Below are 72,089 nucleotides of genomic sequence, written 5' to 3'. Positions count from 1 at the left end.
AATTACACTTTTTATATTGTTTATTAATTTAAAAGAATGACAAAATAGAAAAATTATATTATTTTTGTACTTGATTTTTGAAGACGAACTAATATTTTGAGACAATAAAAAAATAGAATAAATGGCTAATATTTTAAGACAGAGGGAGTATATATATATATTTTTCCCATGTAAGTTACAAAGACGCTTCCAGTTTTTCAACTCAGAGATCAGACAAGGTAAAGTAAAGTGAGTAAAGAAGAAGGGAAAAAAAACTGGAAAACACTTTCAATTACACAAATTTAGAGAAATTATCGCAAGAAAGTGTTTCTCAAAATTTCCTCCATACGCCTCAGCACAAAATTCAAATCATCAACTCGATAAGAACACTTCAAACAAATATATCAGTTTTCAACATCAATTCTTGTCGAACATATCTCAAATTATTCAACTCGCAAAAACAAATCTAAAGAAACCGCATCAAACAATAACAAGAACTACACATATACATATAGAAAGCTTTGAAGAAGAAGGAGGAGGAGGGAAAGGAAGCTTCACCCGATCTGAGATCTCCACAAAGTCCCACACTACTACCCAGAACAGAGCAGAGCAGAGTAGAGAGAGGAGGCAAGGTGGGGTTATATCTTTCCTTTCCTGCCTCTCCTCAAGTTTATCCACTACCAAAATCACGGTCACTTCACAAAATGGGTTGTGATACTCTGTATATGTTATGTTCACTCTACTAATATCCTACCCTCCTTCCTATGCAATGTATTGGCTTCCTTTGTGAATATATTATTTTAATATTTTTAATTTTTAGCTTAAAATATGAGATAAAAAAAATTAAAACATGTTGGGTTTGAGTTTTTTGGATTAAATTTTTTGAAAATTCAGTTTTTTGGTTTTCATGTTTTTTGTTTTTAGTGAATATTTTTAAAACAACAATGATTCATCCCACTAAAAACATCACCACTAATAGCACTAATACATTAAAAAAGTAAAAAAAAATAAAATAAAATACAACTCCAAGACCAAAACATCACATCAGTAATGACGGGACCCACTGCCACCTAATTAGTGGGAGCACTAATTAGTGCTCCCAAGCATTTTTCTTTTTAAAATTTTAAATAGTTTTTTTACATTTTTAGATGCACTTTACTCAGATGTATCTAAAAAGTAAAAAATTTGTGAAAAATATTTTAAAAATTTAATAAATACATAAAAATATAAAAAAATGTACTGAATTCTCGTATTTTTTTGTATTTTTTATATTTAGTGAATTTCTAAAAGATTTTTTTCACAAATTTTTTACTTTTTAAGTATATTTATGTTAGGTATGTCTAAAAAAAAAATTTGCTTAAAATATTAAATAAATTCAATAAAAACAAAAAAACACGAAAAATAAGAAAATAGAATTTTCTAAAAAGTATTTTTGAAAAAACACAACCAAGCAAGCTGAATAGTATCATTTTTTTAAAAATTTATCTCGCCATAACTTTCCACGACCAACTTTTTTTTTTGGTCGCCAAAGGGTAATCTTCCGTGACCAAAAAAGCCTTTGAATGATTTTTTTATTTTTTATTAAAAAAATGGGCAAAAAGTAAAGAGAAAAAGAGAATCTTTGACTTTTTTTATTATAAATTATTAGTTTTTTAATTTTTTTAGTGATTTTTTTATTTTAAACTAAAATAATGAGTTGTCAAACGAGGCCTAAGAGCATCTTTGAGTAAATATTTGCGTAAAAATTCTATTTGATACTATGCGTTATAGTGCTAATTTTTTAATTTTTATTAAATAATTGGTTGACCGAGTGAATGTCCGGAGGATGTTCGGGTATGTGTTATAGTGCTAATTTTTTAATTTTTATAAAATAATTGGCTGACTGAGTAAATGTCCAGCAGATGTTCAGGTGGTCGTCCAGCTTGTGTAAATTGACGAAATCTTGAAATGGGCAAATTTGCAAGCCCAATTGACCAGGTCGGTCGTTCGATGTATAGTCTCCAACAACCATATATAGTAATTTGATGAACGATGAAACCTCTCTGAATTTGATAATTTTTTTTATTTTTTCCTTATTTGATATAGTTTTGATGTTCGCCTTAAAACACAAAAAATAAAGACGTTTTATCAAATTTAAATTTGATAGAATATTTGATATAGGTTAGAGCCGCTGTAATAACAATGATCTTATCAAATGGTTTTTAATATTTATTTATTTTTATTAAAAATATATTTAAAAAATCTTTAAATTATTGTTAATGTTATAAAACGTATAATAAATATACTGAAATATATAAAAGTGTATTAATGAATATTAAAATATTAATATCCGTTTCAGATGTATTAAAAAGGTATATTAATATTAATATATATAAAAATATTTTAAAACATGTAAAAAGTATATTAAAATTATAAATATTTTGTTGTTTTGTAATTTTTAAAGACAATTATTATGGCCTTTGAAATGTTAACTTTTTGGTTAAAATAATTAAAAATATATAGAGGTGTTTAGTATGTGCTAAAATAACATATAAAATTTTAGTATATTATCTTATTTGGGTTACAATCATCTTATTTAAATTATATTATATTTCTATCATATTATTTCAAATCCAATTCATATTTCACATTTTCTCGTGAAAAATCAAAAAAATATATTTATTTAAATTATCTCAAATATCCCTTAATCGCATTACTCTCTTTATTTTTTTTAATCTTTTCATAAAAAATTAAAATACCAACTAAAATAGTCACCCCTCAAATACTTCCTAAGTTATACATAGGCCTTATAAGAACTTAGGGTTCATTTGGGATGTTGATTGGCTTTTTGACTTTTTGATTTTCAAAAATGATAGAGATCCATTTTTTTCCTTGACCCCCACAACACCCCCTCACAGACACATGTCAGTGAGTGATAGTAGGGGAAAAAAATATTAAAAAAAAATAAAAAGTTGGTAAATTCCAATACATTGGGGGTGGTGGGCATCAAGGAAAAAGGGAGTCTCAACCTTTTTTCTTTGATTTTTTGGTTATTTTAGCCTGGGCTAAAAAGTCTCGTTTAGAATAGGGTTTTTTTGACTTTTGTAAGAAAAAAATAAAATGATTATGATTTAGATGTAACATTTTATCTTATTGGACTAAAAAATTTATTTTGTCTTTTTATAAGTATTTTAGCCAAAAAGTCTCATTTTGGCTTATGCCAAATGAAGGCTTAGTTATTTTAGTTTTTTTTAGCATTTTAGCATTTTAGCTTGGTTAAAAAAATTATATTTGAGAATATAGTTAACTATTTTTTTTTAATGATTGATTTGATGATTGTGAAAAACAAAATAAATATGAATTAAATATTATATTTTATCTTATGAATTATTTTAATCTATTTTAAGTTATTTTGAGAAGATAGTTAAAAGTTAATTTTTTAATTTTTAAATTTTTTTTTGAAAAAATATGTAAAAATTTAAGAGATAACACGATTCAAAATGAGTTAAAAGTTAAAAAATTATTTTAATTATTTTTTTAAAATAATCCTTTATTTTTATTGATTATTTTAGACCAAATAACAAATACCAAACAGGGCCAGTGGTTCTAAGGCTCCGTTTGGCAAGTTGGTTTTTAAGTTTTTTTGGCTATGTTAGTCACAAAAGACAAAATAAATTATTTTAGTCACAAAAAATAAAACGTCACATCTAACCCATAATCATTATACTTTTCTCTTATAAAAAAAAATCTAAAAATTCTTTTTAAATCAAACTTTTTAACTTAAATTAAAAAAATTAAAAAGTCAACTAATTTACCAAACGAAAGCTTAATTCACGTGGGACAGCAACGTGATCGATATGATATGATGAAGTAAGGAGAATCAATGCTCATCCGCGTCGCATCTGATTCAAAATTCCAAAATTCAATTACAATGGTAATAAAGTACTGGTAAAAGAATAGAGGAAAGTGGGGGATAAAAGTGAGTACTGACGATGACGCGGACGGGGGTCATGTGATATAATTTTGGTACAGTCACAGTCAGTGCATACGACAAAGCAACCAAAACCTGTGGGCGCTGAAAATTTATTTCTTCGTAGAGGACACAATGGCTGATTTGAAAAATTGATATCAGAATATTATCAAATAACTTGTCGTCGGCACTTTGGTACAGTGAATAAGTTGACCGAAAATTCATGCCCCACGGCCCACGGGACCGTCCCATCCCATTTTCTTAAAATATGGGAAATACTGGTACTACACTGCCACTTGATACTCCCCATGTCAATTCATGTGACTCTCTCACACCTCCCACACACCTGACAAGTTGCAGTGTTGAAATAATTATCACATAAATCCGTTCTGTGTGATATATTCTATTTTCAAGAATTAGGATGTGAGATTGAATTATTAGTCACATCAGATTAATAGTTTATTGTTTGTTTTAAAAATTTTGCTTTAGATTAATAGTCTCTCCGGACTATTAGTCTCATATTTGTGGGACTATCTTATCCCATGGGGGATAGAAATCATAGAATAACTCATACCATAGGATTAGACAATAAAATTACACTTTTGCCTTCTAGTATTTAATTATGTATTATATTTAGTAAAATTCAAAAAAAATTAAATGTCTCAATTTAAAAATAAAATAATTTAATTTAATTTTTATTTTTGTTTTTGTTTTATTTATTTAATTTTTTAAAATATTTTTCATAGATATTTTATTGATGTTTTATTTTAAAATTTTGTTTATATTTTATTTAATTTCATTATTTAAATTTAATAGATGTTTTATTTTATTTCATTATTTAATTATTATTATTATTTAAAATAAATTTATTTAAAATTTTAATTAACAAATAACATATATTTTTATTTTTATTTAATTTTTTAAAAATAAATTTATTTAATTGTGCAAAAAATAAAATAAAATGATTTTTTATATAATCTAGCTAAAAATAATTAAAATATTAAAGTTATGTTTAGTAAATAATTGAAAAGGATAAAATAGTCATTTGAGCATTTATCCCTCTCTAACATTAGATAACTAAAAATAATCCAATCTAGACATTTAATCTCATGACTAAACAAACATCCAGTCCAACCAAATAGTTCAGAAATAATGTATCCCAGAACTAATAATCCGATGGATTACAATCCCCCTTATCCAATCTGTCCAAACAAACGCACCCTAAGAGCAATAATACATCCTCTAATTTTAAAACTAAAATAAAATTCTAATGATGTGACAGATAATAAAAACAAGAAAACACAAGATCAAAATATCACATTGAAACTCACTCCTATTAAAGCTCATTAGAGCTCAACTCCCAATCATTTTTGTTTTTATAATTTATTAATTATATATCTATTATTTTTTAATTTTTTTTTATATTTTACATAAAACAATTCTTATTATCTTATGAGGGGAGTCTAATTGAAATTTCAAGAAGACAAGATAATTCTTCCCTCTATTGGCAATTTTAGTTATAATTTTTATTTATAACTTCTGAACAAAAATAATTTAAATTCATATTAATTTTAGTAGTGATTTTTTAATTTATTTTAAATTACTTTTTAATTTATGCATTTAAAAAAATTTAAATAATTGTTGTTTAGTATAAAAAATATAATTTAACATTTGACTTTTTAACTCATGACAAATAATTTGGTATTTTTTTATTTTTATTTTTTAACCTTTTTTGAAGTAATTCTCTAAATAAATTGAAAAAATTAATTATCTAAAAATTAAAAACAAATATTTGTAGTTTATAATTATTAACTTTCCACTTCAGGAAAATTATATCAAGAGACCCTTTGTCAAATGATGAAAATTCCAGAATAAAAATGAACGGAAAAGCGTCTACGTAATTTGCAACCTTGAAGCGAGTGGTAGTACTAATGAGACATCAGAGGCTCCTCTCCGGTTGGATACCAGGGTGCTGTTGGACCTCCATACGTCTAATACAGAACATACATCGATAATCCAAAACATTTAATATGTAAAACTTATTGAGTATTTAATTTATATAAAAAATTCTATTGATTGAATGTCGATAATTATTTGATCAGATCACATTTGTATAAACACTTTATTTTAAAAATCATACTTACCGTTAATACAAATATGATTTAATCAAGTGACTATCAATATAAGATCAACATAATTTTTTGTAAAAATGAAATACTCAAGCCTTACGCATTAAATTGTTCAGATTATCAATGTAGATTCCGTGGTGGATGTATTGAAGTCTAACAATACCTTCCAATCCGATTTAATCTAAAGAGAAGCTATGGCATGAGAATTAAATTGTCATTCTTATAAAATAATGAGTAACGAGTAATAAGAAATAAAAAAATTCATGATGGAAAATGAAAGAAACATTATTATTTTAATTATATTTATATTTAACAAACTAAATTGTGTATATATAATAAAAGTAATTGAATAATATAATAGACTTGTTGCTTTCCATCCATTTCATTATCAAGAGAGTTTGGTCTCCCTTGCCCCTCAAATATATATATATGCGTGTGTGAATAAAAATGACAAAAACAGAAAAATACAAACCCCATGAATGGGTCCAATGGGCACCCCGTCCCCATCAAACCTAAGAAGGTGGAGCAAGATAATTTTCTTTAATACAACTGTTGCAGCAGTGTGTAATTACCCAACACCACCTCTACCAAATTATTATATTTTATTCCAAAATCAACACCATGCTATTACCACCTTGGTATATTCGCCCAGGGCCGGCCCTCAGATTCAGGTCAAGGCGAACTTCAGAAATAGAACCCTATTACATTGGAAAAAAAAAAATCATAAATAAAACGATACGTTACTATTTTTTTATTTATTTATAATCACAAAACAAATTATTTACACATATAATCATTAAAATTATAAATAAAAATTTACTTTCATATATTAAGATAGAAAACAATCATTACAAATATTTAAAAAAAATAAAAATCTAGTCTTGTTGCTTTTTTTGAGCCCCATGTTCTATTGGACCTATAGTATTTGAATCTTTTTTTTTAATATCTAAAACACAAAATTATATTTGGAACTCCTATTTTTAACCCCTAGTTGGGGGCCAAGGCGCAAGCTTGCCTGCCCTCAGGGCCAGCCCTGTACTTGCCCTACCAATATGATATAATTTAGTGGTTTTGTTTCAATACTACTAATGTAATTTCTTTTATTTTATTTTTCATACAATGCTATTTGTAAACTTACCCGAGCATACTCTAATCAAATTTCATGATATGCAACAGTAGGACCAAGAATGCTAAATTTTTTCTGGAGAGAGAAAGAGAGACTCACCAGTGTTCTTCATGTCATTTGCAATTGCGGGGATTGCCAAAAAAAAAAAACTACCAACTGAAAGAAAATGAGAATTTTCAAACGAGAGCAAGAGCTAATCAAGTAATGGCATCATAATACATTCCGTTTATGTCAAATAGGCCTCAAGTTGATGCAATCAACATCAATTATAAATTTACTCAATTTCCATTATAACGAATTCTACAGCTTTTAAGGGGGGGAGAAGGTGAATAGGAACTCCAGACTGTAAAATCAACTAGGGATGCTAACACTGTTGCAGCAGCTGGTGGTGCTGCCCCGCAAATAATGATACTCCAGATAAAAGTACAAAACTGATTCTTTGATCTGCATAGAAAATTAAAAAAAATGAACCTCGTATGCATGCAGAGTTGCTTGCATTGATGAGCTCAAATCCAAGAACAGCATCCGAGCATTCTATCCTATTCTCCTACTGTCAACCCAAACCCGAATTTGTAGTCTTTCTTCCGGTGATCTATCTGCAAGGTAAAAATGTTAACAATGGTCACAAAATATAAACGCAGGAAGCCAAAAATTGTGCTACTAATAATTTTTTTTTTTTTTTTTTTTTTTGGGGGGGGGGGGGGGGTGTTTTTATGAAGAAATACATTTTCTATATCTCCTCTATCTGCAATAATAATAATAAAAAAGTGTTCAATAGACCAAGCACAGAGGACCAGGCAAACCCTTGGGGGTAACCAAGATCCATAAGGTATGGTCACCAATTTGTATGGAATTCTAGACTTTTGCAATCATGCAGTTACATCCATCAAGGACAGCTCCTTGTTGAACAACCCCTTTACAGCCTTAACACATGCAAGACAGGTAACTAGGGAAAATAAATAAATAAAACAACCCAAATCTATCTTCCTAATTTTAAATTTATAATTAAGCAATCCCCTTAGTAATGAATTCCTTCTAGTTCAATGAAATGGCTAATGTGAAATAGGAAAGAAGACCAAAACCCACCCAATGGGCCAAGGAAGGAGAGGGAAGAGAAGTAGAAAACATCAGCTGTCAGATGTGATTCTCACCTCAGCAGAAAGAATAAAATTAAGACCCATATTCAAGCGCTCTTCCAGAAAAGCAGCAGTGCAGCCATTGGAATCAATCTTCCCTCTAAGACGGCACTGTAACAAACACATGAAATAAGTAAACGACAATGATAACTAGTTCGAAATCTATTGCTTACACAGCAAACTTTATGCAAATCTGGCTTAATGTAAAGAAATTCATGGCACGAGAGATATTCACCACTATTCCCACTACCAGGACATAGCATGAATAATAATGCTTTTTCAGAATAGTAATGCTGGTTTAAGGATTGACACTCTTTCTAACAGTACTAGATAATGTAAAGCAACTCCTGATCCATTCAATTGTTACAAGTTTTCAACAACCATAAATGCAACACCTCACCATCTATGGTCGGACAGATCATACAACGAAACCTTTTTTTTTTTTTGGGAGGTCTTATGCACTAGGCTTCAAGGAGATGAGCAATCAAAGAAGAGTTATTAATTATTACCTAGACTAATCTCTTAAAAAGATAGCAACCAAGTAATTCAGACAAAGATCATCCGGTTCTGGATCCAGTAGACGTAGAAAAATCACATTTTGTGGAAAAGAGAACATTTGAAGTTTGAACTAGTAGCAAAACATAAGTGAAATGCAAACAATGAAGATGCACTCAAGGGATAATCATAATGTTTCATAAACAATGTATATTAGAAATTAGCAATCAAAGAAGTCACCTGTCGGAGAATGTAATCATAACCAAAGCTTGCCGTGACGTCTCTTGACATGTAGTTGTACATGAAGTCTGATGCCAAAGACACCTAAATGAAGGAAAACAGTATGACAACCGAACATTAGTAACAAATCAAAAGAAATCATTGGACGGCTCAACAGTCTTACCTTGTCAGATACTTTTTGAACATAACTCAGAGCAACCATTCCAGTGCTAGCAACTTGCCCAGTAGCAACCTGCAAGGAAAAACATGAATTTGATTCCATTAAATCAGGATCCAGACGGATTTAAAGTAAACCAAAATTCCTAGTATCCATAATTAAAAAAACCAAATAACAAATAAACAAAAACAAAAACAAAAAAATATTTACCTTCAGGTACAACAAAATAGGTAAATTTTTTTTGATAAATAATAAAATTTTATTGAAAAAGCATCAAGATGATGCACTGAATACAAAAACTGAAAGAGGAAAACAAAACTTGCCTAACCAATTACATCATCCACAAAAATCTAAGAAAGTAAATAGATCAGAATCAACTGTACACTCCAACCAACTATACAAAGTAATTAAGAACTTGTCCTCCAACCACCACACTAAATGCTCAATTCCTTGGAAAAATCTCCTGTTTCTTTCTAGCCAAACCAACCACATCAAATAAAAAGGCACCAACGACCACACCCGTTGTTGACGCCGCCCAACCCGAGCCCCTCTCGAACTCCACAATATGTCCACAACCACCTTTGGTTGTACCCACATAATCCCAAAAAGAGAACAAGTCAGCCCCCAAAGTTGCGAAGCAACAGAACAATGGAGAAATAATGATCAACCGACACCGCAGCAACATAACACGAAACAACAACGGTTCACTAGCACATGCCCTCGACGAACTAGATTATCAATTGTAAAATTTCGACCTAAGCCAGCCGTCCATAAAAAGAAAACCACCTTAGAAGGAACTCGAGGTACCCAAACACTCCTCCAAGAAAGCGCACCTCCCACCTCCCCCACCAAACTCCGATAAAAGGACCGAACAGAAAACTTACCCTTAGCACCCACCACATTCCAAACTAACACATCTTCCCTCCTACCCAATATAGAAAACCAAACAACTCCCCCAACTGACCCACTTCCCAATCTTGAACTTCATGCTAAAGCACCACCTCCCCACCCCCCAAATAAGAAGCAACCATGGCCTCTCGATCTCTAGCAATGTTAAAAATCAAAGAGAATCGCACCGCCAACACCAGCTCCCCACACCATCTGTCCTTCCAAAATCTAACCTTCTCCCCAGTACCAACCTGAAAATTCACCCCCTCCCAAAACTCCCCCCTCTCCAACCAAATTACTTTCCACACACAAGCCCTCCTATGAGACCCCATCACATCCCCCGACCACATATTCCCCTCACCGACCCCAAACTTAGAAGCCACCACCCTCCGCCATAAACGATCCCACTCTCCAACAAATTGCCGCAACCACTTCCCTAACAAAGCTCTATTAAATTGCACCAAACTTCGTACCCCCAAACCACCCACCTCTTTGGGGTGACAAATCCGTCCCCAATCAACCAAGTGATATCTAAAATCCTCTCATCCACACCCCCACAAAAAATCCCTCAGAAGTTTCTCTAGATGCTCAGCCACAGAGACAGGAATAACATGCAATGACATAAAGTAGGACGGAATACTGTTCAGCACACTTTTAATCAACGTCAACCTTCCCCCTTTCGATAAATATTGCCGCTTCCATCCTGCCAAATGACGTTGTACCTACCACCCCATCCCACACCCCTTTTGCCTTGAAACTAGCACTCAGTGGCAATCCCAAATAAGTCACTAGTAGATTTGCCACCCTGCAGCCTAACACCGCCACTAACACTGGCAACCTCCTAACCTTCCCCATCGGAATCAATTCTAACTTGCTCAAATTAATCCGTAAACCCGAAACTACCTCAAAACAAATCAAGACACATCGTAAAAATCCCAATTGCTCTACATCCGCATCGTAGAAAACCAAAGCATCATCCGTATACGGTAAGTGAGACACCCCAATTGCTGTCCCCGGTTGCAAACCCACCGCAAAACCCTCCAACAGACCTTCATGCACAACCCTGAACAACAATCTACTAAAAGCCTCCATAACTAGAATAAATAACAGAAGAGATAATGGATTCCCCTGCCGAAGACCCCGATAAGACAAAAAAAAACCTACCGATGAACTATTTACCAAAACAGACATCCGCATTGTGGAAACACAGAGCTTCATCCACTGATACCAGGTTGCCCCAAAACCCATCTGATCCAGAATATATAACAGAAATTCCCACCAAAACCGAATTCAAAATTTGTCGCCCCCTACAAAAGCATTCTGGCATTCAAACACCACATCCTGCAACACACCTCGAAGTCGATTCGCCAATACTTTTGCCAACAACTTATACACGCTCCCAAGCAAACACCAATAGGCTTGAAGTCCCTCACATCCTCAATGCCCCCTCCCCCCCTTTCTTCGAAATTAAGGCTAGGAAGGTCGCATTGAAGCTCCTTTCAAACTGCCCAGTCGTGAAAAAGGCCTCAAACATTGCCATCACATCCTCCTTAACCACAGACCAACACTGCTGGAAGAAAGCCATGGTGAAACCATTTGGACCCGATGCCTTGTCACCACTCATCACCTTTAAAGCCCCAAACACCTCCTCTGTGAAGGCCCACTCCAACCCTTCCCTCTCCCCTTCAGAGAGATCATCAAACGGGACCCCATCCAACCCCGGCCTCTATATCCCATCTTGAACCCAAAAAAGCCGCTAATAAAAACCTACAATGCCTCATCTAATCTCCTCATCAGTAGTCAAATCTCTCTCATCCACCCGCATTCACACAATTTGATTGACCCGTTAGTGGCCATTCGCCATCCTGTAAAAAAACTTAGTGTTCCGATCCCCATCCTTCGACTATAAACACAGAGATTTATGTCTGAAGCATATCTCTTCCATACGAGCCAAACGAACATAGTCCTGCCTTGCCGCCTCCCTTTTAACCACATCCGCTTCTGAAAGCCCCCCAGAAGCCTCCTACACATCCAAGGACTGAAGGATAGCCACCACTTCCGCTTTCTAAGCCTCCACCCGACCAAAAACCTCCTTATTCCACGTTTTCAAATCCCCTTTGAGTAATTTTAACATACAGCTGGGAGTTCCATTAACCATATAGTTACTCCACCATCCACAAACCTTATCTAAAAAGCCCTCCAATTGCAACCACATTCTCAAATCGAAAAGGCATCGGCCCACTCTAAAACCCCCCACTATCAAGCATAATAGGCCAGTGATCTGACATTGGACGAGCTAACCGACTTCGCACTACCTCTGAAAAATGCTCCTCCCAACCACTAGTAGCCAGAAATCTATCAATTTGAGACATCTATGGGCTATTAGACCAGGTGAACTCCCCCCATGAGGAGGCAAATCAACCAGGTTCATCTCATCAATAAATGAACAGAACGCCCGCATCGATCCCTTCGCCCTGCTACTCCCCATCCTCTCTACCAGCCATCTAACCATATTAAAATTGCCCCCCACAAACCATGGCTCTGACCACCGATGCGCAACATCCTCCAGCTCATCCAAAAAACACCCCTTTCGGAACTTCGAACCGGCCCATACACCCCAGAAAATACCCATCTAAAATTGTCTTTCACACACCGAAATAAACAAGACACCGAAAAAGCTCCTAACTCCTCATCCTCCTCCACCACCACTCTCTTATCCCAACAAAGAAGAACCCCTCTTGCCGTACCCACAACTAGTATGTCCATTCCACAAACCAACCACCCCAGACCTCTCTCACCACATCTCCACCCAGCTCCTCCATTTTCGTTTCCTACAAGCACACCAAATCTGCTCTCTGAAACATAGATCTAACTGCGAGTCACTTGTCCCTCTCATTCAAACCATGCACATTCCATGATAACACTTTTAACTTCATTTTAATAACAGAGGACCTCCTCACCCTTTCATTGGGCCCCGCCCAACCGTCTCCCCTCCATGGTCATAGTTGACAGAGCACTCCAAATTTCTAAGCTCTCGTAGCCTTTTACGTTGCACTACTGCTGAAGTACTACCCCCATTCACTGGCTCCCCTTGCCTCTATAAAGCTTCCACTGCTGTAAGTAAGCATAGAGCCTCAGTTTCATGACCTTTAAAAGATACACCCAACAAACGACTTACCTTGTTGATCCGACTTAGCACCCACTCCGAAACATCTTCTTCCGAAGGAGCCTTTGTTCCACTCAGATCATCTCTACGATCGATCCCACCTTGAAGCAGATAAGGAATCCTCGCCAGGGCTAGCGATGGTCAAATTGGCTAGAGGGTGGACCACAAAAGACAACTCCCTCTCGATGTGCCCAGGAACTGGTTCGTTCCTCTCAACCATTTGTGTCACATCATACGCTGCATCTTTTTGTACCCAGATCTGTCCCGTATCCATATCTGTATCAAAAGGCTAGTCGGAAGCGTCATCGTCCTCCGACATGTACCGCGAGACTCCTTCCTCCGCCTCGCAACCACGTTCAGACGTCGACAGTGCATCCTTCTTGCCTCCCTCTGTAAGACTTGAGGTCGAGATCCGACCTACCTGGTTTGGATCCACAGCCAAAAACAGATTATTAAACACTTGGGACACTGGGGTAGTTAGCCCCAAATGGCCGTCTACACCCTTCATAAGACGGCCCAACTCCGCTAAGCCTATCGCTTGTGCCCCATCATTACTATAGCCCGCTTCGTTTTTTCCTTGTATCTAGGTGAAACCCCCATCCTTGGGCCCGCTAGAACCTAGCTAATTTCTCTGCTAAAATTTCCCATGTCACGGCCCAAAGAAGGACCAGCCTAGTGTGGTGCCGTAGATTGTTGGGCCCACGGCCCATTCCCTTTAGGTTTCCATATCTTCTGTGAACCAAACCATCTCTCTGAAATCTGTAACTTCTTCTTCCCCAAATCACGGCAATCATCTCACACTTCAAATCGTACCAAACCACGACTTTCCTTAGCCATCTCACGACAATTTCGCTGCTTCGACGTGCCACAGTTCTCCACCATCGGTCCCTCCTCTGACCAAATCAGCAAAGTATACCTCCAATAGCCACATCGAATGGTGATTCTCGCCGGAGCACCCCTACCTAAACCACGAACCTTGATTCGAACACATCCCAAAGGCCCCTCCATCGTCATCGCGTCATCAACACCCAGAAAACCCCCACATCGATCACCGATCACACGAAACACCTGCTCTTTGCGAAGGTAAAGCGGGAGTCCCAACACCTGTACCCATAAACTCTGTTTTCGTGATTGATTACTTCCCCTAGCGCAACGCTTCCGGTAACCACCAATCAAGGCTCAAACCACGACCGTCAACCATGGGTACAAGTGTTGGGACTCCTGCTTTTTGACGACTTTGCAAAGCAAAAACCTCTTTTTGTTTTTTCATGGACATTTTCTCAAAACCTTTATCATGCAAAAGTCAGCATGGATGGATGGATGGATGGATGACATAGAAGCAAGGGCCAAAAAAGCCCAATCAACCAAGAAATGCTACAGAAGTCAACTCCTTGTAATCATTCAAATCTCACCAGAACTGTATTGGATAAGAAAATTACACAAAAAACCACAGATCAACCTAGGGGGAAAAACTATATAGAGTCAGAATGAATATGAAAACTAGTCCCACATTCATTATGTCAGCCTAACCATGTGTTGAAACAAATGCATGCCGAAAGCAAAAATAACTTGTTTCACATAAAAAAATTGACTCAAGTATCAGAATGCACTCCAATAGAAGCTTCACACTAATGAAAGTTACATAGCTACTAATCATTTTACCCTTCCAGAAATTTGATAAGTCACCAACAAGAAAAGGAAAGAATATACTTGACAAAAAAGGAAGTGCAAGACAATAGGTCTCCTGCTCTTAAGCATTTTGAGGACAAGGAAACTTACCCCCTCAAGCAGCAATAAGAAAAACAATCAACAAGTAATCTTACCTAGAAGTATTATTATTACACACAAATGCAGATACAGATGAAGGAAAACAAGGTGTAATGAGCATAGCATGCCAGTGAGGCTGTCATACCATCTTATCTGTGTTGTATCGAGCAGCATAACCAATACCAGACTTCCGATGCTGACCAGCCCAGAAAACTTCACCGCCCAAAGACAAATGTGGGGTCACACTCTGCAGCCAAAAAGATAATTTTAGTAAAAGATGGCACTAAATCCATATAAAATATGGCATTGATTTCGCCTTCTGAGAGAGATTTTAATCATTGATCTGCCTGCCCCTCAACATTTGATGCTAGGTACTCTCTCTCAACATTTCATTAATCATTGATATGTTTTGCTACATGCTATCTACGCCTACAATTACCTTTTTTTTAAAAAAATCTTTTATGTGGTACTGATTTGATGCTAGGTATTGTGTTTTCTTCATATATGAATGAGCACAACTTTTAGAGTTTTGTGTGTGTGTGTGTGTGTGTGTGACAGAGTGAGAGACAGAGAGAGAGAGCCAGATTCTTTTACCTGTATGTAACTGGCTCCAAGTAATGCACCATTCCCTAGTTGAAGTTGAGTCCTATAGTCTTTACCCTGTATGTATGAACATGAATCAAGACTATGAACAGCATGGAAAGTGAATGAACCAAAGTACGGCTCAAATTAACAATACATATCATATGAATGTTAAAAAGTACACAAAATTGACCTTGTAATCAAAATTGACCATGCCATGCGACATATGTGGCTCGTTTGTAAGCTGGAAAAAACAAAACACAAAATAGTTACTTCACTAGCTTACTGAGTACAGAATATCCCTTTAGTGCACAAACACACAAAAGTAAGGGAGAAGTACAACAGGTGATAATTAACATATTTACTTGAGCATTGGCCTTCAGAGTAAGATTTTCAGACAAATCACACTTCACTCGTGCATTCAGCCTGCCATCTGTCAATATTCTCCCAAAAAGCATCAACTGTGAACAAAATCAAATGCTCTTCTGGTTAGTTATGCATTCATAAGAATGCATCAATTCTGAGGCAATGGTTAGTAATTACATACCTTTGGGTCTATAAAGTTAGCCCCAAATTCATAGTGAGCAGTAGGAATCTTTATGGTTTCAGAAGACTGGGAGGGAATCTCAGTAGGTCCCATGAACACACTGATATGCGGTGGAATAAGCCATAGAAAACAAAGTTAATAAGCATGGAGTAGAAATATAAATTACATGAGAAACCAAACAAAAATAAGCCTTGTGTCCCAATCAGGTGAGATCAACTACATGAATCATTTTAAAAAATTGCATGAGAGAGTTTTAAGAAACAAAACAAAATAGTATGAAAATGCAAAGCCACCTGTGACTGAGTGAGAATTTCTGATTGAGTCCTTTGGTAAAATCAAAGCGCATCCCCTCAAATAGTTCTGGCTTTAAAGACACTGCAAAACCGCTTTTAATATAATCAACATCCAAATATAATGAAAGACAACCCCACTCCTATGCATAATTGTTCCTCTCATAAATTTTACCATAGCACTCCCCTAGTCAGATGTATCAAATAAAAAATTCACCAATTCTGTCCAAGTGATGCCACCTGATTTAATAACACAAAGTACAAACAAAGAGTCCGGTGAAGGTTTTGCAACATTTCAAATAGCTATGCGATGGGCAAGAAAGTTTTTGAAAATCAAAGGAAGAACAGTTCTCTCACAATACGCAATTGCAATCTCGAATTCTAATCATCTGAGGAGTTGCCATAAACCATGGCTACTTTTCGCATGTCATCTTGCAAGTACAGTTTTTGGATTTTGAAAGCAAATACCATATCAACTTTCACTCTCCATTATATCCAAATACTTCCAAACAAAAGCTCTGCCCCGACCGTCATGCTTACAAGCTTCTCAATTCGAATTAAAACCCATTCCCCTCACTTTGAACAAGGCAATTGGACTGAGGGGTTGAGAGGAAAAGAGCAGGATTCGGAAGAAAAGATAAAGGCCTTGTTTGGTTTGTGTTTCTCCAAAAATTTTGGGAAAAATTCTCTACAAATAAGTTTTCAAAAATAGTCAAACCAAACAAATTTTTCCAAAACTTGTTTGGTTTACAAGTTTTCCAAACAAATCTCTCTCTCATACACATCAAATCAATCACTTTTTCCAAAACTCTCTCTCAAAGTAATTTTTCAAAACATCTTTTGAAAAAAAACTAAACCAAACAAATTTTCGTACTTTTTATCTCAAAACATGTTTCTCAAATACAAACCAAACAAGCCTAAAATGTCCATCTTGTTTGGTTTATTTATGAGGGAACGAGAATTGTCCACATGGGTTGTGAGGGGAGAGAGAACGCACATTTTAATACCTTTTCTTCCCCTCCAAAATTGGGAGGAAACAGGAGGGAAGTGAAGTGCTTGTCAATTATGCCCATTTAAGGCCTCGTTTGGCAACATTAAGGCCAAGATTGGCTAACCTAAAAAAGTGCACTTATTTCATCTTTTTATCTTTTTTTTGTCACATCAATCAACATCTCCTCTGTACTTTTTCTACATATAATACAAAAAAAGTCAAAAAATGCACTTATTTAGGCCTCGTTTGGGAACAGGCTAATTTAGTAACTTTTTGGCTATTTGGCTAAAAAGGTAAGTAAAAAAAACTTGTATGTTTGGGATGACTTTTTGGCTAATTACGAAAAGATGTGCAAAAAGTAGAGAGAAAAGAGAATCTTTGACTTTTTTGTATGGGTTATTCGCTTTTTGACTAATTTAGTAACTTTTTGGCTAATTGGCTAAAATAGCCTCTTGCCAAACGAGGCCTAAGTCTTCCCAAACTTGGCTTAAATTTTAGCCTAAAGGTCAAAAAGTCATTAAAAAATCCAAAAATCTAAAAATTCAATAAACTATACAAAAAGGTCAAAGATTTCCTTTTATTTATACTTTTTGCACATCTTTTCATAAAAAATTAAAAAGTCATTCCAAACATACTATTTTTTTTTACCTCATATTGTAGCCAACAAACCAAGAAGTTGCTCAAATAGCATGTTCCCAAACGAGGCCTAAAACTATATTCATGCATACCCCTCTCTCATGCAATATACATGCACTAATTCAAGAATGGTGATGGAAAGATAGAGAACACCATCATATTTTTAGCTAGTCTGACTACAACATCAAAAACTACATATATACACGAGAATTTCCTTCGGTTATGCAGTGTCTATTGCTCGTTTGGAAACTTGGCTATTTTAGTTGACTTTTTGGCTATTTTAACCCGACTAAAAACGTTGTGTTTGGATGACAGTTGGCTTTTTTTTTAGTTGATTTGATGGTTGTGAGAAAAAAAGTGAAATGATTATGGCTTGAACGTGATATTTTGTCTTACTGGCTATTTTAACTTATTTTGTCTTTATTAGCTATTTTAGCCAAAAAAAACCACCAATCCAACTTCCCAAACAACCCCCTAGTCATTTCAAATACCATCATTGTTGAACTTTAAATAATATAAAATTATGAATAACAGACATCAATTATATATTTTTGTTTATTGTGATTGTTATTACATCTATATTTTGTAATCTTACATCTATTAGTGAACGTCGTAATACTAACACCATGTGTACAAAATTGTGTAATAGATGAAACAGTTATAATGGTAAAACAAATTACACACCTTCCTTCCCTTTCAACAGCTTCTAAATACAAACACCTAATTTCTCTCAACACCCACTACATAAATGTTGTACTTTACGGAGAAAAGTATGTAGGTGTAGACAAACAAAATTGGTCAGTGTATTTAGAAGCTTCCTTGTCCCTTCCCTTTCCTTTATCAACTATTGCCAAACCAAACAAGATGACGGAACTGTCATTGGAAACATACCTCCTTTCCCTTCCCTTATCCTTTCTTCCCTTCACTATGTTTGCATATGCATTATACTAGCTATTGTTGCCACACGCGATGCGTGAGTCAATACTACCCATGCTACAAACAGAAAAGTGAGGAGTAGTTACCTGAGAATCGAGGCAGCTATTTGATCAGTATAAGGGTAATTTAGGCAAGTAAAATACGTTACATACCTTCGTTTACACCAACTGATGTGGTTACATTATAATATAGATAGATATATGTCTGCATGGGCCTTGATCTTTTAATCAAAACTTCAGTTTTCAGATCAAAGATTACAACTTTTGATTTCCACAATAACAGATGCACCGCAGTAGAGTGAATTACGGTACTAGGGTTTCAGAATTAGGGCTTAACACAAAAACAAATTGTTAAAACATGCAAAAAAAATTATAACGTTTCGATTTCAACTAAACGCCATCAAAATACAGTGAAATTAATCAGTAAGAATGAACCAAAAACAGAGAAACACGAGATTGAATGGATGATACTAACTGAGAGCTTCGCGATGGATTTCTTCATAGGGAATAGGGCAAGGCAAGTTCAAGTAATCGACTTTCTCCGGCGGAACCACGGTTGGCTTCGAGGGCGGTGGAGCGGTGGCCGTAGGAGGGACGAGGGTGGCCATTGCTCCGGTTCTGGATGGAACAGCAGAGATTGAAGTTCGAAGATGAAGAGTAGTAAGAGAGATAGAGCGAGAGGAAGAAGAAGGTTCTTCTTTGACTGCGGCTATATAAGACGCGAAGGAGAGGTTACTGGTTTTTGTGAGTACGATGAAAAAAGAGAAGCAAAAACCCTCCCCTCGCCAAATATCGAAACCCCTCCTAGCCTAGGGCCTGTCTGGTTTAAGCCCAACCCGTTTTTATCATAAGCCTGCCTTGTAAAACTGTACAATTTTGGGAAGTTTGTTATTTTATTTGCTTATTTAGATTTTTTTATTATTTTAATTTTGGCTTATTTTGGAAAGTGGGTTATAATTCTTAGATTATAACTCACTTCCTCTCTTACAAAAAAAACTGTTTATGAGCAGCTTTTTATCAAAAAATTGATTATAACCATCTTCCCAAAATAGTCCTTTGTTAACATAGTTGTGCTTAGGAATTTGATTTTTTTAAATTGATTCGATAGTTATGAAAAAATATATATATAATTATGAATTGAATGTAACTGTTGGACCAATCTTCTGTGTAAATAAAATAACTTGAAATAAAATTAAACAAAATAAATAAATAACGTACCGGATTTATTTATCGAATCGAATGAAAATTAAGACCAAGTCGAGTGTGTGACACTCTATCCTTAAGACAGATTCGCCCCGCTACGGTGCTTACGGTTGAGTGGCGTCTATCTCCCAGGATACAATGATCTTCACAAATTTGTACAAGCACTTCAAACAAATTTGTCCGGCGAACTAGAACCTTGTGTTCTATAACTCTCTGATATTTATTCCTAATATTTTATATGAAAAATAATGCACTAAGAGAAAATGGACAGCAAAGAGACAAGAATTTCAGACTGAATTTTTCAGATCAATCAAAATTGGAATGGGGTTGCCTTTATATAGGCTTTGTTGGCACCTATTCAATTTGAATAGAAAATGTATGAAGAAAGGACATACCCTTTCCTTTAAAATAAAGAGACACCATGAAAGGTTTGCACCCTTTCATTTAAATGGAGTCTATTTCAATTCACAACTACCTCTTTATAAATTTTCCAACAATCCCTCACATGAATGAAATTGACAGAGAGAAAATGCAACAACATGATGTAAATACAAAGAATACAGAAATTGGAAATATTCTGCAAAGGATAAGTAGCTTTTGGCTTTGAACCTTCCCTTGTGAGATATTATCGGATTTACTAGCTAACCAGTGAACATGAACAACCTGGTCTTTCATGAGTGCTCTAAAGACTTGTAGCCCTTCACAAATCTTATAGAACCGGCCCAGTTCACACTCACATAGGTGATTCTTATGAAAAGTATCATGCCATACTCCACTAGGTTTACCTAGATATAAGAAAGTATTACTTAACCTAAACCGTTGCAAACATCACTATTTCATCAAAGAAATGGGTAGGAGATAAACTCCCCAGTGATCCTTCTGAGTCATTCACAACTCGGTTGTCCCTTTGAACCTAGATCTTGGGATCTCCAGTCAACTAGGTTGGGTTGCCATTGTGGTAACTCTTATTTAATAGGCTTTAATCCCATTCCTCTCGATGAATTCTCAACTAACTCTCTTGCTAACCCTTTGGTTAGTGGATCCGTTATGTTGTCTTTAGACTTAACATATTCTATGGAAATAATTCCATTAGAGAGTAGTTGTCTCACGGTGTTATGTCGACGACGAATGTGTCGTGACTTACCATTATACATATGACTCTGTGCTCTACCTATAGCTGATTAACTATCACAATGTATGCATATAGCAGACACCGGTTTTGGCCATATTGGAATATCTTCAAGGAAGTGGCGAAACCATTCTGTCTCTTCCTCTGCTTTGTCTAAAGCTATGAATTCAGATTCCATAGTAGACCTAGTAATACAAGTCTGTTTGGAAGATTTCCAAGATACAGCCGCCCCACTAAGAGTAAAGACATACCCACTAGTGGACTTTGAATCTCTTGTATCCGATATCCAATTTGCATCACAGTATCCTTCAAGTACTGCTGGATATCTAGTATAATTAAGCCCAATGTTACCAGTAAATCAGAGATATCTAAGAACCCTTATAATTGCTTTCCAGTGTTCTACTCCCAGATTACTCGTATATCTACTTAATTTACTTACTGCATAAGCTATATATGGGCGAATGCAGTTCATCAAGTACATTAAGCTTCCAATAATTTGGGCATATTCTAATTGAGAAATATTTTCCTGTACATTCTTAGAAATATACAAATTAACATCTACAGGTGTTCTAGCAAGATGATCATCATCTTTGCTGAATTTGTCAAGTATTTTCTCAATGTAATGAAATTGTGACAAAGCATAATCTTCTAATGTTTTGGTAATTTTCATACCAAGAATTACATCAACAATGCCCATTTCCTTCATGTCAAAATATTTATTCAACATTTTCTTGGTAGTTTTAATCATGTCATTATTACTACTAATGATGAGCATATCATCTACATAAAGACATACAATGACATAACTTTTATCTGTGTTTTTAATATAAACACATTTGTCACACTCATTAATTTTAAATCCATTTGACATCATTGCCTTGTCAAATTTCTCATGCCATTGCTTTGACGCTTGTTTTAAACCATATAATGATTTAACCAATTTACACACATTCTTTTCTTTTCCTGGAACAGAAAACCCTTCTGGTTGTTCCATGTAAATTTCTTCATTTAACTCACCATTTAAGAAAGCGATTTTTTACATCAATTTGATGAATTTCTAAATTGTATAAAGATGCAATGGCAATTAGCATTCTAATGGATGTTATTCTAGTAACCGGTGAGTATGTATCAAAGTAATCAAGACCTTTTTTTTGTCTAAAACCTTTGACCACAAGTCTTGCTTTGTATATGTCAATTGATCCATCCGTTTTCATTTTCCTTTTAAAAATCCACTTGTACGCAAGAGGTTTACAACCTGGTGGCAAGTCCACTAATTCCCAAGTGTGATTTTGCAAGATGGATTCAATTTCACTGTTGACAGCTTCTTTCCATAAAGGAGCTTTAGGACTGGACATAGCCTCTTTAAAAGTTAAAGGCTCATTTTCTAACAAAAATGTTAGAAAATCTGGACCAAAGATTTTGAGGTTCTAGCACGTTTACTACGCCTATGTTCTTCTTCCTCATTTTGGTCTAACTCTTACTCTTGATCATGTTCTTGATCATTACTAGTAATAGTATCAAAAGATCTCTTATTATTACTAGTCTCTTGTTCAGTTTTATTTGGAAATACATGTTCAAATAATGATGCATTCCGAGACTCAATAATAGTATTTACATGCATTTCGGAATGTTCTGATTTATGAATCAAAAACCGATATGCACTACTATTCTTGGCATAACCAATGAAAATGCAAATCAATGGTCTTAGGACCTATCTTAGTCTTTTTAGGACTAGGAATAGCCACTTTAACCAAACACCCCCACACTTTTAAGTATTTGTAGGATGGTACTCTACCATGTCACATTTCATAAGGTGTTTGATTCACTTTCTTTCGGGGTACTTTATTTAAAATATAATTAGCAGAAAGTATTGCTTCCCCCCGCAAGTTCTGAGGTAATCCAGAATTGATTAACACGACATTCATCATTTATTTTAAAGTCCTATTTTTCCTTTCAGCAATTCCATTTGGCTGAGGTGAGTAAGAAGCGGTGGTTTGATGAATTATTCCATGTTCTTTACAAAACTCACCAAAAGGTGATTCATATTCACCACCTCTATCACTCATAAGTTTATTGATTTTCTTACCAAGTTGATTTTCAACTTCATTCTTATATTAAATGAAAGTTTCCAAAGCTTCATCCTTGGTTCGAATTAAATAAACATAACTATATCTAGTATAGTCATCTATAAAAGTGATAAAAAACTTTTTCCCACCTCTAGTTTGAATTGATTTAAAATCACAAATGTCACTATGAATTAATTCCAGTGGTTCCGTACTTCTTTCAATTGAATGAAAAGGAGTTTTAGATAAGTTTGCCTCAACGTAAACTTCACATTTATGATTTGAATCAATGTTAAATTTAGGTAAACATTCCATATTAATTAATCTACGCAAAGATCCATAATTAACATGTCCTAGTCTACCATGCCATAAATTTGAAGACTCAAGCAAGTAAGAAGAAGATGTAGTATTATTAATAACTGAGGGTACAATGGTCATTATATTTAACTTGAAAAGGCCATCAGACATGTAACATTTTCCTACATACATCCCGTTTTTGGTAAGTATAAACTTGTCACTTTCAAAAACTAGCCTAAACTCATTCTTACTCAACAAAGATCCGTAAACTAAATTCTTGCGAATGTCTGGTACATGCAGTACATTGTTGAGAGTGAGTTCCTTTCCAGTTGTCATATCGAGTACAATCTTTCATCGTCCTTCAACTTTGGAAGTTGAGGAGTTGCCCATAAAGAGTTGTTCACCATTGTCCACTATAGAATAAGATGTGAACATCTTTTTGTCAGCACAAATATGGCGAGTAGCACCAGTGTCCACCCACCATTCTTTAGGATTTCCGACAAGATTTGCCTCGGAAACAACTGCAGAAAGATTGATATCATCTATACCATTGGAAATATTGTCCACTTCAGTCATGTGGGCTTGAGCAGGCTTCTTGCTTGTTCTGCTTTTGCTTTTGCCTTTGCTACGGTAATCTTTGGCCCGATGTCCCTCTTTGTCACAGATGTAACATTTGCCATTAAACTTGTACTTTTTATTATCCCCCTTTAGAGCCTTGTGATGAACTTTCTCCAAAAGACTTTCGTTTCTTGGTTTTTGAAACATGTTCCACCACATTTGCCTTAGACTCCATAGGATGCTTACCAGCCCGCTTTTCAGAATTGCGGTTGTTTTCCTCAATTCTCAAACGTACAATTAATTCGTCCATAGAAATTTCTTTGTGCTTGTGTTTGAGGTAGTTCTTGAACTCCTTCTAACCTTTTGGTAATTTTTCAATTAAGGCCGCAACTTGGAAGGATTCACTGAGAGATATGTCTTTTGCGTGAATGTCATGCAGAATGAGTTGGAAATCTTGAGTTTGGCTGATTACAGTTTTTGAATCAACCATTACAAAATCCAAGAATCTGCCAACCACAAATTTGTTTGAGCCGGCATCTTCCGTTTTGTACTTTTTTTTCAACGATTCCCAAAGTTCCTTTGCTGTCTTGATTGGACTGTAAATGTTGTATAATGTGTTGTCAAGTCCGTTGAAGACGTAGTTCCGGCAAAGGAAATCGGCATGTTTCCAAGCATCAACCGCAGCAACCACTTGCCGGTCGGTTTCATCCTCTTTCAGGATAGAAGCATCTTCACGGAGAAAACGAGCCAAGTTCAGAGTTGGAAGATAGAACAACATTTTCTGTTGCCATCTTTTAAAGTTAGTTCCTGAGAACTTCTCTGGATTCTCTCAATGATTTATTGGTACTGTCATCACAGGAGAGGGGGTTGGTGCAATTGCAGCCACCACAATAGTACTTGTTTGGGCATTTGTTTCAGTAGCCATCAATTCTAATTTATAAAACAAATTTATAATTAGAATTTTCACTACACAGAAAATTAAACCAAATTCACAGAATTAAATTCTGTAAAAATAAAAGAAAAAATAATGCAATTTTTATTTTTCAATTAATTTGAAAATAAAATAAAATTTTATTTAAATAAATTAATTCCACACAGAAAAATAAATTATGTAAAATAAAAGAAATAAAAATTATAACTTTTATTTTTCAATTAATTTGGAAATAAAATAAAATTTTATTTAACCAAATTAATTCCACAAAAGAAATTAAATTTTGTAAAATAAAAGAAATAAGAAAATAACTTTTATTTTTCAATTAATTTAGAAATAAAATAAAATTTGATTCAACCAAATTAATTTCACACAGAAAATTAATTTCTATAGCACTTCAATAATTAAAATACTAAAACCGAATTTTAAGTAATGAAAACTCAGAAAATAATTTCTAAAACCCAAAATTAATTTCTGAAAAATTCCACAAAAATATATTCTGAATTGTTAATGACACCAGTATCGTACTACTAGTTGTTGTCAAAGAAAAGAGACAGTATATTACTACTATCTGTCAAATAGCATATAATCATTATTTGTTTTTCCAACCTGAATATTATTTTGTAAATCCACAGAAAATAATTTTCTTCCGAAATTATTTACGAAGAATGAAAAAAAAGGAAGCAAACGAAAAATTATGTAAACAGAATAATTTAAATCTGTCTTAAGATTGTTGGACCAATCTTCTGTGTAAATAAAATAACTTGAAATAAAATCAAACAAAATAAATAAATAACGTACCGGATTTATTTATTGAATCGAATTAAAATTAAGACCAAGTCGAGTGTGTGACACTCTGTCCTCAAGACAGATTCGCCCCACTACGGTGCTTACGGTTGAGTGGCGTCTATCTCCCAGGATACAATGATCTTCACAAATTTGTAGAAACACTTCAAACAAATTTGTCCGGCGAACTAGAACCTTGTGTTTTATAACTCTCTGAAATTTATTCATAATATTTTATATGAAGAATAATGCACTAAAAGAAAATTGACAGCAAAGAGACAAGAATTTCAGATTGAATTTTTCGGATCAATCAAAATTGGAATGGAGTTGCCTTTATATAGGCTTTGTTGGCACCTATTCAATTTGAATAGAAAATATATGAAGAAGGGACATACCCCTTCCTTTAAAATAAGAAGACACTATGAAAGGTTTGCACCATTTCATCCAAATGGAGTCTATTTCAATTCACAGCTACCTTTTTATAAATTTTCCAACAACAACATGTTGTCTTATTAATTATTTTAATTTATTTTGTTTTTTAATAACTTATTTTAACCTAACTCTCTTCCTAAATACTCCCATTTATATTGACTATGTAATACTCCTGCGATTGAAAATTTTAAGATAGATTAAGAGTCGAATTATAAATTTAACTTTTTTAGTGGTTTTTAAAATTTTATGTTATGAGTTTAACATAGTTACTGAATAAAATTTTAAGTTGGATAAATAATTGTAAAAAAAAAAATTGATTGATTTATGTATACGATGCCACTATTTGTTAATGGAGTTGAATTATATAATTTGTTTGTTTTTTTTTAATACATGTTTTAGCTAAAAAAACACACTTCAAATGGGGCATAAGTTTGTAATTTTTTATCTGCGAACAAGTTAAAAAGTGAGTCAGTAATGCTCCACTTTAGTAAAAAAAAAAAACTAAGGTAGGATTTGATTTAATTTTAGAATCATGATTTAAGAATAAAATTGGCCTCGTTTGGTGTAGCTGTAAGAAAGTGATTATAAATTATGACTTAACAAATTATAGATTATAGATTTAAACATAAGTTGTTAACCTGTTTAGTGCAGTAGTGAGATTATAGATTTAATCAGTAAAGTAGTGTTTGGTTGAATAAGTTATAAAATAACTTTTTTTGTATAATGCCCTTTTTACCCTTTTAAAATATGAATTTTGTGATTTCATTTATAATACATTTTTTTTCTTTTTCTTCATTTTATTTTCTTTTTCTCCTTATTTTCTTTTCTCTTCTTTCATTTTTTTTTTCCTCTTTCCTTTCCTTTTATTCTTTCTTTGTTAATTTTGTTTAATTTATTTTCATTAATGGAAGTAAATTGTATTTTTTTTAATTACACAATACCAATTAATATTTGTTAGTGGAAGTTTGCCATTATATAAAAATTAAATAATTAAATATTTTATTATAAAAAATATTCATTGAATACCAATTAATAAAACACCAATTATTCATTAATAATTTTGTTTTTCTACACAAATACCAATTAATACTGCACTTAATATTCATTAATGGAGGTTTGCCATTATATTCATTTTTTAATTAATTTATTTTTTTTAATTACAAACCCTAATCCCACCGCGGGCAGATCCCTCATTCTCCTCATGCTACTCCCACTGTTGGCAAACCCTTTTTCTCTTCCTCCTCATCCCACCGCTAGCAAACGTCAATCGTCAAACCCTAGCCATAATTGCAATTAGTATGAGATCGCAGAGGAGAGAGAGAAGAAATTGCGATCGTCACTGTCTGGCTACAGGTTGAGATCGTCACTGGCGGCGCTAGGATTTTCAGATCAATCGTGAAGAGAGATCGCAGATGAGAGATCGCATTCGTCGCTTTGAGCGATCATGAAAAGAGAGATCGCGATGGTTAAGGTTTAAGCTTTGATTCAGATTGCTTACTGTGAGCAATCGGAGAACACTAGAGAGAGAGAGAGAGAGCTTTGGTCGTTGGAAATCGCCCTGGTTCACTGAAAATTGCCTCTTCTGTTCATATGAGCGAGTGAGAGAGAAAGATAGAGAGAGAGAGAGAGAATGAGTGCTTTTGGTTTATATACATGACACACTTGTAATAACTGGAAATTGTGAAGGGCATTTAAGTAATTGCGCACCCCTCCGCATAATCTCAATTGCAAAAGCTGCCTGGAGCAGCTTCCGATTCTCAACTTATTTTCCTCTCAAAAAAACTTTTAGAAGCAAAAGTAGTTTTTTCAAAGTTGAAACAAATAGTCCAAAATTATTTTTTCAAAATTAAAAGTTATAAGTTTGTCCAAAAAAGCTAGACCAAATGCCCCCATTGTATTTTGAGTTTGTGAGTTGTTGAATTATGATTTGAAAAGATAAAATTTATTTGATTTTGAGTTTTAAAAAAAGTTTTGAATTGAATTTTGAATTTTTGAAATGGGTTTTGAAATAAGAAAAATTGTTTAGTTATGAGTTTAAAAAAGAGTTTTCATAACTTAATTTAAAAACTTATAACTTTTAACCAAATACACAATTCAAAACTCTATTGAAAATTTTATTCAAAACTCATAGCCAAACTCTTTTTAAAATTCAATTCAAAAAATTAATTACTGAAAAAATAAATTTTTTATTTAAAAAATTCAAAAAATTCCAATTTTTTTTATTTAAGATATTTAAAAAATATATTATTTTTTGTTAAAAAAATATTCAGCTAGTGTTTTAAAATTATTTTTGATTGTATATTTGATTGGATTTTTTTTAATTGTTTTGTTTAAAAATGTTTATTTAATTTTTTAAAAATGACTGTGACAAATTAATTTTTATTTATTTATTTTTGTTAATTTTAAATAAATGGCTAAATAATTTGTCATTTTGGTCTAAAATAATAATTTATATATTTAAAAAATATCAAAAATAAATATATATATATATATATATATTTCAAATAATAAGTGGTAATTGCAAAAAAAAAAAGAAAAGGAGGATTGATTCAGTCAACCGGCCGAACGGATGTCTGGAAGGATGTCCGAGCGAACGACTGGATAGACTTAAAAATTCAAAAATTGTCTGGGAGGATGTTCGGGGATGACTGGATAGACCAAAAAAATCAAAAACTCTCTGTTACTAAACATGTTTTCAAATGTGATTTGGAATTATATTTTGAAAATTATAATCAAAGTTAAAATATGAGGGTGAAAGCATAAAATCCAAAATGGAACCAAACAAAACCTAAGTTCAGTCAATTGCTAATGTCATAGATTATAAAATTACAATTATCTATCTATATCTATATCTATATTATTGTAAAGCAAATAGTCATGATGGTTTATATGAAGTTGGCTCATATTATAATTGTTTTTAATAATTTTTACTCTCTTTAACTATTTTAATTTGTAATTATCAATTTAATCATTTCACTCACGTATATATAGTATGTGCCAAGCAAACAGCCATGATGATTTATATGAAGTTGGCTCATATTATAATTGTTTTCAATAATTTTTGACTCTCTTTAACTATTTTAATTTATAATTATCAATTTAATTATTTCACTCGCATATAAAATGTGCCAACCCTATTAATTTTGACATAATTTATACCACAGATAGTGGGTAGGTAGAGTCAATTGTCGATGTCAATGGCGATGTCTAGGAAGTGAATTGAGGAGTTAAAACAGGCCAAGAGTCCAAAAAAAAAACAAAAAAGCATATGTAAACAAAAAGAAGTGCGACAGGTTCACGTAAGCGTGGGCTGCCCCCAGGTACACGAAAAGATGAATCTGCCCATGAAAGTTTTTGAAAGTCATACCAAGCATTCAATCATTAGGGGTAATCTTGTCATTTCTCATCTCAACATCATTTCACATACCATTTTCAATACAATAATCGAATAAAAAGTTTAACCCATCTTTTCAACTGCTAAAAATAAAATAATCTTCTAAAATAATTAAAACCCAAAAAAGTAACCACTTTACAAATAAGGTAAAAAAACTTGGGGTGTGATTGGTTTGGCTTTAGAAGATAATTTTCAAAAAAAAATTTAGGGAGAGAATTTAGAATTTTTTTTAGTTTATTTAGTTGTATATTTTGGAAATAGTTTCAGAGTATGGGAGTTTAGGATAATTTGATATTTTGTTATAGTTGAGTAGATGCGTGTGAGAGAATAAGTGATTGATAAGGAGAGAGCAGAGAAAAAAAGTGATTAATTGATATGTAGGAGAGAGAAAATAATTTTAGATTTTTTTTTTCCAAAATTACTAAACCAAACAAAGTTTTAAAAAAAAATTATCCAAAATTATTCTCTAAAAAAAAAAAACCAAACAAGGCCTTACAATTTTTGCAAAGTTAGGTGGGGTGAGTTGTACAAATTTAAGAGTAATAAACGAGTGGAATAATTAACTCTTAAAATTATGTTCAAAAAAAAAAAAAAAACCCCAAAACCTTAGTTCGAAAAATTTAATGAATTTTAAAATTTATTCAAATTTTATTCGTTAAATTTTCAAACCAATTTCAAACAAATTTTTGTCAAGCTGAACTCAAATATATTAGTATTTTTATGTGATTTTAAACTTGCCGAATGACGAATTAATTGTTTAATTTTAATTTGAAAATTTTAATAAGTTTTAAAATGTGTTTAAGATTGGTCAATTTACTTAACAATTTAAGCTCAAAATGATTTTTTAACAAGTTAAATATGGGTAAAACTCAAAATATTAGATTATTTTATCATCCTAATCATACAAACTATAATTTTATTTCGATACTATATTAATATTTATGCCATAATGCAAAAAAAAAAAAAGGAAAAGAAAAAAAGAAAAGAAAATAGGGGCATAATGACAAACCATTAGGCTGGTTGCTAACGCGTCAAATTTTCAAACAGGTCTCAAACAAATTTTTAAATCGGTCTCAAACCAACTTTTATCAAGACGAACTCGAATAGATTATTATTTTTATGTAATTTTGAATTTGTTGAATGAACAATTGATTATTTAACCTTAATTTAAAAATTTTAATAAAGTTTTAAAATGTGTTTAAAACTATTCAATTTACTTAACAATTTAAGCTTAAAATTAATTTTTAAGAAGTTGAGTATGGGTAAAACTCAAAAATATTTGATTATTTTATCATCCTAATTATACAAACTATAATTTTATTTTGATACTATAGTTTATGCCATAATGCCAAAAAAAAGAAAAAAGAAAAAAAAAAGAAAAGAAAAAAGGGGCATAATGACAGATCATTAGGGCGGTTGCTAACGTGTCCACAAAACTAAGAGGCTTTTCCCAAATTAAGGTAAATTAGTAATTTAATTCTCAAATTAGGTTTAGTTTAGACAGAATTTTTAAATTAGGCTAAAGTGCTATCACAAATCACACTTTCACTGTTTCTAGGATCCTCCCGCGAAAAATTGATGAAATAGTAAAAACGTGGTTATAAATCACGTTTTTAATTAAGAAAGCGTGATTACAAATTACGTTTTTAAAGAATATTTTTTGCTTCATAAAATGTAGTTTCAAACCACAAATTTTTGAAAAACCATGATTTAGAATCACGCTTTCAATGCAGCACTCACTCTTCTCTTTTTATGCTCTTCTCTCTATCTCTCTCACACACAAACACTCATCACACACACCCAACCCCCCACACACACCAAACAAATATAATATTTAATATATATAAATTTTATTTTATAAAATTAAGACCAATATTAAATATATATATATAATAATAATTTATAATAACAAATAATAATCAATTATATAAAATTAAGATCAATATTTTTAAATAATTTTTTTTTCAATTATTTTTTTCAAATAATTTTTTTTCCCAATAATTTTTTTTTTCAATTATTTTTTTTCTATTAATTTTTTTAATTAATCTTTTATTTCAATTAAATTTTTTTGTGTGTGATGGGTGTTTGTGTGTGAGAGAGAGAAGAGTATAGGAAGAGAAGAGCGAATGTTACATTGAAAGCGTGATTCCAAATTACGTTTTCTAAAAAAATTTATAAAGCGTGATTTGAAACCACGTTCTATGAAAAAAAAAAAAAATTATTTAGAAGCATGGTTTATAATCACTCTTTCTTAATTAAAAATATTTTTTGTAACCACGCTTTTATTATTTCATCAATTTTTCTTTTACTATTTCACCAATTTTTTGCGGGAGGGTCCTAGAAATAGTAAAAACGTAATTTGTAACAACGTTTTAACCTAATTTAAAAATTCCGTCCAAATTAGACTTAATTTGACAATTAAGTTTCTAATTTAACTTAATTTGAAAAAAAACCCCAAAACTAAAGAGCAAGGATCCTCTAGAGTGATTTTTTCCTAAAGTTTCCTAAAGTGCTACAATGTATGGTTGAGATTTACTGGCAAGTCACATCAATTTTTCTGATGTGACTTGCCAATAAATCTCAACCATACACTGTAACACTTTAGGAAACTTTAGGAAAATTTCACTCTAGAGGATCCTTGGTGAAAACTAAAAGTCGAGTCAATTGTCGATGGTGCTACCGTACACATTCAGTTCAGCGGGCATTTCCTTCTCCTTTTCTTCTTCTATCGAAGACGCTCTGGATCCAAGAAAATCACTCGTCTCTCTCACTCATACTCTCCTCGGTACGCTTCCAATCACATCCTCTCTATCTATCCCTATATTGATATACACACGTCTGTAACTGTATGTACATAATACTTGAATCCATACAAAGTTGTCTGCTTTTGTTTGCCATTTTTGATTTCCAACTTCACTTCACTACTCTACTGCTACTACTGTTACTCACATACCAATCCCCACTATTTTTTTGGGGATTTCTTCGCTCGAATGATCAATGCGATGACTTAGGTTGCTTTTGTTTGATGTTACTTTATTGAAATCGAAAGGTGTATAAAATTGACTGACCGACCTTTCAAGTCGCATTATTGGGTTCTTTAGGTATATACATACGCATGCATACAGTTACAGATTGGGTGTTTGTTTAATCTTCTTTTATTTATTTATTTATTCATAAAATTCAATGTTTGTGTTTTCTGTATCTGTATTTATCAACTCCAGTTGTGGATCTGAATTTATTTATTTATGTGAATGTAAGTGAGAACTTTTGTTTGATTTAGAACCCTAGTTCTCTAATTGGTTAATTAATTACATACTCAACAGTACGGTGACAATACCTATCAAAATATGTGGCTATAAGCAGAGTATTGGGCAATCCAATTTTATGATTGACCTAAACTGGGTTTGTGTGAACAAGAAACGGGGCCTATATTAGAAAGAAAATGTTACCATGCCAATTTTTATACTCTTCTACCATTTTCACTGTTTTAAATTTGATTTTGAACTGCTAGCTTGCATTGGTCGTAATGTAAAGTTGAATGCTCGCGGAGATTGATCTGTCACCATTTGGTTATTGTGGGGCTGTTAAGCTGGTCTAACTTTACTCTCTTAGGTACAAGTTTATAAAATCCGCGATATGGATTGTAGGACCACATGATCCTAAATTGTGAAATGATCGAAATCGTTGTAAAATTGGTATTATAGTATGATTGCAAGTAGGATGGTGTGGGATCATAGTTCGATCGTAGGTAGAATCGCTGGTTTGGTGATTTTTCACCTTATTTTTAATATGCATAATTTTTATCAGTATTTTTACCTTTATTTTGTTTTATTTTATAGAAAATAGAATTGTACTATCCTTAATCCAATCATCGATCTGATCCGCGAGATCAATCCCACATAGGATTAGGAATCTTACTTTCAATTTATTGACATTCTATTATCATTAAATTTGACAGGAGTTGTATGTTGAAAAATAGCAAATGAATCAGCTTGCAAATGCATTTTCTTTGCTTCAATTGGATGTTGCAGATGACGGAGAACCAACAGCTACTGATGTAGCTGCTGACAATAGAGAAAGTGCTAATCGAAGAGGTTAAACTATATTTAAGTCTGCCATATTTATAAAGTTCTTTTATGTTTTTTAATGTGATTATTTTTTCTTTAGAAATTAGAACTGATTGACTTAACTCTATCTGGGGTTGATTATTTTAGGGCTGAATCTCTCCTTCAAAACTTTTTGTCCATGACCTTCAACAGGCATTTTGGTTAGAATGGTGGCATATTATTTTGATGCATGATGGAAAAGTTAGACCCATAGCTATTGCCCGCATACAATTGTGAAATGTTAAACTGCGACACATGGTTGGACTATGACTCCTGCGGATTTTAATTTTACCAAGCTGATCCCAACTCCTCACCAGCGAATGTCGCATTTCTGTTTTAAATGATTATTTGATGCCAACTGATGTATCTTCATAATGCAGGTAAGGGTAAGAAAAAAGCTGACAGCCCAGGAGACATGACCCTCTCAAAGGATGAGAATGGCGGTCAACAAAGCATAGAAAAGGTTTCAGGAGAGTACAAGATGCCCCTTGCGTGGATTGATTTGGAAATGACTGGTAGGTATTAGTTATAGATAATTAAAATGGACCTTGGTCCTTTGGCCTAGGCCGGACACAGAGCAATCGCAATTTTATATGGAATATTTATTTGTACATTATGCAAAACATGTCAATTGAATGAAGGGCAGTGTATTGCCTGAAATTGCTACGATATAGTCGTGCAAAGCCTAGGCTCATTCTACCGAGGTCTTTGTGATGGTATTTGCGTGGGAAATTCTTTTACTTTTGTTGCCTATGCAGGTCTAAATGTGGAAGTTGATAGAATACTGGAGATTGCTTGTGTAATTACAGATGGCAATTTGACCAAATTAATTGAGGTAATTTTATCTCTTCTCTCAGGATTTACTGTGATTCCCCAGAATTGGTGATTGGCCAGTTCTGTTTTTTATTACATATTGTTTATTGATTTATTATCCTCCTTTTATTGTTTATTTCTGTACGTTGCCATTCCCAAGCTTTCAGATCTCTCCATCTTTATTTATTAAAGATATTGATCATGGTGAAGGTCATTATTTCTTCTGAAGGCTTTAGTGAAATTGGTATAAATTGAAACAGTCATGAATTGATCTACATGTGTACATAATTTTCACTTGTCAAAGATAATGGTGCCTACTAATGAGAGTGTTTTGTGTGTTCATAATGATTTGCAATATTAACCAGGGGGCTCTAGCTTAGTTGGTTAGCCCTTTGGCCACCAAGTCTCTCCTAAGGGGGATGTCTTGGGTTCCACTCTTAGGACTGGAAAGGGAGGGCACGATTTTATTTCAAGGTGTATGGGTGCAAGTTTCAACTCTCCCGAGATGCTAATTAAACAACTAACCATTGACTTTCGCTGATCAAATAATAATCATAATGATTTGCAATATTTAGAAGAAAAAAAAAAAAACTGAGAGAGAAGTTGGTTGCCTTTTTGAGGGAAAAAATATCTGTTAACTATATGTCCTACACAATATCGTGTAGTTGTGTAATCAAACAAATGACACATATTTAATAACTCCATAAATAAAGAAGTAATTTTATATTTTAATTTTTAAATCTTCAATAAGAAAGGACATATAACTATATGTTTAGTACACGTCTTTATTTGTAGGGGCATCTTTATCTGTCTCGACATCCAACACCTGTGTACATATCTTGAAATCAAAGAGATTTTATGATTGTTAGTGCCCATGTCTTAAAAACTAAGAGTCGTAAGGAGACGATAGTATATTCACAAATCATTTGTGCTCTGAGATATGGTTCTTGAACACTTCATGCTGCACATTTCTGTAAGATATTCTTTTAGCCTGACTTGAAGCAAACTTCAGATGCCTGCCTTGAGTGAAGTCCTGGTAAAAAATAAACACGCCCAATTTCTATTTCCTCGTTTTTATTTATTTTAGCAATTAACTCTCATGTCTTGGACATTGATTTGTCCTCTCGCTGTGTTATAGGGTTTGGTGCATGAAAACCTGTTAACAGCAGCCTTTTAAGTGATTCTCTTGTTCTTGCAAACTGAGTTATACTTTCTTCTATTTAGGGTCCCGATTTGGTTATCCATCAAAGTAAGGAATGTTTGGACAAAATGGGAGAATGGTGTCAGACTCATCATGCAGCAAGTGGTAAGCTGCTTGTCAAATGTTAGGCTTCAAGAGATATTGCTGTCACCTGGATGATATATTCTATCTATGCTCCACCTTTTAATTCTCTTTGTTTGTCATAGGTGCATTTAACATTGTTCTTATTGCCTTGGCAAGGCTCATATAAGATTTAACATTTTTTGGTTTAATTAGGGTTGACAGAAAAGGTGCTCCAAAGTACGATTAGTGAGCAGGAAGCTGAAAAGCAGGTAAGCTTATTAGTCGCTGACCTTTCTTTTCATGGGGTAGTTCTGACAAGGCTTATAGTTCATAATCTGTGCTGATGGACTATTTTTAGGATATAATAGATGGTTCTAGAGAGCTCAGACTTTGTAATAGATTTATGCGAGTTGTATTGCAGTGGTGGAACTTATTCTTCCTTTGGTCTTGCTCTAAATACCGTGCAATCTTTATGTCCCAAGTTGTTTACATCCATATTTTGGTGTATATAATTCAATCACTCAGAAATATGAGAATATCTGGATCTACTTAAAAACTCAGATGTATTGATATAAGATCAAAGAATCTAACATCTGTAGTTTGGTGTCTGAATTTTCCAACTAAAGTTTGAGCTTCTTAGAAGAACATCCTTGACTAAGTCAAAGTATAAACCCTGAAAGGATGCAAGAACTAGAAACTGGGATACTTAAAATCCAGGATAAAGTTATGGCATTGGTGAAACTATTGTCTTACTACCTTGATATATAGGTTTGCCAATTTTGATTTTGGGCCAAGAAATGGAGTATGTCATTTGGTCTGCTTAATTCTGTTATTCTGAACTTTGTGGAAGCAGTATGTCTGAGATCCATCAGAAATGACAGTTGTGAAAAAAGAGAGGATATTTTCCTGGCAAGATATGAATTTACGTTGTAATATTTAATTATTGATAAACACTCAGTTGTTTATATATTTGTATAATAATAACTTATAGAAGTTTTAGCAGACATGCTTTTTTTCATAAATTAAAGAAATTAATCTAAATATAAATAAATTAAAGAAATTGATCTAAATATAAAAGTACTAGCATTTCCACAATTTGGAAGATCATGCTTGATAATATAATATATATCTATACGATCTTCTTCATCATTACTTTTCTTATAACTACATCCACTTTCTATATAAATGCATGGACTAAATTCTATGATATATGTTGACCATGTTTGATAATTTGAGACATGTTGGGGAGTCTTTGACATATATATCCAGATGCTTTGGAGGAGCGTCTCTGAAATGGTGTTGAACACTGATACTGCTTTAGAAGTGTCCATGCTATATACCTTATTGTTTACGCCAAATCAAGTGATGGCCTGGATTCTAAGGATTTTGAGATTATGAGAACTACACAGCTAATTATATCGTCACTTGCTTTCCACACCCCTGACCGTCAAATGGCTGAATAAACTCAGAAATAAATCCTTTGCTTTAGACTAGAGCTCCATAATCCTGCAGAACTAATTCTGGTCAACTGCAATTCTGCATTCAGAAATAAATCCTTTGCTTTAGACTAAAGCTCCTGTAGAAATTTAATGTATAAAGAGAAATAGAGAGAATTAATTATGTATAGAGAAATAGAGAGAATTGTATTATTGATTGATATATATTGATATTGTATATTACAAATGGTGAGTGGCTCATTATATAGGAGAGGGTGAGTGTAGTAGGTGAGGAGTAGGTGGTGGTAGGTGATGGTAAATTGGTGGTAGGTGATGGTAAATTCTAACAGCCCCCCGCAAACTCAAGGAGGATAGAAACTAACCAACTTGAGTTTGAAGAGAGGAACAAAACAAGAAAATACATAAAAATAAAAAAGGATAAGAGACACTGTATGGTCGTGTCAGACCATTGGTGAAGACACTGGATGGTGGTGTCATAACGTTGTAGAGGACACTGTATGGGGGTGTCATAACCATGTAGAAGACAGTTTATGGGGTCATGTCGGACCGTTGTAGCAGACACTTTTGTGACAGTTGTTGTGACAGTTTACGGAGTCTTGCTGGACCCTTGTAGAAACTAACCGGAATCAAATGTCGGGACAGTTTACAGAGTCTTGTCGGACCCTTGTAGAAACTAACCGGAATCTATGTCGGGACAGTTTACAGAGTCTTGTCGGACCCATAAAGGAGCTAACCGGAATCAATGTCGGGACAGTTTATAGAGTCTTGTCGGACCCATAAAGGAGCTAACCGGAATCAATGTCGGGACAGTTTACAGAGTCTTGTCGGACCCATGAAGGAGCTAACCGGAATCAATGTCGGGACAGTTTACAGAGTCTTGTCGGACCCCTAAAAAGTTGCACCCTCAAAAGGTGTGCCCAATCTTTCAAAAAGCGTGCCATCAAAAGGCATGCCCACTTTATCAAAAGATGTGCCATGAAAAGGTGTGCCAGTTTGTCGGGCGTCAAGAGGCGCGCGATGCGCGTGGCTGGCCCTGGCTATTTAAAACAAGGTTGAGGCGAAGGCTGTGCATACTAGTCTGAAACCTCTGAACGCTCGAAGAGCTTGTCTCTGCAAATCTTGAAACACCCTGAAACCAACCCTTCTCCGAAATACTTAGCAACCCAAAAACATGGCCTCTTCTTCCCGTCCAGCTACCCAGAACCTGCTCACGCTCTTTCCAGAACTGAATGAGCCCACAAGAGAAATAACTGGTGCGGTGGCCAGTGAACCGCAACCAGACACCTCTGGTTTTGCTCCATTGAACTTTCCGATGCGGTCGGTGGAGCAAAAAATGGCGGTGCAAACTGATATTGAGGCTAATCAGTATACTCTGAAGTCATGCGTGGAAACCATGACGGCGGTCACAAATTTGTCGAACCGGCTGCAGAGTAGGACAAATGAGGTGCAGCATTTAAATTCCCAGCTGGCTCTACTCCAACGCATGTATAAGGATGCGCGAGCAGAGATAAGCGTGCTAAGGGCAGAAAACAAGGAGCTGAAGCGGAAGGCCACCGTGATGTTCCGATTTGGAGGGCCACCATATGCTGTAGTGGAGGAGCAGGGAGGAGGCAACTTGCTTGGAGGTCTAGGAAGCACGGAGGCAACACCGTCAAGGGCCGCGCAGGACGGAGGCAAGAAGAAGAGACCGGCGGCAGAGTAGAGAAGAAAAAAATCCCGCCTGTGGAGGTGGGTGTTTGGGTTTGGTTTTGTTTTGTTTTTTTTTTTTTTTTTTTTTGCTGTAAAAGTGTGATCGGGGTGGATTCCCAATATGAATAAAATATGGTGTGTTGCGCAAATATGGAAATTGGTTTGGTTTTTTTTTTTTTTTTTTTTTTTGTAACAAGAATAAGAAGAGGATCCAAGGCATGGACAGCATCATTATGGCAAGTGGAGTGGAAATATTAAAAAAAAAAAAAAAAAGATGGGACCACGGTTTTGGATTTTTGGTTTAATTTTTTAATTTTTGTATTTATTTATTTATGAAATAAAAGAGAAAAGGTGGGTGGTGGAAAATGTGATGATGGTGTTGGGTGGTGGAGAAAAGTTTAGAATAGAAAAGTTTATATAAAATTGGGGATAGTGTTTTATAATAATGAAAATAAAGGTGAGGTAGTGGATGTGTGTATTAAAATAACAAGAATGGGTGTGAATGGTGTCGTGCATGTGCTGTGTATGTGGCAGTGTGAATGGTGTGAGAGAGTAAGATTGGTTTAAAAAATAAAAAAAAAAGGGTACATGATGATGATGATAAAATGAATTAGATATATATATATATATAGATAGATAAAAGAGAAAGTAGGTTTGGAGAGAGTCACAAAACAGAAAAATAAACTGAAAAATAAAACATGATAGGAGACACGGTGGAAAAAAAAAAAAAAAAATAAAGTGAGAGAGAGTGGAGGCCGAGAGAGTTAGAGAGGGCCCCTCGTTTTGTTTTCTCTTTTCTTCTTTATGCTCCTCAAGAGAGAGAGAGATGGTGAAGATGTTTTCATCAAGGTGATTTGTTGTGGAATCTGCCATTCTGATATGCAGCAAATCAAGAATGATCTTGGCATGTCCAATTACCCCATGGTTCCAGGGCATGAAGTGGTTGGTGAAGTGATAGAGGTGGGATCCAATGTGAGCAAGGTCAAGATATCTACACAGATGGTAAACCCACCCAAGGTGGCTTTGCTGGCTCCATGGTCACTGGTCAAAAGTTTGGTGTGCACATTCCAGACGGCGCCACGACTATGCGCCGGGGTGATAGTGTAGATAGCAAAGGCGATGGGACATCACGTGACAGTGATAAGCTCATCCCGAGTGTAGCCGCCGCCTCTCGGCTGGATACAGAAGTCGGAGTCGAGGAACGCTTCCATGATCGCCGTCGTGTAGTCGAGACAGTTTTCCCGAACGCAGTCCACGTGGCGACAAACGGGGGAGGCGCAGCGGCACTGGGTCTGTAAAAGGCCTCGGAAATCCTGCTGGATGGATTGACGAGCGCTGCCGACAAATGAGAAGAGGCTGGACCGGGGGTGGAATATGGTGGGGTAAGGTAAACCGACCTCTGAGTGCACAAAACACAGACAGCAGGTTGAAGAAAGGAAATTTTAAGGTATGTGTAGAAAATTTTAGCAGACTAGGTTGAGGTCCGGCGGGCGGCTAAGGTGAGATTGCCGCCCGCCGGTGAAGCGAGAATATTAGATTCTAAACCTGCTCTGATACCATGTAGAAATTTAATGTATAAAGAGAAATAGAGATAATTAATTATGTATAGAGAAATAGAGAGAATTGTATTATTGATTGATATATATTGATATTGTATATTACAAATGGTGAGTGACTCATTATATAGGAGAGGGTGAGTGTAGTAGGTGGTGGTAGGTGATGGTAAATTGGTGGTAGGTGATGGTAAATTCTAACAGTTCCATAATCCTGCAGAACTAATTCTGGTCAACTGCAATTTTGCATCCAAAAAACCTGTCCCAAGAAAGTAAACTATTATGGAAAACATGAAATTTCCGTATTGAAATCAACTTATTCTGGACTGTTGACTGAGGAGCTCAAAATAAAAGGTGTCAATGCTGTGTTTCAGGTTCAGCCCTCACTAAACTGGAAACAGTGTGATCTTAACTAAATATTGGTTGCCTTCATCTTTCTGAAATGTTCTTCAAAAAGGCTTCATTCCTGTGTACCTACATGTCATAACCTTATCTATGTTTCTTCTTCTTCTTCTTTTTTTTTTCTTTTTTTCTTTTTTATTTTTTAATTTTTAATTTTTTTAATAAATAAATAAATAAACAACCCTTTTGCAGCTTGATTTCCATTTCTTTTGTTGAATCTAACATTCTCTGATATGTTTTTTTTTTTCTTATTGTAGGTTATTGAATTTGTAAAGAGATATGTAGGCACGCATACACCTCTTCTTGCCGGAAATTCAATTTATATGGATTTTCTATTTTTGAAGGTAGGAGGAATTTTGTCATGATATATATATATATCTGGTAACCTGGTTATGAGCACTTGTGCCGAAGTAAATGCATTTCCTTGGTTCAATGACCATGTGTTTCCTTGGTTGATGGTATGATATCTGTTTTAAACATTAGTGCTCTTCTGCCATCTGATTTGGAAACAATTGGATTTTTTGGCTCTTCAAATTGCTCTGTTTTTGTGATAAGAGATAAAGTGCTGATGTTATTGCAGGAAGTGGAAACTGGCATTTTTTTTTAAATTAGTGACTTTTTCAACAAATGATTTGGAAATGATTTAAGTTAGAAGAATTTTGAAAATGTTGCTGCTTATTGACGTTTTTCCCATTAGCATGATTGCCTCCAAATACCTCCTTGGCAGCGAGTAAACCTCTTTACAATTATTAGGATGTAACCAATTTCATGGTCTGGCAGTCGTTTGTCCTTTATTTAAAAAAAAAAACACAAATAAATAAAATTTGACATGTAAGGTTGTTTTGCTCTATTCTCAAATTTTCCTTTTTGCAGAAGTATATGCCAGATTTGGCCAGTCTTTTCTCTCATGTACTTGTTGATGTTAGCAGTGTCAAGGCTCTATGCTTTCGTTGGTACCCAAAAGGTAACATTTTTACTCTTCTTATCCAGTTCAAACATGTCAGCATTCTCCAAATCGTGTTAAATACCAAGTGAATTAATCCTGTTTGTTTGGTTCCTGCATTTGAATACATAGTACCACATCATCAAGGCATCCCTGAAACTTCACTAAGCTCTTCATCTCTTTTTTGTTCTGTTTTGTTGATAACTAGGGATGGCAATTTGAACCTGGCCCGATGGGGACCCGACCCCCCGATCCCGATTTAAGCGGTTTTTTTTCCAAAAAATATCCCCAACGGGACGGGGATAGTATTCAAAAATCAATCCCCGATCAGTTTCGGGCCAGGGACGGGGATAAGTGTCCCAGCCCTGTACCCGGCCCGTCCCCGTTTATCCCCGAAATAAAATTACTATTTTACCCCCTATATATATATATAAACCAAACCTCCTCTCACTTTCACTTCTCTCTCCCTCGCTCACGTCTCTCATCTCTCTCTCCCTCACTCACTGACTTAGATTTTTCTGAGTCTCGCCACGCTGCTTCTCTCATCTCTCTCTCTCTCCCTCACTCACTCACTCAGATCTCTCTCATCTCTCTCATTTCTCATCATCATCAACATCATTTAGATCCACTACTACTACCACCGATCTGAACAGATCATGAACCGTGGTCCGTCCGTGAAGCCCTCCGTTGCCACTGATTTGAACAGGACTAGGACCAGGACCGTGACCATGAAGCCAGGACCGTGACCAGGACTAGGACGGTGAAGCCACCGATCTGAACAGATCGTGAAGCCCCCCCTCCCTTTTCTATCTCTCTATATATATATCTGTTGTTGATTGATGAACAATTTTTTTTTTTAAGTTGTTATATATATATACCTGTCTGTTGTTGTTGGATTGTTGTTAATTTGAACAGTAGTTGTGTGTGTGTGTGTGTGTTAAACAGATTTGTCATGCATCATTATACATACAGATTATTTTATTTTTTTTGTTCTTGTGTGTGTGTGTGTTGAATTGAACAGATTTGTTGGGGATTTTTCGGGGTCGGGGAAACCTGATCCCCGTTAGGGGGACGGGGATGGGGTTGGTGATGGGTTCCCCGCTGGGGATCGAGGGCGGGGACGGAGATTTTTTTACTTTCGGGGATCGGGGACAGGGAGTGGCATCCCCATCCCGTTGCCATTCCTATTGATAAGTGGGTGTTCAGGCCAGATTCATTAAGCTCTTCATCTTGTTGATCAATTTACATCTGCGCATCCGCACTTGTAGTCAGTGCATTTTCTTGTGATCAGAATCAGATCATTTTTCTGCTACTTAATTTGTAGTAGTTTCTGATATTTACTTTCTGTTTTGTGTTCAACGGCATGGCTTGTTTATTAGAAAACAAGAAGGCTCCTTCAAAACAAAACAAGCATAGAGCAATGGATGACATCAAGGAAAGCATAGCAGAACTGAAATACTACAAGGAGAACATATTCAAATCAAAGCCTAAGAAGTGACAGCAAAAGAAGACACTGCAGATTTCAGGTTGAAGTGATCTGTCCTGTTTAAGCAACTTTGATACACTTGACCTAAATGCTGAAGATCTGGCCCCAGTTATGTAAAATGGTATTATGGGGTTAGATCATACAGTTTTTTTTTATAGGACCCAATGTCACTCTGCTTAGACCATAGAATGGATGGTCTTTGTTTCGTTGATTAGTGCTTTAAATTTTAGCTTTTCCTTTGAATACTGATGGATGATGCCTACATGAATGTGTGTGTGAGTGATAGAGAGAGACCTTAGTGATGGGAAACGACATTGACAACATTTTCATCACCTGTATGCTGCTAATGTTGTTTCCCATTAAAACAACGAAGTTTTTTATTTGAAGGGTCTTTTTAACGGTGCCTAACTGCGCTCATTAGCATGCCTTAAATGGTTGTATATTTCACTAAGTGTGCGTAGTTTATGAACGTATAACTATTTATGTTACTCGTTTATTTACTGTGTACCCACTCTGGCAAGACCATCCTAAAATTTTGAAGCACTGGTTCTGTTTGGTGCAACTTAAAAGTTATTTATTTCAGCTTTCAGCTTAATTTAAGCTATTTTGATGTGTTTGGTTTAGCTTATAGCTTATAGCTTTTTGGAAGTCAGAAATCAGCTTATTCTTTTAGTGGGGCAGGAGATGTTTAATTTATAAGTCAGAAATTAGCTTATGTTTATAGTTATAAGTTATAAGCTGTTTAAACATAAGTTATAAGCACTTTCCTACAGTTTTACCAAACAGGGCCACTGTCAGTTTAATTCCCACTTCCTCTTGCTACATGTTTGATGTAGTCTATCTCCATGCTGTGTTGCTGTATATTATGGAGAAATGGGAAGGAAAAAAAAATCTCTTTATCCGGGTGTATAATAATTTTCTTTTTTTAATATAACTTGATTATTATTATTTTTAATATTTGTTTTGGGAGTTCCATTTGCATATGGCTATTTTTTATTCTTACCTCCTCAGTTTATTTGGTTCCATTTTCTAAAAACACTTTTCAAAAAATTTTACTTTATTATTTTTCATGTTTTTTTGTTTTTACTGAATTTTTTTAATATTTTAAGCATTTTTTTAAAAACTTTTTAGGCACACCTTACATACACTTAAAAAGTAAAAAAATTGTAAAAAAAATATTTTAAAAATTTATTAAATGCCAAAAATATAAAAAAATATAAGAATTCAATACGTTTTTGTTTTAATAAATATTTTTATATATTTATTAATTTTTTAAAATATTTTTTTACAAATTTTTTACTTTTTTGATACATTTAAGTAAGGTGCATTTAAAAAAATAAAAAAAATATTTAAAATTTTAAGAATATTCACTAAAAATAAAAAATACGAAAATTAAAAAATCTAATTTTTAAAAAATTTATTCCAAAGAAATCAAACCAAACACACCGATTCAGTCTTCCTCTAAAAAAACCACAATGACCTCACCTCTCAAAAACCTCCCCTGTTCCTCATGCGACTTTTGTGTGTTGTGAAATCTTTTATTAATGAGCGTTTGATTAATGAGAGTTTGATAGTTATTCTATTCACATAGCTTTCAATAATATATATATATATATATATATATATATATTAAACAATTGAAGTTATTTCGACTAATAAAATGTAAATATGTATGGATGATATAACTTCAGTCTTCAATTAATTGAAAGTTTGGTAAAGCATAGACAATATAAAAAAATAGAGCATGTAAGCTAATACTAAGTTCTGTAGCATACAGAATAAGTATACGAGAATCAATACTGCACATCCAAGTCACACAAATCAAATGCAGCAGGAAAAATTGTATCAAACTATAATTGGGTCCAGTTCAAAAAAAACCTACAATCGGCTGTTTGGGAAGAAAAATTTTAACTTATTTTATGTTAAAATTTATAAAAAATAAAATATATTAAAATAATTAATAAGATAAAATATCATGTTAAATTTATAATTATTTTAGGGCGAATTACACTATCAGTCTTTATAGTTTGGAGTTGTATCACTTTGGTCCATGACTTTTCAATTGTAACACATTTAACCCTGAATTTTGAATTTTGTTCTAAATAAGGATAATTGAATATACTATTGCTTAATTTCAAGGGCAAAATCGGTAATTTAATAAAATATAAACTAATTTGATAAAAATAAATGTGAAAAAAATATTTTTGAATTTTTAAAAATTATTTCTATCCACCAAAGATAAATTATGTAAAATTGATTAATCTTTTAGATATTTATATATTTTATCAAATTAATTTTTATTATGTGTTTGGATGATGATCATGTAATGGGCGGTTGTTAGAATTTTAATATGTAATTGGTATATAATATATGAAATGTTTTTAGTTTTGCATTTTTTGATTCAATGCATATGTTTAATAATGATATCAAAATTGAAAACATAAAAGCTAATTTAATGAAAATAAAACAATTACTCATCATTATCCAAACACATAATAAAAATTAATTTGATAAAAAAAAAATAAATGTCTAAAAGATTTATTAATTTTATATAATTTTATCTTTTGTGGGTATAAATAATTTTTAAAAATTCAAAATATTTTTTTGACATTTATTTTTCAAACTAGTTTATATATTATCAAATTGAAGATTTTGCCCTTGAAATTAAGTAATGATATTTTCAATTGTCCTTATTTGAAACATGATTCAAAATTCAGGATCAAATGTGTTGCAATTGAAAAGTCAGGGACTAAAACGACATAACTCCTAAATTGTAGAGACTGTTAGTGTAATTCGTTCCGTTATTTTATTTTATTTTTCACAAATATTATGTTTAACTATAAAAAAAAATTTAATTAGCTTTCTAAATATAAAACTTTTAATTTATTAAAATAATAAAAAATTAAAATAACAACTCCTAAAACACTGAGAATATATTGCTCGATGTTTGTGTGTGCTCTCAAAATAAATAAATAAACAAATAAAGGTTGACAACTTTGTTCTCTCATTAAAGCAAAAGGTAGATGAGGTAGGTCCAAAGAGGGAGAGTAGAGCCTCTTTCCCTGGGTGATTTTCGATGTTCTGGCGTTGTGTCGGTAAATCACTTTATACTTTTTAAAGTGGAGATTACAACCCTATAATATGGATTTCTAATTTTGTTTAGCCCTGTTTATTGTCCGAGGTAAAATAGAAGCGATTAATAGTAAAAAAATTATTAATAAAAAGATTGATAATGAAAGAATTAAATAAAATTATATTTATTTTGATGATAATTATTAGTGTAGAAATTATTAAATTATTTATATATAAATATTAAAATAAATAAAAAATATAAAAAATTAAACATTAATGTTTAAAAAAAAAATTTCCATTGTGTAAAAAATAAAAAAATTTCTAATCCCCTCACTATTTTTTTAATACCACCTCCACCTTCTCCATCCCAACCCATCTTCCAACCTCCATCTCAATCCCTTTCTCCATCCTAATCATTTTCCTAACTTTACAAACAAATACAACACAAAATAACCCTACCTCCATCCTAATCCCCTCCCATCCATTGCACCCCAAAACAAACAGGCCTTTGAGTATAGATCTTAATTTTTTATGTTCGAAGTATAAATTTTGAGTATTTTCTTTTTAAATTTTGATATAAAATTTTGAATTTTTGGCATTTATAATAGTTTTTTACTCTCTCAAGCATTTTTCCATACCATTATAAGTATACTTCCTTTTCAACTGTAGTTTCTGGTAGTGTTCGATATTTGATGGTAGCAGTGGCAGAGACAGAGTTAGACAGCAATGACGGAGACGACGTCGATAGGAATGGCGAGCTTTCAAGCAGATTTTGCTTTTCAAATCACATCTTTAAAAAGATCGATAATTTTTCTTGACTCAATTATTTTTTTGACGTATTTATTTTTACTTTTTATTTGTTATTTAGTTAGGATGACCTTTTAAGATTTTACTTATGTAATGTTATTATTTATTAATATAATATTTTTCATATTTTTAAATACAATTTAAAAAAAAAAGAGAAAAAAAAGGAAAAAGAAGCAAAGGTGGACAACCAAAATGATATCACTTGCTAAACCTGGTTGCTCTTGCGGCGACCCTTGTCAAAGTCATTCCCAACTTTCAACAAACCTAATCAAGTTTCACACTGTTTTGTTTTTGTTTTTGTTTTTATTTTTTTTAATATATAAAAAAAATATATAATTTATTGCGAAGGGAATGCTAGAATTCTAATTTATGAAGTACAGAATCGATTAGTGGCTGTGAGTTTGTGGAAAGAATTGGCTTCTCCTGTCCACACAGTGGACTAGTGAGTGTTGTTAGAGTTGGTTAGGTTTTTATTTTTGACAATTTTGTTTGATAAATTTTTTTTTAGTTGTATTTGTTTTCACACTTTTATTTTTGTAAGACTATGGGTTTATTAGATGCAAATTCAATCCGAATCGTGCTTTGTAGAGAAGTTTGTGGTGTTTAATTCTTTTAAGATTGCCACTTCGCTGACTATGACGGGAATCGAGCTGCCCGGTCAGCTCACGGGGGTCCAAGGGGTAGCGCCCCTTGGCGAGTTCGGGACAGCGCCCCCGAAACAAAATGCAAAAGTATATTCAAAGTTGCTTGTCCGCTCGAGCGGACATTCTACCGCTCGAGCGGAGAATGGTGAGTTCCAGAAGTATGCGTGTTTGCAAAAATACTGAGTATCGTGTTTTTACGCTCGAGCATCCATTTCTTCGCTCGAGTGTACATCTTGGTTTGGAACACGTCATATAGAGTCCTCGCTCGAGCGTCAATTCCCACGCTCGAGCGGATCTCGCGATTTCAGATTCTATAAATTCGTAAGTTGTTCCAAATCTAAGGTTATGCCTCTAGATCTTCTTTTTAGATATTAGGATTTTTATTTGGGGTTATTTTGCTTGTTTTCTTTGATATTTTATTGAGTATTCAATTCATGGTTTAAGGAGGATACATCAAAGGATTGTTTGTTCATTCTATATAAAAGAAAGAGTTGTTATTCAGTGGATTCTGAAGAATTCGAGCTAGAAGCTTTGGTGTATTCTGCAGTGGCTCATCGTTAAGACAATTTCGAGGTGAAGACGGGGCTGGGAAAGGCACATAGGGGTTGGTTCAATTTGGGCGTGGATTCACTAGATAATTGAGAGTATACCTGTGTAATTTCTTTATATCTTCTTGGTGGATTGTTTTGTAGCTATTGCCCGTGATTTTTTATCACAATTGGAGGTGCTCCAATTGTGATTTTTTCACGTTAAAATCGTTGTGTCGAGTTGTCTTAATTGTTTGATTGAGATTGTTTTATTTCTTAAAATTGATACATAATCATAAATCTATCTAGCAGATTTTTAAGATTTTTCAGAGTTCATGTAATCCATTATCGGTTTTATTTTGACGATTTAAATATGTATAATTTTTTTTATTAATTTTATTTGAAAAAATAAATAATTTTTTTCCAAAATGGTTCAAAAATTTGGAGTGAAATATGTGGTCACCTCTCACAAATTCCAACAATAGCGATTGCAAAGAGGCTTCTTTTTGTTGAATGTCATTAGAGATGTTTTGTAGTATTTGATTTTTCTTTTTTAATTTTTATTTTAATATGAGCACTGTATAAGTTTGAAGTAGCATAACCAGCCAACCATATCATTGTTACAAAAAAAAGTATTGCAAGACATGCATTGGCCTCAACCCAAACGTGTTGGTAATACCATTGCTAAAATAAAATAATATTTGCAACGACAAAATGTTTTGTAAAACAATAAGCCTGCGTTTGGTTGTGTTTTGTAAATATGATTTGAGAGTATGAGTTGTATTTTGATTTTGTGAGTTGTAGAATTATGATTTGAGTGTAGAAAATTTATTTGGTTATGATTTTTAAATAGAGTGTTGAATTGTGTTTTGAAAATGTATTTTGAATTAAGTTTTGAAAGTTTGATGTGACATGTGAAAGGTGAAAATTTGTTTGGTGATGTGTTTTGAAAATAATTTTCAAAACTTCATTCAACCAATAATTTATTATCAAACACACAACTCATATATCGATATCCATATTTTTTATCAACAATAATAACCAAACTATTTTTTAAATACTGAAATTAAAAATTGATTTTTTTTGTCAGTTAATTTTTTATTTTGTAATTTTTTTGAATAATTGTTTTTTGGAAATAATTTTTTCATTTTAAAATAAACCCATGTCAATTATTTTCTGCCAATTAATTTTTCTATCAATTCATTTGTAAAATACGTTTTTAATTTTTTTCTAACATTTTGTTAAAGTCAACAACTTTTGAAAATACATATTAATAAAGAAGGAATAAATACACAAAATTTAATATTTTAAAATACAAATCATAACGTAAATCTTACAAAACATTATCAATTTTTTTTCTATTCATTACATGTTATGAATTTCGTCCATATGTGGCAACAGAAATGCAATGCATTATTGTACCCGTTGAGCTCATATAATTGTGGGATTGACATACAAAATGACTATTATGCCCCTCTTGACTTAAATGGAAAGTGATTACATAGAACAAAATATAAAGGGTAAGATAGTAATTTCACTTACTTATTACCTACCCCATATTGTTTCATAGCTGTGTGTTCAGCACTGAGGTAAAGAAAAAGGAGAGGTTGCAGCTGTGTACTCAGTACACGGATGTGATATATATATATAAAAAGTAATAATATTAAAATCAAATAATATTTAACAAATAAAAAGTAAATTAAAAAAAAAAAATCCAAACTAAACCTTTTGAACCTCACCCTTTCTATTAAATCTGAATCTCATTCCGTTTACCACACCAACCTTACCATCTCAGAAACACCTTCTCCAGTTACATCAGAAAACAAAAATTAGAGAAATAGAAGCATATCCACCATCTCATTAGGTCCTTCTTCTCTACTTCCATAATTTACAGGTTAGTTTTGATACCAGTTCATCTTCATATTAGCTTCAGACATTAGCTTCAGAGGGAGTGAAGGAGGGAAGAGGAGGACAACCGGCCGGTCATCCCACGGGACATCCGGCCGGTCATCCCGGTCCAGTCACCATTCCACCTCCGTATCTGTTCGCTTTGTTTCATATCTGTTCCATTTTCATCTATTATATTTTTTGATTTCTGTTCTAATTTTGTCACACTATCATTTATTTTTCTGATTATCAGTTTCTAAGTTATAATAAACCAAATGAAACAAACCCAATATAAATGAGAAATATCATTCCCTATGCTTTTTTTTTATATATATATATAAAAATCTGTTTCTATGGCATCTGCTTAATTAAATTTTGTCACCAAATTTTTTTATATATATTTTTTACATAAAAATAAGTTTGTATGCACAAAAATGTACTAATGGTTGATATTTTTCATACATATTTTTTTACCTCTCATATGTTTTAATATACATTTTCTTTCACTTTTACAGTCATCATGCCAAGAACAATCATGCCAAGAACAAAACGAACCAGGCTCGAACTTGGTGAATCCTCAAACCCTGTACCACCACCACAGCAACAACATGATGGCTATCCAACTAATGATTTTGCAATATATCATTATGAACAAGCCTATGAACATTTCATTACTCGACCAATTATTATGGAAAGAAACGTAAAACTACCTTCTAAATATGATTCACTCTTACTTGGCAAATTAGATACAATGGGATGGTTACCATTAAATAATTTGCCAAATAAGATATATCCCCGTCTTCTACGATTATTTTATGTTCACTTGACACTGGGTGACCAACAAAATGAACCGTTCAGTCTTACCTCTTATGTTAAGGGGAAAAGAATCACACTTTCTCTCCGTCGTTTTGCACAAATTATTGGAGTCAAAATAGGAGATTTACAATGTTATTTTCAAAATGAGGCCACATTAGAAAAAATTGTTGATGATGTCACTCAGATTTATACCACAATTTGTGACAACCGATTTAGCGGCACTAATTTATAAGTCAGCCATTTAAAACCTCACCTTCGTATTCTCCATCGATGGATAGTTGAAAATATCACTTCCAAAAAAGGACATTATAATAGTGTTTCATGTTTTCAAGTTTACTTGTTATATTGTTTTGAAATTGGACAAAAATTAGATTTATGCTTTATATTACTAAAAGAAATGATGCTTGCAAAATTGGATACTCTGAGTGGCCGGTCACTACCTTTTGGAGTTTTGTTAAACATAATTTTCAAAGCCCATGATGTCATTTAAATTTTTTCTCGGTATGTCCTCTAGGTTACGTGGTTTGATAACCGATGATGAAAGCTTGCACAATGCCTGCATAACAATTTTTATGTGCCGACAAATTGTTTCCGTGGAGTGTTGAAATCTATTTGCCATTATTCGATGGCGATCATTTTGTGCAAAAGTGTATAAAAAATTCCAAGCGATTCCTCCACACTGATATGCATATGTTCAGTATCGATAAAGCCATTATGGAGTAAAGTGTCTTTCAATAAAATGAATGTTTGTGCATCCATTCGCATAACGTTTATCATTGTTTCTGGATGGCCATTTAATCGGCCGAAGATGTAATCTTCACCTCTGAATGGACACATTCGCTGCGGTCGGCGACTACTTGACGCGTTGACATGGTCATGCATTAAAACAATCATAAAAAAATCCATAAAATCATCAACAACCTCATTCTCTCCTGATGAGAGCTCCATTGTATTGTTTTCTCTGTCGGATGACATATGCCTTTGTCTACATCACAGTAAAAGCATAATTATAAAATATGTTATTCATACTATAATAGTTAGCGTTATTGGTGAAACAGTAAAATTCAGAGGAGAACAAAATTTATTTAACACATGGTCATATTATAATAACAGAACATAGTTTTAATATAACAGAAAATACTTAAAAGTTCAAAAAAAAAAAAAAAACATACGAACATAGAAAAGGAAAGAGGATATGATGGAATGAAAAAAAAAGAAAAGAAAAACCAAATCAGGAATAATGAAATCATCAAACAGTTCAGCGAAGAAGATTTGCTAACACAAGCAACACAGAACTTCTCAGTTCACCGCAAAGCGAGGATCATGGCTAGGCGCAAATGGGTAGGAGTGCGCATAAAAAACCTTCGCCATTCCTTATCCTTGAACAGTGTCAGTGCCCTAACGTACTGCAACGGTGGTATGTCCCCAAGCTCAAGCAATGCATCTTGACATGCATCACGGGAATAATCATCACCACCTGCATTTACAGTCTCAGTCTCATTTTCTCGTGCACGTGAATGTCCTATTTTGGCTTGTACATAGGATGTGAAAGCTGCGCACACATCATCAAACCCACTTGACCGTGACTTTTTGGAACGACCACTGTCAGTCTGGCTGGTTGCAGGGCCCCTCTTGTGACCTTTGCCCTTTGCTGGATCCATATACTCATCCCCGAATAAGTCAACAGGAATGGCCTCAGCAGCATTACTCCCACCAGCGTTACTCCCACCAGCATCAGCGTTCCAAAATTTATTTAACATGTCATCTTCTTCTTCTGAGTCAAGGGGTCCTTGTGTGGATGCACGAGACAGGGCCCCTGTGGCACAACAATTTTCAACAATTTCTGCCATTTCTTGAAAATATTCAAACCCTTGTCCTAAACTTCTTCACATTTCTGCTAGTCTACAACAATTACAAAACAAGAATTTAGCACTGTATATATTATGAAATATTTAAAATAAAATTACAAAATAGTACAGGTTAATGGAAAACCTTATCCCAAAATTTATCGGGTGCAACAACAATGCCTATAATAGGATCCCATCTCAGACCAGTCTGTGCCTGCAGTCGCTTAAATGTCTGGTAATCAGCTTTCAATCGCTGATATTTTTGGCGTACCTTGACACCTGTATACCGAAATCCATATATGTTGTGCAACTGATTTGCATAATGATTCCAATGCCTAATTGTCCACGAAGTAGTACGGCCCGTTGTTTGATTGTTTCTAACCTCATCTCTCAACATATTTATTAATTTCGTTTCAATTCTGGGCGTCCACATTTTGGTGTTCTTATTGTCATCGGAATTATTTCCATCCATCTATAAACATACAAATTATATTTAAACTAGTTTGGGATGGATATACAAGCATAATAGAGTATTTTAAAGTAGTCTGCGATGGATATACAAGAATAACAGTGTGAAAATGGTTTGAAGGAGAACACAGGAAAAAGAACAGATGATTTTATTTGGAGGAAAAAAATACGTAGTAGATTAATTGAATTTAAATAGCAGAAATATAACTACAAAAAAAAAAAAAACATTCAGATAGTAGAACTATAACCACAAATAAAAAAAAAAATCAATTAACATTGTGTTTATATAGGAGGAAACAAATCAGTAGCATATAACCACAAAAAAAAATAAAATTAGTTAACATTGTGTTTAAATAGGAGGAAACAAATCAGTAAAAGAAAAATTAAGGAAAAAAAATCAGTAAAAAAGCCCGGTAGGTTCAAACAGACTGGTAGGTTTTAACGAAGAAATGGAAAATCGGAAGACAAAACCGGAAGAGGTGGGAGGACCGGGTGGTTGACTGGCCGGTCGACCCCCGGCTGGTCGATCGGCCGGATGACCCGGGGGACGACCGACCGGGTGTCCTAGGCACTGCCGCTTCAAACAGTTCAAACCATTAACGAAGAAATGGAAAACCGAAAGACAAGGTGGGAGGACCGGGTGGTTGACCGGCCGGTCGACCGGCCGGTCGACTGGCCGGATGACCCGGGGGATGACCGGTCGGGTGTCCCAGACACTGTCGCTTCAGGTTCAAAGGTTCAAACAGTTCATAATTTAAAAGAACAACCGATCTGAAATGGAAAATATGCCTCTAAAAATTCTCATAAACCATTTAGGAACTGATTTCAACTTCTTCGAAATCATTTATACATAACAGATGAAGATTGATTTACTGACTATTCTTGAAGAACAAAAAAGTTGAAACAGTTTAGGATGAAGAATGAAATCATTTATCGACTCGTCTGAAACAATAACAGATAAAATCATTTTCAGATAACAGATGCAGGATGAAGGATTTATTTACCAGATCAGTGGGAGTTGAATAGTTATCGTCGGTGACGAAATGTGTATACTGATTGAATGTGCCACTGTTTGCTCGTCGGATTCGACAATAAATTTGATAAATTTGACCTGAAAAAAATTAAAAATAAATTAAGATGAATTTCTCAAATAATTTCCCTATAACAAAATACGTAAATAAATTTGTGAGTAATTTCACCTCGCAGTCGTCATTGTTTGGTTGCCCGTAATAAGAATCGTCCGCAACGCACAAATCGTAACTCAGTCGATTTGTGAAATATGATACCAGTACAGAGCGGGTTGGGTGGATTCATTATTTATAAAATGAGTCTGAAACCCACCCGTGATGAATTTGAAGTACGGATGTTTGATATAGAGAAGCCACCCGTGATGAATCTGAAAGACTGATGTAGATGAGCTTCACGTGAAAGTTGCAGAGACGATGAAGAAGGCAGAAACGTTGAAAGGGAGATACAAGCTGCCAAACAGATTTTCAAAATGTAATTTGAATTAACATGTGGAATCAATTTTTGAACGTCATATCCAAACGTCATGCGCGAGCTCACGTGTTGAAAATTGATTTGAATTAACAACCAAACAGAGCCTAAGTTTTTATTTGTAGTGACTGTTTTTGAGTTCAATTGTTAACCCTAACCACTTTGTTTTTACTTGTATTCTTTGGAACTAAGACATCTCAATCACATCACTTTTGTGCCATTATTATACAAATGGGCAAACTTCACTTTACCCCCTATAGTTTGGGTCAGGTGCGATTTACTCCCTGACATTCGGAAATCACCACATAACCTTTCTGTGGTTGATGGCCTAAATCGTACGCTAACTTTTGTTAACAGAAGTTACAAATTGACAATTATACCCTCATATATATATATATATATATTATTTTAGGGAAACCCATTTCTTTCTCTCTCCATCTTCATTTTTTCTTCTTTCTCTCCATTTCAAAATTTATATGTGTACATACATAGACATATATATACATACACAATCTCATCTTCATTTTCATCTTCTTCAACACTTTTATTAAAACCCATAATAATCACAAACCTTTTCTGGGTTCTCTACTTTTTGGATCAAAGCTAAAGAAGGGTTCAGAGAATTAGGATTGTCCCATTAAATTTAATGATATAATATCTAATAATATGCATATATATATATATATATATATATATATATAAATGATAATCCAATATTACTTGAGAAATTATACAAACACTTTTTAGTTGCATTTGCCTCAGATTCAAACCAAAATGGGATCAAGAAAAGTTTGATTGTGTTGTATATATATGCATATATATATATAATTAGTAATAGTAAGTTACCTTGGTTTCGCCTTGCTTTTTATGTTAATAAAAATACTGAACTTGAATATGGTGTTCCACGATTAGTCATTAATTATAAACCGTTAAACAAAGTTTTAGAATGGATACGCTATCCAATCTCTAATAAAAAAGATCTCATTAAACGACTCAGTCAACCTGTCATCTTTAGTAAATTTGATCTTAAAAGTAGATTTTGGCAAATACAAATTTATCTTGATGATCGCTATAAAACTGCCTTTACTATACCTTTTGGCCATTATGAATGCAATGTCATGTCATTTGGTTTAAAAAATGCTCCTAGTGCATTTCAAAACATTATGAATGAAATTTTTAATCCCTTTAGTCATTTTTCTATTGTCTACATAGATGATATCCTCATTTTCTCTAAGTCACTCGATGAACAATGGAAACATCTTAATTCCTTTCTCTATATTATCAAATATAATGGTCTAGTCATTTCTGCTCCTAAGATTAAGCTATTCCAAACTAAAGTTAGATTCTTAGGATATGATATCCACCAAAGTACTATTCTTCCTATCAGTCGATCTATTGAGTTTGCTTCTAAGTTCTCTGATGAAATCTTAGACAAAACCCAGTTACAACGGTTTTTAGGTTCCTTAAATTATATTGTTGAATTTTACAAAGACTTTAGGAAAGCTTCTCAACCCCTTTTTGATAGGTTGGAAGATAATCCTCCTCCTTAGTCTTCTACTCATATTGCTATTGTTCAACAAGTCAAAAAATATATCAAGACCTTGCCTTGTCTTGGCATTCCTACTAAAAATTCGTTCAAAATTATTCAGATTAATGCTTCTGATGTTGGTTATGGTGGCATTCTCCTTCAGAAAATCACTCCCTAGTCAACTGAACAAATTGTTCGTTTTCATTCTGGTGTTTGGAACAAAAATTATAGTATTATTAAAAAAGAAATTTTATTCATTGTTTTATGCATTAGTAAATTTCAAGATGACATTTTAAATCAAAAATTTCTATTACATGTTGATTGCAAAAATGCTAAATATGTTTTAGAAAAAGATGTTCAAAATATTGCTAGTAAACATATTTTTGCTCGATGACAATCCATTTTAAGTATTTTTGATTTTGATATTGAATATATTCCTGGTAATCAAAATTCTATCCCTGATTTCCTTGCCCGAGAATTTTTACAGGGAGGATAGTGCATCATGCCTACTCCTTATTGTTCTACACTCAGATTACAAGTCACAAGATATCACAAAACTATTCTCTATTATAAGTTTAAAATATCCTATTTAAAGTCACTACAAAATGACCCTTACCTTCATCAAGACCCTTACCTTCAATTCAATCAGATTAGAAGTTATCGCGATTTCATTGCTCATTACACTAATCTAGTTAACTTTTATATGGATAAATTAGATGTCCTCAGTGGATGCTAATATACTTTTGTCATTTTTCTTATAGATGTCAAGCCACAAACCTACTACAAAACCTCTTGCCATTATACCATCCAGTCAACCCATTGTTGCACCTTTAATTGATCTAGTCAGCCGATACCAAATTCTTAGTAATATTCCTAAACCTAGTTACACTTCGGCTCTGGCTTCAGACTTTTTTGCCTGCTAGTCAATTACGCCAATGCCTCCTAACAAGTCTACCCTAAGAACAGATTATGTTCTTAAATAGTCATTCAATCCTTTTTGCAAAGAATCAGTCCATAAAAATATCCACAATGTTCTTGAATTAGTCACATCTTATTTCCCTAATGGATGGCATTTCATTCCTTCCCATTTTGATAAGTCAATAGTTATTAAACCTATCTATGATCGAGTCTAGACTAGTAAAATCATTTATTATTCCTTGTACATTCATAATATTGTTTCCATGGAAGAATGGGGTCTCCCTTTTCTACTACGAGACCTCCCAACCATGATATACAATATAGTTACTATGATTACATTGATGCTTGATTCAAAATCCTCCTATATCAAAATGAGTCATATAGTCATTCTTGGTTTTTCTCATTTGACCACAAATTCAAATCAGAATTCCCTTCTTGGTTCCTGAGATGGTGGTCACCACATGGTGCCATCCTAGAAATCATCCCTTCTGAGTTAATAGAATAAGTCAATTACTTCTCTTCAATTTATAAGCTCAGCCAACATAAAAGTCTGTTTCCTTGGTTACTCCATTTTATGTTCAAATATAAAGTCCCTTGGATTTTTAAATAACAATATTGTCTATCCAATAACATAGTCAGTCATCAACATTTTGTTAAATTGTGGGATGCATTCAAAGCCCATCGTATTATTGAACAAGTCCAGTAAGAATTTCTAGTTAACATTCATGCCCCAACTCCTGCAATGGTCAAGTCTCAGCAAAACCCAACTACTTCAGTCACACAAGGAAGCCCACTTCCTTTCATTACAGTTAGACTTGGAAGCCCATCAACTAGTATTGAACCTTCCAAATCCAAGTCCTTCAAGGCTAAGCCCAAGTCAACCTCTAGTGATGAATTGATTCAAATGGCCAAATTATTGATGGCCCAAGCGAAGTCACAAATTGAAGATGAAGCCTCGGATGATTTAGCCTCCTCTGAAGCCTCAACCAGTCATGATCCATATGGTCCACAATTCCAAGATGCTCATGACCCATATATATACATCAACTTCAGTAACTACTCTTACTTTGAGAAAAACTGCTAATATATATATATATATTGATTCCCCATCAGTCAACTGTGTAGTCACGTTTCCTCACTACAATTAAAAAAAAAAGAGTAAAAAAGTTCTTGGTCATAAAAAGATGCTCTCAATACCCATGTGTCTCTTATTTTCCAGCTTTTGAAGTCATAAGCCTCATAGCTCCAGTCACAGGCCTCAAAGTTCCCAGTTCACAAGCTTAACAGTTATCCACTTTGCTTATAAAAGAAGCTCCCCAGTCAAGGCCAATTCAGAGTTGGAAGAGAGTTAAAATTTTCTTTCGCAGTTTCTCCCTATTTATGTAAAATTTCTTGTTTGTTGTATTAAAATTCAGTTTTTAAGGATGCATGTTGAAACTGTATTTTCCAGTTACTTCCAGTAAATGATTTTACTTCCAGTAAACGATTGTAAGTTTATTTTGTATTACTATTTCTACTTATCTGTTTTATTTCTACTTATCTATTTTATTCATCTGTTTTAAAATAACTTAATTAAAATAGGATATTCATAAATAAAACGGATAAGTAGAAATAGTAATACAAAATAAATTTACAATTGTTTACTGGAAGTAATTGGAAAATACAGCTTCAACATGCATCCTTAAAAATTGAATTTTAATACAACAAACTAGAAATTTTACATAAATAGAGAGAAATTGTGAAAGAAAATTTTAACTCTCTTCCAACTCTGAATTGGCCTTGACTGAGGAGCTTCTTTTATAAGCAAAGTGGATAACTGTTAAACTTGTGAACTGGGAACTGTGAGGCCTGTGATTGGAGTTGTGAGGCTTGTGACTTCAAAAGATGGAAAATGCTGTGAAACTTGTGATTTCAAAAGCTGGAAAATAAGAGACACACAGGTGCTGAGAGTATCATTCTATGACCGAGAACGTTTTTACTTTTTTTTTTTTTTAATTGTAGTGAGGAAACGTGATTGCACAGTTGACTGATGGGGAATCAATATATATATATCAGCAGCTTTTCTCAAAGTAAGAGCAGTGACTGAAGTTGATGTATATATATGGAATCCAATGACCTTTTTAGGCATATGAATCCTGAGCATCTTGGAATTGTGGACTATATGAATCATGACTGGTTAAGGCTTCAGAGGAGGCTGAATCATCCGAGGCTTCATCTTCAATTTGTGACTTTGCTTGGGCTATCAATAATTTGGCCATTTGGATCAATTCATCACTAGAGATTGACTTGGGCTTTTCATTGGGCTTGGCCTTGGAGGACTTGGATTTGGAAGGTTCAATACTGGTTGATGGGCTTCCAAGTCTGACTGTAGTGAGAAGAAATGGGCTTCCTTGTGTGACTGAAGTAGTTGGGTTTCTGAGACTTGACCATTGCAGGAGTTGAGGCATGAATGTTAACTAAAAATTCTTGCTGAACTTGTTCAATAATACGATGGGCTTTGAATGCATCCCACCATTTAACAAAATGTTGACGATTGACTATGTTATTGGATAGACAATATTGCCATTTAAAAATTCAAGGGACTTTATATTTGGACATAAAATGGAGTAATCAAGGAAACTGACTTTAATGCTGGCTGAGTTTGTAAATTGAAGAGAAGTAATTGACTTGTTCTATTAACTCAAAAGGAATGATTTTTGGGATGGCATCATGCTGTGACCACCATCTCAGGAACTAAGAAGGGAATTCTGATTTGAATTTGTGGTCAAATGAGAAAAACCAAGAATGACTATATGACTCATTTTGATGTAGGAGGATTTTGAACCAAGCATCAATGTAATCATAATAACTATATTGTATATCATGGTTAGGAAGGTCTCGTAATAGAAAAGGGAGACCCTATTTTTCCATGGAAACAATATTATGAATGTACAAGGAATGATAAATGATTTTATTGGTCTGGACTCTATCATAGATAGGTTTAATGACTATTGACTTATGGTGGAAAAGAATATCCTTATAAAAGGTTATTGACTTATCGAGATACGAAGGAATGAAATGCCATCCATTAGTGTGGCGCCCCAAATGTTTTTTTGGAACATCATAAAATTTAAATAACAAATAACTTGCTAAACAAAATTTTAACAACTAATTAGGAAAATTTAAATTCTCACATAGTCAACGTTTAACAACAAAACACAATTACGAGTCCACATACAATATTACAACAATTTTATAACATTCTTAATTACTTAAACAAAGATAATAAAATTTTATTTTGCTATATTTTTGATTTCAAGTTAGCCACGATTGTATATTAGTAGCGGCCCCAATTTCGGCTTCATTCCCTTTTTCGTCATAATCTGTCATAAAATGCCAGGACAACAAAATATATGCCATGAGTTTTGCAATACAGTAAGAAAATATAACCAACCTACCATTCTTTCTAAGAGAAAATAATCAGATAATAATCATGACATTTACGAAATTAATAGCATGATAATATAACAACAATTTAAAATAATTTCAATAATTTTATTAGTTTAGGTGAAATTCAAAATCTCACCAAAGAGATTTCCTTACCACTAAGCCATGGCCACGATTAATTTGGAAACCCCCCATTGGTCAAATATTCAAGAACTACGAAGGATGCCCACACCCAGAGTTATATACCCAAGCCGTAGCATCCGTGGTCTGTCCCAAGGGAACGGTCTGCCAGGGGTATGTAACCTCCCTGCGTGCCACTCGCACATCCACCCTTATCCCAAAACCAAATATCGATAAGGGTTCAAATAAGTCCCGTGCCATCTTAGGGTTTTGTGACACAATTAACGTGAGAATTCTCAAAACATGACTCACCCTAAACAACCAATATTAACTCTCAATTGTTAACTTTGTATATACCGTTAATCATTTTAGTTAGTTTTTATATTAATCATAAACAATTCTAATTTTTTAATCACAAATAATGTTATGCCAACTCATTAAAATTTCCAACATAAAATATTACACATGTCACGCAGTAATAAATAAATGTACAAAATTTAAATAATCAATTTATTTAAACCATGGTGTGAAATAATAATTTGGATACAAAGAAAATAAGCCACAATCACACACATGCATGGATTTTTAATTTATAAGATTAGACTAGAACAATTTTAAATAATAATTTACAATATTTAATGAATTAGACCAACACAATAATTAATTTTTATCCAAATAATTAATTGAAGCAATGATCTTAAACCTGCCAATAAATTTTCAGGATATACCTTAGGTAATAAAAATTATAAATAAATTATTTATGAAATTCTAAAATTCATGAAGATCTACAGAATATTCAATAAACATGTTTAGGTCATTTTTCAGAAAGAATTTCCCAAAAATAAGTTATATATAATTCTGTAAAATTCCCAGAAATTTCATGACACAGATTTATCACATTTTCTTAAATTAATTCTATACTTAAATTTATAAATCAAATCCATAATATAAAAATTTATTAGGAAACTAGACTTCTCAAATTTCATTTTTTATTTAGAAATTACCAGATTTGGTTTAATATAAAATTTTTAATGATTTTTCAAACACATAGTAAAATTTGCATATAGCTCTAGATTTGGTTAAAAATCTGTATAAATTCGTACAAAACTCAATAATTGTTGCAAAAATTCATGGATGAATTAGACATCATTCTAAACAACTTTGTAGAAGAAACCATCTCAAAATTTTGAGTATAAGATTGTCTTAAAATTTATACGACTTTCTGGTAGATTTAAAGAGGCAAATAAAATCTTCAATAATCTTTTTAATGACATAAACTACACATGCAAGTCCAAATTCCACAATATTTTCATGATTTTAAGACTACTAATATCTTCAAATATTTGATATACAAATCATAAATTTACATATGACTATAAATAAAATTCTATCTACAAGTTTAGTCATTTTATTATATGAATATAATCTGAAAATTTCAACAATTAAAAAAAAATGAGAGGGTTGAGAGGGTTTTCTTACTTAGTTGTAGGATTGAAATGGGATAGTGAAATGGTAGGAAAATATGCAACCTTCTTAACCTCCTCCTCTTGTTCTCTTACTCCACTTCGCAAATTTTCTGTCACCGATTTCCTTTACATTTTCTAATAAGGAGTAGCACGCATATATATATATATATATATATATATATATATATATAATGCATTGCTGAGCCCCCCCCTCTTTCTCTCTCTCTCTCTTCTCGTCATTCTCTCTAGTCACTTCGTATCTTCCAACTCCAAGAAGTATGATGAAGTTATGGTTTCTATACTAACATGCAAATAAACAAGTGGCAATGTTGCCACTGAAAAATCTGCAAAAGTTTGATTTTTTTTTTTTTTTTTTTTTTTTTTGTATATTTGTGTATTTGTATGGGTTTCTTAAAATTGATATATTAAGATTTTTAACTAAGGTATTTAGTAAGAATAATTATCATGTTGAATCCTAATTAAAATAATTTATAAACAACAAATATTGAACATCCACAAAAAAAATTATTATTCTTAATAGTGTCTTTGTTAGTGATTGAATTGAGTTAATTTAAAACTAACTTACACACTAATATATTTTAGATAGACTTTGGATAAAGCTAATTAATTAATTTTTTAAGAATAATTAAATGCGGGTTTTCACAATTAGGGAAATAGAATTTGACTAATTCAAGAACATTGTGGATATTTTTATGGACTAGTTTTTTGTAAAAAAGATTGAATGACTGTTTAAGAACATAATCTGTTCTTGGGGTAGACTTGTTAGGAGGCATTGGCGTAGTAGACTGGCAGGCAAAAGGGTCTGAAGCCAGAGCCGAAGTGTACCTAGGTTTAGGAATATTACCAAGAATTTGGTATCGGTTGACTAGATCAATTGGAGGTGCAACAATGGGTTGATTGGATGGTATAATGGCAAAAGGTTTTGTAGTAGGTTTGTGGCTTGACATTTGTAAGAAAAATGACAAAAGTAGATTAGCATCAACTGAGGACATCTAATCTATCCATATAAAAGTTAACTAGATTAGTGTAATGAGCAATGAAATCGCGTTAACTTCTAATCTGATTGAATTGATGTAAGGGTCTTGATGAAGGTAAGAGTCATTTTGTAGTGACTTTAAATAGGATATTTTAAACTTATAATAGAGAATAGTTTTGCAGTATCTTGTGACTTGTAATTTGTGTGTAGAACAATAAGGAGTAGGCATGATGCACTATCCTCCCTGTAAAAATTATTTGGTAAGGAAATTAGAGATATAATTTTGACTACCAGAAATATATTCAATATCAAAATAAAAAATACTTAAAATGGATTGCCATCGAGCAAAAATATGTTTACTATCAATATTTTGAACATTTTTTTCCAAAACATATTTAGCATTTTTACAATCGACACGTAATAGGAATTTTTGATTTAAAATGTCATCTTGAAATTTACTAATGCATAAAATAATAGAAAAAATTTCGTTTTTAATAGTACTATAATTTTTTTGTGCTTTGTTCCAAATATTGTTCAAATTGTGAAAGTAAATAAATAGATTTATGAAGAAATCAAATGTATACCAAGAACATATGCTGATAATTACAATTAAATTTCAACAGAAATACACAAAACAATAAAATGATAAAGAGACGAAACCGAAGCCTGCACGGAAGTAGTTTCCTTAAAACAGATTTCGCCGCCTCACGGGTCGAGTGCTTGAGGAATCCTGGCGTCTGTCTCCCAGGATACGACGGTCAAAACTAGCTACGGCAGAAGCACTTTCTGTCTAGCTTAGTGAACAAGAACAGTGGTAGCACTCTCTCAATGTAGGAACTTACTGGCAAATTGACTTGTAAAATGGAAGCAAAAAATTTCTATATTGAAACTTGATAGGAGGGTCTCAATTTATACATGTAAAAGGAAGAGAAGAAGAGCCTCCAGCCTTTCCGGCTGGTCATTAAAACACCAAGCATCCATAGCTCCTTTCCAAAAATATGAAAGTTTGGATGCCCAAAGGATTCACACCCTTTAATCAAGAAAAAAGATTTAAATACTCTTTAAAATCCTATTCATGAATCTAACATCATGAGGCAATTTCTTGGCAATTTCTTATTCAAAACCCAATGGTTTTTGGCTCACTTGGACCAACACAATAAAAGGTTGGGACCCACTTTAATATTTAATTAAAGTCACCACACTTTAATATTAAATTAAAGTCACCACACTTTAATATTAAATTAAAGTCACCAAAAATCATTTTTTTCCAACAATCCCCACATGAATAAAAATTGACCGAAGGACTCAACAAACGGACATCGTTCAACAATAATGACCCGAAGAGAGAGTACAACGAACTAACCCCGACATCAGAGAAGGTAGCTTTTGGCTTTGAACCTCTCCTAGTGAAAACCTATCGAGTTTACTGGCTGATCAGTGAATAAGACATCTTGAACTGCTCTGCCGTTTATGTAAACTGAGACAATAGATCTCACACGGGAATTACTCCTACCACCATTCTGTTCTCACTGGTGTGCCCTGTGTGGCCCTGGACACTAGCCTGGTTCAGTGAGTGGTTTCAAAGAATCTTGGCCTGCCCGATTCTTCTAGAAGCGGCCATACTTTACACTCACATAGGTGATTCTACTTGAGTATCCTGCAATACTCAGCTCAACAGCTTAACACACTAGAGTCATTAAAAGCTCAGCTTAACCTCTACACTTGCAGGTATCACTGATAGAAGGAATGGCTGGAGGTTTAACCTCCTCAGTGACATACCACCGTTACACGCAATTAGGTTGTCCCATTGAACCTAGATCTTGGGATCTCCAGTCAACTAGGTTGGGTTTCCACTCCGGTAACTTCCAAAGGCCTCAACCCCATTCCTTTTGACGACGTTTCAACTAACACTCGACTTAACCCTTTGGTTAGCGGATCCGCAATGTTGTCCTTAGACTTTACAAAGTCTAAAGAGACAACTCCATTCGAGAGTAGTTGTCGTACGGAATTATGTCTACGACGGATATGTCTAGACTTTCCATTATACATATTACTTTGTGCCCTACCAATTGTAGATTGACAATCACAATGAATACAAATAACTGGCACAGGTTTAGACCAACGTGAAATATCTTCAATGAAATGGCGAAGCCATTCTGCTTCTTCCGTTGCTTTATCCAAAGCAATAAACTTTGATTCCATCGTTGATCTAGATATACACGTTTGCTTGGAAGATTTCTAAGACACGGCTGCCCCACCAAGAGTGAACACATATCCACTAGTGGACTTTGAGTCCTTTATATCTGATATCCAATTCGCGTCACTATATCCTTCAAGCACCGCTGGATATCGAGTATAATGCAGCCCATAATCCCGAGTGTAGCGTAAATACCTTAACACCCGCTCAATGCCCTTCCAATGAAAAGCATCGAGATTACTTGTGTATCTACTAAGCCTGCTAACCGAGTAAGTTATATCCGGCCTAGTACAACTCATCAGATACATTAAACTTTCAATTACCCAAGAATATTCTAACTATGAGACATTTTCATTATTATTCTTGGTAAAATGTAGACTTAAGTCTACAGGTGTCGATGACACACTCGTATCTGATCCACTAAACTTCTCAAGTATCTTATCAACATAATGAGACTGAGATAGTACAATTCTGCCAGAGATTTTGGTAATCTTAATTCCTAGAATAATATCTGCAATGCCCATATCCTTCATGTCAAACTTAGAGTTTAACAACTTCTTGGTAGTTTTGATCATTTCATCATTACTACCTATAATGAGCATATCATCAACATATAGATACAAAATGACATAACCTCTGTCAGTGTCTTTGACATAAATACACTTGTTACATTCGTTGATTCTAAACCCATTTGACAACATTACTTTGCCAAACTTCTCATGCCATTATTTAGACGCTTGTTTCAAACCATATAAAGATTTGACAAGTTTACAGACTTTCTTGCTTTGACCTGGAGCTAAAAACCCTTCAGGTTGCTCCATGTAGATTTCTTCATTCAAATTCCCATTTAAGAAAGCTGTCTTTACATCCATCTGGTGTATCTCAAGATTGTGCAAAGCTGCTATCGCAATCACCATGCGAATGGATGTCATCCTAGTTACAGGTGAGTACATATCAAAGTAATCCAGGCCTTCTCGTTGCCTGTACCCTTTGATAACGAGCCTCGCTTTATACTTGTCAATTGACCCATCGACCTTCATCTTTCTTTTAAAGATCCATTTGCAGGCTTGCAACCTGGAGGTAAATCTACCAACTCCCAGGTGTGGTTCTGTAAGATGGAGTCAATCTCACTTTTGATCGCTTCTTTCCATAAAGGACTCTCAGGAGAAGTCACAGCTTCGTGGAAAGTTTGAGGTTCGTTCTCAACCATATAAGTCAAGAAGTCTGGACCAAAAGATTTGGATATCTTAGCCCTTTTACTCCTTCTAGGCTCATCTAAAACCTTAATTTGATCATCATCTGAATCATCAACATGATCATCCTTACTAGCAAGCTCATCAAATTGCTCCAAAGACCTTGGAACCCCTTCATGGGTTCGGCAAGGAAAAATGTCTTCAAAGAAACATGCATTCCTTGACTCCATGATGGTATTCCTGTGTATGTCTGGGATTTCAGACTTATGTACAAGAAACCGATATGCACTACTATTATGTGCATAACCAATGAATATACAATCCACGGATTTCGGGCCTATCCTAACTCGTTTGGGTGTAGGAATCGCCACTTTTGCAAGACACCCCCACATTCGTAAGAATTTATACGAAGGCTTAACGCCTTTCCATAACTCATATGGCGTCTTGTCCACCTTCTTCCGGGGTACTTTATTCGGAATGTAATTTGCAGAGAGAATTGCTTTCCCCCACAAGTTCTGTGGCAATCCAGAACTTATCAACATTGCATTCATCATTTCCTTTAGCATCATATTCTTCCGCTCAGCAATCCCATTAGACTGAGGAGAATAAGGCGCCGTGGTTTGGTGCATAATCCTAGATTGAGCACAAATCTCAATAAATGGAGATTCATACTCACCACCACGATCACTTCTTAAAGCCTTAATCTTGCGGCCTACTTGATTCTTAACTTCATTCTTATAAAGAACAAACTTGTCAATCGCCTCATCTTTGCTTTTGAGCAAAAAGACATAACAATACTTAGTGCAATCATCAACAAAAGTGATGAAGTACTTATTGCCACCACGTGATTGTATAAATTTTAAGTCACACATATCACTATGCACTAAATCCAACGGTTCTGAACTTCTTTCAATAGAATGAAACGAAGATCTTGTCAACTTTGTTTCAACACAAGTTTCACACTTGTGTTTCGAATTAATCTTAAAAGATGGTATGTGATCTAACTTGATTAATCTACGTAAAGATTCAAAGTTCACATGTCCTAGTCTACCATGCCACAAATTGGAAGACTCAAGCAAGTAAGAAGATGCACCTTTATTCATCTTTGGGATAACAGTCATAACATTGAGTTTAAACATACCCCCCAACATATAACCCTTACCCACATACATTCCGCTTTTGGTAAGAACGACCTTGTCGGACTCAAAAACCATGCGAAAACCATGTTTACTGAGAAGAGACCCTGAGACAAGATTCTTACGAATGTCCAGAACATACAGGACTTCGTTCAAGGTCAGCTCCTTTCCTGACGTCAACTTCAGGACCACCTTTCCTTTCCCCTCAACAATCAAGGTAGCAGAGTTTCCCATAAACAACTTGTCATTGTTTATAACCGGTTCGAAAGTTGTAAACAGCTTCTGCTCGGAGCAGATGTGGCGTGTAGCCCCAGTATCAATCCACCATTCTCTTGGGTTTGAACCCACCAGATTCACCTCAGAGACAACGGCAAACAAATGCATATCATCCTCCTCATGGGAGTGCTCTTGTAAGTCTGCCATATGAGCAAGAGGATTGGTCTAGTATGGCTTCTTCTGCTTGCGGCAGTCACTAGCCCGATGCCCCTCGTTAACACAGTTATAACACTTCCCAAAGAACCGATAACCTGGTTCTTGCGACTTGTAAGCCGACTGCTTTGCAACACCACCCCTTGGCCCCAGTTTAGAGCTCTTGTTCACAAGGGGCTTCTTCCTTATCCCAGAAGATTTGCCATGCTCAACGACATTGGCCTTTACTGAGGAGGTACTTCATCTTTTCTTTCTATTATCCTCCTCAATCCGGAGTCAAACAACCAGCTCTTCAACTGACATTTCCTTGCGCTTGTGCTTCAAGTAATTCTTGAAATTCTTCCAACCATTAGGAAGTTTCTCAATGATCACAACAACTTGGAATGACTCGTTCAAAGGCATCCCCTCAGCATGAATATCATGCAAGATCACTTGGAACTCCTGGACTTGGCTTATCACAGTTTTAGAATCTACCATTTTAAAATCAAGGAACCGGCCAACCACAAATTTCTTTGCCCCAGAATCCTTAGTCCTGTACTTTTTGTCCAGAGATTCCCATAATTCTTTTGCTAAGCTCTTGGAACAAAACACACTATAGAGTGTGTATGCCAAGCTGTTGAACAGATAGTTCCGGCAAAGATAGTTTGTCTGCTTCCATGTGTCAAGCGCCATGACTTTCTGCCTGTCAGGCTCATTCTCTGCCACGACTGGAGGATCCTCGCTCAGAACCTTGGCAAGGTTAAGCGTGGTCAAGTAAAACAGCATCTTTTGCTTCCATCTCTTAAAATTTTCCCTAGCAAATTTTTCTGGGCGCTCATGGTGACTAAGCGGTCCTCCCGGAACAGTCGGAGTAACACCAGGGTTGACCACAGAGGTCACAGCAGTAGGGGTTGGTAATCCAGTTGCCCCGGGGTTCAAATCCCCACCAACATTAGCAGTAGCAGCAGCATCAGTGATAGTTGCCATTTTCTGAAAATTACACCAGAATATCACTTCTGTGTTTCCAGAAATTAAACTTAACCCTTAGAAAATCCCTTAGAAGAAAAATTAATTCAAAAATTAGTCTCACCACAAAACCTAGAATCGAACATGGTCAAGAAGGTTCCTAGGAAGACTGGAGGGGTCACATCGGTCCCACTTAAAACCCAGTTAACCTTTTGACAAAACTTTTAAGAGCATGTTGACTCCTAGTCCGTGATAAACAATTTTAAGAATTAAATTTTCTTAGGGATGAACTAGGTTAAAACAAACCAAGGTCCAAAATTTTTACAAGTAATGTAAAATGATTGCTACAACAATATAAGCAAATAAAACTTGCTACTACAAATTGGTAAACAAACCAACTACATCTCAAGCAAACATGCTTCAAACATTTAAATAAAATAGCCAATCCATAAGGATTCTATTTAGTCCAAAAGCCTTTCCACGCTTAGGTATTCCTATTCAACACAAAAGTTAGTAGTCCAAACATTTTTGTTTTTACATCCCAAATACTATTCATTTGGTTTTATATTTGTTTTTCGCATTGGTACCCCTACAGAGAAAGTTAGTAGCAAACCACAACAAAATACAAACAAATAATCTAAAAAATTTAATAAATTAAATGAAACCATCTAGCCAACTTTTAATTATATAAGTAACCAATGCATTAAAATGCCAATTAAATTAAAACTTTAAAATAAAGTTCTATACTCATGGGTTATGAATGAAATTAATTCATAATAAACATTTAAACTATTAACTCCAAATAAATAAGTTAAATTCAAAGTTAATGCACCCAATTAAATAATTCAGATTAATGCTCCCAATTAGATAATTTAGATTAATGCACCTAATTAAATAATTCACATGAATGCACCCAATTAGATAATTTAGATTAATGCACCTAATTAAATAATCCACATTAATGCACCCAATTAAATAATTTAGATTAATGCACCCAATTAAATAATTTACATTAATCATGTACACAATTCAAAAAAAAAAAAAACTCCATAACTCCAAAATACGTTAAATTATGTAATCTAGTCTAGAAAATAATAAGCATGTAACAAATTAAAACTAAAATAGAATTAGCATGTCAAAATTGCAACATCCATAAATTATATTTTATAACCTTAAAATTCATGCAAATTATGATAGAGAATTCTAACTAAACTAAGCAATTAGAGAGTACCATTGCATAATTTACAATCATTGAAAAGTGAGCAATTTCGCAACAATTCCTAGTAACATTATACAAAGCTAACCTAATAGTCTATATAAATCTATTCGATCAATTTCATAGAAAATATATATAAAGTCTGTTTTAAGCTTGTTGTTCAAATTGTGAAATTAAATAAATAGATTTATGAAGAAATCAAATTATATACCAAGAACATATGCTGATAATTACAATTAAATTTCAACAAAAATACACAAAACAATAAAAGGGTAAAGAGACGAAACCGAAGCCTGCACGGAAGCAGTTTCCTTAAAACAGATTTCACCGCCTCACGGGTCGAGTGCTTGAGGAATCCCGGCGTCTGTCTCCCAGGATACGACGGTCAAAACCAGCTACGACAGAAGCACTTTCTGTCTAGCTTAACGAACAAGAACAGTGGCAGCACTCTCTCAATGTAGGAACTTTCTGGCAAACTGACTTGTAAAATGGAAGCAAAAAATTTCTATATTGAAACTTGATAGGAGGGTCTCAATTTATACATGTAAAGGGGAGAGAAGAAGAGCCTCCAACCTTTAAGGCTGGTCATTAAAACACCAAGCATCCATAGCCCCTTTCCAAAAATATAAAAGTTTGGATGCCCAAAGGATTCACACCCTTTAGTCAAGAAAAAGGATTTAAATACTCTTTAAAATCCTATTTATGAATCCAACATCATGAGGCAATTTCTTGGCAATTTTTTATTCAAAACCCAATGGTTTTTGGCTCACTTGGTCCAACACAATAAAAGGTTGGGACCCACTTTAATATTTAATTAAAGTCACCACACTTTAATATTAAATTAAAGTCACCAAAAACCATTTTTTTCCAACACCAAACACCAGAATGAAAACGAACAATTTGTTCAGTTGACTGGGGAGTGATTTTTTGAAGGAGAATGCCACCATAACCAACATCAGAAGCATCAGTTTGAATAATTTTGAACGAAATTTTAGTAGGAATGCCATGACAGGCAAGGTCTTGACATATTTTTTGACTTGTTGAACAATAACAGTATGAGTAGAAGACCAATGAGGAAGATTATCTTTCAACCTATCAAAAAGGGGTTGACAAGTTTTCCTAAGATCTTTGTAAAATTCAACAATGTAATTGAAGGAACCTAAAAATCATTGTAACTGGGTTTTGTCTGAGATTTCATCAGAGAACTTAGAAGCAAACTCAATAGATCGACTGATAGGAAGAATAATACTTTGGTGGATATCATAACCTAAGAATGTAACTTTAGTTTGGAATAGCTTAATCTTACGAGCAGAAATGACTAGACTATTATATTTGATAATATGGAGAAAGGAATTAAGATGTTTCCAATGTTCATTGAGTGACTTAGAGAAAATGAGGATATTATCTATGTAGACAATAGAAAAATGACTAAAG

The 72,089-nt window shown here is 33.9% G+C and overlaps 4 protein-coding genes across 9 annotated transcripts in view; 1 reads left to right on the top strand and 3 right to left on the bottom strand.

Moving 5' to 3' along the window:
* LOC114268760 (CBS domain-containing protein CBSX3, mitochondrial) overlaps positions 1 to 745 on the bottom strand; it is a 4,468-nt gene extending 3,723 nt beyond the window's left edge. The window contains exon 1 of the mRNA XM_028209978.2: positions 538 to 745. The gene's annotated coding sequence lies outside the window, so the exon portion shown is untranslated. The remainder of the gene's footprint in view (positions 1 to 537) is intronic.
* Positions 746 to 7,356: 6,611 nt separating this feature from the next.
* On the bottom strand, positions 7,357 to 19,873 carry LOC114268758 (mitochondrial import receptor subunit TOM40-1). 6 transcript variants are annotated; one of them, XM_082905996.1, is made up of 14 exons: positions 19,489 to 19,765; positions 19,167 to 19,344; positions 18,970 to 19,071; positions 16,627 to 16,691; positions 16,455 to 16,536; positions 16,162 to 16,261; positions 15,980 to 16,075; positions 15,808 to 15,858; positions 15,627 to 15,692; positions 15,178 to 15,279; positions 9,218 to 9,286; positions 9,055 to 9,138; positions 8,335 to 8,430; positions 7,357 to 7,779 (listed from the first exon to the last, which is right to left on the bottom strand). In XM_082905996.1, exons 5-14 carry the CDS (start codon positions 16,505 to 16,507, stop codon positions 7,723 to 7,725), a joined length of 774 nt encoding a protein of 257 aa, XP_082762122.1. In that variant the 5' UTR covers positions 16,508 to 16,536; positions 16,627 to 16,691; positions 18,970 to 19,071; positions 19,167 to 19,344; positions 19,489 to 19,765; the 3' UTR covers positions 7,357 to 7,722. The 6 variants fall into 6 exon arrangements, with proteins under 6 accessions (XP_082762122.1, XP_028065777.1, XP_082762121.1 ...); XM_028209976.2 differs by lacking the exon at positions 16,627 to 16,691 and having other exon boundaries at positions 19,489 to 19,824; XM_082905995.1 differs by having other exon boundaries at positions 18,970 to 19,344; positions 19,489 to 19,694.
* Positions 19,874 to 32,437: 12,564 nt separating this feature from the next.
* Positions 32,438 to 44,026, top strand: LOC114268757 (oligoribonuclease). Its single transcript, XM_028209973.2, has 9 exons — positions 32,438 to 32,591; positions 33,765 to 33,900; positions 34,293 to 34,427; positions 34,671 to 34,747; positions 35,950 to 36,031; positions 36,203 to 36,258; positions 41,348 to 41,434; positions 41,964 to 42,054; positions 43,413 to 44,026. Exons 2-9 carry the CDS (start codon positions 33,789 to 33,791, stop codon positions 43,529 to 43,531), a joined length of 759 nt encoding a protein of 252 aa, XP_028065774.2. The 5' UTR covers positions 32,438 to 32,591; positions 33,765 to 33,788; the 3' UTR covers positions 43,532 to 44,026.
* Positions 44,027 to 53,135: 9,109 nt separating this feature from the next.
* LOC114268774 (uncharacterized) lies at positions 53,136 to 53,591 on the bottom strand. Its single transcript, XM_028210001.2, has 2 exons — positions 53,265 to 53,591; positions 53,136 to 53,174 (listed from the first exon to the last, which is right to left on the bottom strand). The coding sequence occupies exons 1-2, from the start codon at positions 53,589 to 53,591 to the stop codon at positions 53,136 to 53,138; spliced, it is 366 nt and encodes a 121-aa protein (XP_028065802.2).
* Positions 53,592 to 72,089: the final 18,498 nt, after the last annotated feature.

Source organism: Camellia sinensis, chromosome 14 (assembly GCF_055761805.1).
Source record: "Camellia sinensis isolate YWXY chromosome 14, ASM5576180v1, whole genome shotgun sequence".
Taxonomy (NCBI): domain Eukaryota; kingdom Viridiplantae; phylum Streptophyta; class Magnoliopsida; order Ericales; family Theaceae; genus Camellia; species Camellia sinensis.
The sequence above is the reverse complement of the archived record's forward strand: the minus strand, read 5'-3'. Positions and strand labels throughout refer to the sequence as shown.

Bases quoted from the DNA above. Each gene is read 5' to 3' on its own strand.
- LOC114268774 (XM_028210001.2), bottom strand. From the start codon at position 53,591: ATGGATGGAAATAATTCCGATGACAATAAGAACACCAAAATGTGGACG. The intron at 53,175-53,264 runs GTTTTCCATTAA...TAATTGTTGTAG, and splicing joins CCGATAAATTTTGGGATAAG to ACTAGCAGAAATGTGAAGAA.
- LOC114268757 (XM_028209973.2), top strand. From the start codon at position 33,789: ATGAATCAGCTTGCAAATGCATTTTCTTTGCTTCAATTGGATGTTGCA. The intron at 34,428-34,670 runs GTAGGTATTAGT...TTGCCTATGCAG, and splicing joins GATTGATTTGGAAATGACTG to GTCTAAATGTGGAAGTTGAT. The intron at 42,055-43,412 runs GTAACATTTTTA...CTTGTTTATTAG, and splicing joins CTTTCGTTGGTACCCAAAAG to AAAACAAGAAGGCTCCTTCA.
- LOC114268758 (XM_028209974.2), bottom strand. From the start codon at position 19,621: ATGGCCACCCTCGTCCCTCCTACGGCCACCGCTCCACCGCCCTCGAAG. The intron at 15,859-15,979 runs GTAAATATGTTA...TGTTTTTTCCAG, and splicing joins CTCTGAAGGCCAATGCTCAA to CTTACAAACGAGCCACATAT. The intron at 15,693-15,807 runs GTCAATTTTGTG...TCATACATACAG, and splicing joins TGGTCAATTTTGATTACAAG to GGTAAAGACTATAGGACTCA.